General features: G+C 36.7%; 2 protein-coding genes across 2 annotated transcripts; one reads left to right on the top strand and one right to left on the bottom strand.

The window, feature by feature from the left end:
- Positions 1 to 10,465: 10,465 nt before the first annotated feature.
- Positions 10,466 to 55,694, top strand: TC2N (tandem C2 domains, nuclear). The gene is made up of 12 exons (XM_061182817.1): positions 10,466 to 10,539; positions 26,518 to 26,640; positions 28,004 to 28,237; positions 34,568 to 34,735; positions 36,191 to 36,282; positions 37,502 to 37,577; positions 38,115 to 38,215; positions 38,935 to 39,051; positions 43,039 to 43,230; positions 48,305 to 48,419; positions 51,033 to 51,232; positions 53,287 to 55,694. The coding sequence occupies exons 2-12, from the start codon at positions 26,574 to 26,576 to the stop codon at positions 53,395 to 53,397; spliced, it is 1,473 nt and encodes a 490-aa protein (XP_061038800.1). The 5' UTR covers positions 10,466 to 10,539; positions 26,518 to 26,573; the 3' UTR covers positions 53,398 to 55,694.
- On the bottom strand, positions 29,462 to 30,152 carry LOC133085650 (ribosomal biogenesis factor-like). Its single transcript, XM_061182816.1, is given in 3 exon segments — positions 29,462 to 29,536; positions 30,029 to 30,070; positions 30,072 to 30,152. Coding segments are annotated over 3 exon segments (198 nt in total).
- Positions 55,695 to 60,197: the final 4,503 nt, after the last annotated feature.

The following is a 60,197-nucleotide window of genomic DNA, read 5'->3' as shown; positions in this document are numbered from 1 at the left end:
ATAAATAAATAAATAAATAAATAAAATTTTTAAAAAAAGAAAGAAAGAGGACGGTCTAATTGTTCCTGGCAGCCATTCTATAAACATGAGGGAACTAGATTTAGGATGATGTTCACATAATCTAGAACAGACAAAAGGGAAGAAAAACAGTCAATGATAAATGATTGAATTGTTGAATCAATGACTCTGAAATCTGATCTACCTTTGGGCTTCCTTTTAGGTTAGACATGTCAATTACCTATTGCTGTGTAACAAACCTTCCCCAAACTTAGTGACTTAAAACAACATGTTGGGGCTTCCCTGGTGGCGCAGTGGTTGAGAATCTGCCTGCCAATGCAGGGGACACGGGTTCGAGCCCTGGTCTGGGAAGATCCCACATGCCACGGAGCAGCTGGGCCCGTGAGCCACAACTACTGAGCCTGCGCGTCTGGAGCCTGTGCCCCGCAAAAAGAGAGGCCGCGATAGTGAAAGGCCCACGCACCGCGATGAAGAGTGGCCCCCGCTTGCCGCAACTAGAGAAAGCCCTCGCACAGAAACGAAGACCCAACACAAACAAAAATAAATAAATAAATAAATAAATAAATAATCCTTCCCTCTACTAAAAACAAACAAAAAAAACACAACATGTTATCATTATTTAGTTCATGAATCTGCAGTGTCAGCTGGGCTCAGTGGGGAAGGCTTGTCTCTGCTCCATGAGGTATCAGCTGCAGCAGCTCAACTAGGGGCTGGAGAATACACTTCTAGATGGCTCACCACATAGCTGGAGAGTTGGTGCTGGCTCAGTCAATGTGAGAGTCATGCCCCTTGTCATGTGGACCTCTCCATGTGGGTCTCTCCACAAACTGCTTGGGTTTCCTCAAATCATGGTGGCTGGGTTCCAAGAGTAAGCGAATAGAGAGAACCAAGCAGAAATTGTATTGCTTTTATGACCTAGCCTTGGTTGTCATATTCTGTTATCTCCACATTCTGTCATTTCCACAGTAGTCTTTTGGTCAATCAGTCACTATGGTTACCCTAGACATAGGGGAGAGGACATAGATCCCAACCTTGATGAGAGGAATTTCAAAGAATTACGAGCATGATTTAAGCCACCACACCAGCTAATATGTTTCCTTATGTTTATGACTATTCAAGTTGGGTTTTCTGTTATTAAGGGCAGAAAACACTCTTATTGATAGAATTAGTGTCATCTCAGCTGTGGGCAGCAGAATGTCTTATATTAACCACTCTCAATCACAATACCAATTGTAAAATGTTTACTAATAATTAGTTACTAGTAATTTAATACTTAGGTTTTGAAACTAATTTTTTTTGCAAAGCAGAGCAGAATCAAGCTTACCACTATAATAGTGTAGGAGTCATTTATTTTAATTCTAGTAGACTTCTCTGAATGGGTGATAAGAGGATGGCATCAGAGCAAGGATATAGTTCATGGGAGCATTACTCCAGGTTGAGAGCTATTGGCCTAGATACCTCTTTGAGCAAGATTTGGAAGGAGATTTGGAGTTTGTGTACTAAAGTGTCAAATTCATTTCCTTCTCTGCATATGCTGTAGCTAAGCCAGTGAGGTGAAAGACTTGGGATCATATTTGATACTCTCTTCCTAATTCCAGTGATCTTTTTGGGGCAAAGGAAGGAATAAAAGAATTCTTCTTGATCATCTGCATTGTTCTACCCCACAATGAACTCTAATAAAACAAATCATTTTTAAGTGTCCACTGTGTTCTTAGCACTCTGCTAGGTGTTGCAGATATAATGATGATAAGATGTGGTTCTCTAGAAACCTAGAAAATAAATAGAAGGCAATTGGAGAGCATCAGGAGGCTATTTAAAATTAAGTGCTAAACCAGGTGTGTAAACGAGCCTTATAAAGAAAAAGGGAGTGAAGAAGAGCCGAGCATTTACTGGATTTCAGGGTGCTTCCCTACCAGAAGGTACAGTCCCAGATCACTTGGTCCTCCCTTCCTCAGCCAGCTATGACTAGACCAGGGTGAACATTTGACCCAGGGATACCCAACCAGAGACCAGCCAATAACCTGTGCCTTGTGTGGAAACTGGCTGGAAAATATGAGCTGAGCCCATCAGATTCCTCTCCCAGGAATCTGGAAAAGGAGAAGCAGTTACTTGTCTTAGGTGGTAGGCCCTGAGCTCAAAGACCTGGTAGATTTGCCAACAAGGAAGTCATTGTGGAATTGTGTGCAGATTGCAGCTTTGAGGGACTGGAGACTCAGAGAAGCTGGACAGGATGTGTAGGTGTGAGAGAGAAGCAATCTCCTTGAGGCGGGGGGCTGAGGGGTGTTGGGCTGCTTCAGGTCCTGACCTTTCTGAGGTCCACTTGTTCAGATCCTGAATTCCTATATGTTTCCATTGTTCTCTTACCAGGATAGGGCTGGGACTAGGATCCCATCCACTTTCAGTTGAATGAATTTGAGTGGATTTCTGTTACTTATAACCATCAGAGCTTTGTCTAGAACAAGTCAAGTATTTATAGATGAGGTGGTAATTTCCATGGGCCTTGAGGAATGGCTTGGGTTTATGTGAAAACAACTACGTCTGGGCTTCACAGTTTACCAATCAAGCCTGTGATTTCATAAAATAAGCTTGACTTTTAGCGTCACACACAACCTTGGGTTAAATCCTGGCTCCTTGATCACTTCTTTGTGATCTTGGAAAGGTTACTTATCTGTAAAGTTTAGATATCTTCTCTGCAGGGTTTTTGCAAGAATTAAAAAAAGTGTATGTATATGAACCATTAACACAGTGCTTGGCACATGATAAGTCAATGAAGAATGGCAGCTGTTATCATTCCAAACATATTTGGATGGGAGATGAGAAGTAATTTTCAACCTTGTTTCCAGTAACGTAAAGTGGTTTTGACTGAGTCATTTTGTATTTCTCTACATTTTGAAAGTGACTTTCTATGTTTGGGGGGGGTGTGAGCCTGTGTGCACATGTGTTTGTTTGGCGAGGGCACTGTTTATCTCCTGTTTCCCCCTTTCCTATTGAAGTTGTAGTCACTCTGTTCTTGGACTAGTTATTGTTATTAATCAGACAGGCTGTATGTGATGAACAGGGGCGATGAGTTGGTCAGACTGCCAAGCAAGTTCATGTTTTGCAGGAAACGCCAAGTTGTTTCCTGAGGGGATGTTTTTCAGGAATGGAAAGGTATGCTTCACTGGCCTTCACAGACCCTGTCCTGTCCCCTGAGTGCTGTCACCTCGCGGGGTGATAGGATAGCTCTTTAAAAGCCGGTGCACGGTGCTGCTGTCCAGCTGTGCTGGAAGTGCGCTTGCATTGCTGTTGTTGTTTCTCCTTCTGGTAAATGAAACCCACGTCAAGTAGGAAATGGATTGCCGACCTCCCATATTTCCTCAAAAAATATCCCAACATTTTCAGTCCCATCATAAACTAGCAGGGTGGGAGAGGCTAGTGAAAGGCAGGGAGTAGTGGGGAAGGAAGGAATGTCTGAAAAACTGGGATTGTAAACTGTTTTGAGACCCCCCCCCCACACACACTACTAATTCGTATAAAGACTAATGCATATTTCAAACTAACAGATTAAGAGGCAATTATCATAAAAATATGGTTCCTCTGCCAACCACATTTATTCATGAAGTCTCCTTATGGACTTGGAGCGGATTTAAAGAGAGGGGAAGAAAGTCTTGGCATTCTAAGCTGCCTGGGGATTTTGCTGGGCGTATGAGTTTTCCTAAAACTCTGATGAAAGCAAAACTCACAAATGATAGGTTTTCAATTTTATTTCAAATAATGATTTTGAGTTGCATTTGTAAACAACCATTAATATTCAGAAGTAGCCTTCTGAAGAGTTAAAAATCTTTCTCTCCTCTGCTGTGGCAAATATTTAGATTTTACATCTAACCGGAAGAACAGAAAAGGTCAAACAGGATTTTACTGAGGCTGGGAAACTGAATCCTCTGACTTACCATTGGTCCAGTTGGTGACCCCAAGTGACTTGGGAGGGGAATCCTGGGCATGCTGGTCTGGAACTCCGGGGCCACAGTGGGGTAAGAGCACCTCCTCCACCCCATCCCAGAAAATCATGGTTGGAGGGTATGTCAGGCAATTATTGCTGTGTAACAAATAGTCCCCAAATGCCATAATATAAAATGACAATCATCTATTGTTTCTCACCTGTCTGCTTGTCAGCTAGGGATTAGCTCCTCTAGTCTGGGCTTATCTGGGATGCTCTGTGTCCCTCATCCTCCTTGGACCAGCTGGCTGGCCCAGGCAAAATCTTCTCACAGCATTGGCAGAAGCACAAGAAGGCAAGCAGAAACATCTGAGGCCTCTTTAGGCCTAGGCTCAGAACTTGAACACTATTCCATCTCATTTTATTGGTCAAAGCAAGTGACATGGCTGAACCTATAATCAAGGGGTAGGGAAATATATTCCACTCCTTGAGTGGAAGGAACTTCAAAGTCATGGCAAAGAGTATGGATACGGTGAGGGCTGAAGCCAGTACTGTAATCTACCACAGAGAAGAAGGCCTGTGACTCTGACTGTACACTTGCTGAGTAGAATCACACAGCTTATCTGCAACTGTGACAGACCACTCTGTTCTGTGGTATTGATGATGGCGATCATAACTTGATGCTATTAATCAATCAATATTCCTCCTAACTCTTCTAATTTTGGTTCCATATCCCTCCCCAGACAACCTTCTGATTATCATTTAGCTTCCTGTATGGCTGTTTCTGCAGGGTATAGTTTTTTCACCTTTAGATACAGATGTCTGGGACCTAGAATAATTCTATTTCTTATGTTATTTTAATAGACAGGCCCTATTAATATTAATAGGCCCTATTGTCTTGTTCAACTTCTAGTGAGCCTGGCTGAGTCTTCTTCTTTAACAGAGTTTAACTTAGTAAGCTGCAGGGGAAGAGAAACAAGTTTCTGAGCTTGAAAAGCTGAAAGTCAGTTTCCATACTATGATAAATTCACACTATGAAACCAGTGGGCAAGTAACCACCTTTTTGGGGAGACCTCTACCATGGTGTAATTATTTGCCCAGATTTCCGTAGTTCCTACATATAACCCCAGCACTTTGCCTTTAATAATGGAAGGAGAGAAAGGTCCAATTCACATAATCCTCCTGTTGGGCAGCCAAGCACATGCATGGTGAACCAGAGGGCTTCAATCAGGGGAGCAGAACCCCTAGATATTATTGATATAGGAATAAGATCTCACAGAATTATGGGAGAAACTGGGAAGTAAAGGAGAAAAAAAGAAAAAAACTCATCCCACCACAAATAGTCCCTAGTTTATTCAACTATGTGTCCTGTAGATTAATATACAGTCTCCTTGGTAAGATATTCAAGAGCCTTCAGAGCCTATCTTTGTATTCCTATCTTCCATCACTCCTTAGTACATACTCTGAGTAACACTGAATTTCCTGAGGCTCACAGGGAAACCCTTCAGAGTGCATGAAAGTGACTGACAAGGGCTGATAAAGATGATGATGATGTGATGGTGACGCCATGCTTGTTTTCATGTCAAGATGTCAGCATTTGGATCGGGTGGCCATCAGAGAGAGAGAAAAGAGCTGCGTATCCATAAAGATTTTTCATTATCCATTTGGAACAAACTTAAAGTCTCTATGACCTTAATACTTTCTCTGATCAATTTTCGTGTTTCATGTTTCCCATGCAATGCCTAGAGCAGAAGAAGATGTTTTCTAGCGTTTTGTGTAATCTCTATGTCATCATTTACGGCAATGTTAATCAAGGTAAGTAAAGCTAGCTGTTGGGGAAAAAAATGCCCCAGTATTAGTAGTTTACACAAAAAAGTTTGTTTTTCATTCACAACACAATCCAGTCAAGATTAGTGGGTAGTGGGTGGTGGTTGGAGTCAATCAGAAACCAGGACGTCTTCCATCTGGTTGCATTCTTAGCTTTAGCAATGGTTAACAATGGTTTAGCAATGGTCTAAGGTGGTCAAGGGATGGGAAGAGGGAGAGAGACTCCAAGTTTTTAATTGCATAGGTCCAGAAGTGAAACTCTACTCATGCTCATATTCCACTGATGAGAACTGGTCACACAGCTTTACCTAGATACAAGGCGAATGGACAATGTAGTTTAGCTTTGAGGCCAGAAAAAGGAATTAAGGTTTGGTGGGCAACCATGACTCTGTTGAAATGTCACTTTCTCTCTGAGCAAGTGCTTGATATACTACAGGCACTCAAAAATTTTGTTGAACATTGAATAAATGAATGAATGAATGACTATGTATAGGCTTCTGCTGTTCTGTTTTTCTAAGGCAGAAAATGAGAAGGAAATCATTTGGAGGGAAGCCGAAATCCATATGCCACACCCACTGTGTTCATATGACCATATATATTTGTAAAATTATTTCACAAGCACTCTAGGAATTCGTATTCTTTTAAAGATTTGTTTTTCGTTCATTCAACAAATATTTGAGTGCAGCTACATGTCAGGGGCTATGGTATGTGCTCAGAGAACAGGTGGAAGTCGTAATTCCTGTTTATTGGTAACTCACATGGAATGAGTTTAGTAGAAAGAGGAAAAAGAGCCAATAATCGCAGTTATTGAGTAGGTGCCATGATGGAGATATGGGTGGATTATGGCAGGAATTCTGAGGAAGGGCACCTCATTCACTTTCAGCTGGGTGTTGTGGAGTTTCATCTTCCAGAAGAGGTGATACTGCAGCTGAATGAACATGAACTTGCCAGTTGATACGCATAAAATGGAGGTAAAGAGAACAGTAGTGCAAATTTGGCACCTTTGGGAATTGCAATTAATTCAGAAGGTCAAAAATGTGTGGTGGTGGGTAGTTGCAGGGGAGGCTGGAGAGGTAGGGCTGGATAAGTCACAAAGCATTTACAAACTGTACTAAATGAAGGAAGAATGAAAAGGGATTAGGACAGGGATTAAGTGATTTGTCTCCATCAAATGAAATAATACACACAGCAAAATCAAAGCAGCAGTGTTACCCACATCAACCCAAATTTCTTTTTCTCCTTAGATCTGCCTCAAATAATGACATTAAACATTAAAAACACTAATGTTTAACATTAAAAAACAATGAACAAACAAAAACCCACTCAGAATGTTGCAACAACCATCATTCTATGGGAAGAGGGAACACAAGGGCACAAAGAAAGGTGTACAGTATCCCCCATTCGTATCAATGTAGCCTTGTCTCTGAAAGTGGAACAGGAAGGAGGGACATTTCGAAGAAAACAAAGGAAGTGGTTTCATTGTTTTCAAAGAACTATATCTGTCAGCAGAGTAGATTCTTCTAAGAAGCCTTTTGATTTTTTAAATATTTATTTTTTTATTTATGGGCTCCTTTTTGTCGGATTCTTTTTTTTTAATATATTTATTTATTTATTTTTGGCTGCGTTGGGTGTTCGTTGCTGCGCGTGTGCTTTCTCTAGTTGCGGCGAGCAGGGGCTACTCTTCGATGCGGTGCCGCGGGCTTCTCATCGCAGTGGCTTCTCTTTGTTGCGGAGCACGGGCTCGACGTGCCGGCGCTTCAGTAGTTGTGGCTCACGGGCTCTAGAGCGCAGGCTCAGTAGTTGTGGCACACGGACTTAGTTGCTCCGCGGCATGTGGGATCTTCCCGGACCAGGGCTCAAACCCGTGTCCCCTGCGTTGGCAGGCAGATTCTTAACCACTGCGCCACCAGGGAAGTCCAAGAAGCCTTTTTAGATGGAAGAAAATTAGGAACAATTTGGGAAGCTCTTGTTTGGGGACTTCTGCATCAGTGAGGAGGTTGTTAAGGCTGTTCAGTCAGGGAACCAAGCACCCGGTCCAGTTCAATAAGGACTACTGAGCGTTCATTCACTCTGTTCATCCAGCACATCTGAGTGACACTTTTGTGCCCTACATTATGATGTCAGGTGCTGCAGGGAGTAAAAGATAGGTAAAGGTCCTTGCCTTGGAGAAATAATACAGGAATCTGGAGGTTGCTAACCAAGGATGTGCTGTACTTAAGGGTCAATGAGAGAGAGAGAGAGAAAGTATATATATATATGTGTAACAGGGAAGAGCCAAATCCGACTACATGTTGGATCTGTTTCTTTTACTTTAACCTTTGCATTCCACTGCTTTTGTACACTAAAAGTATACTGTCTATACATAATGGCCTGCCTAGGGGAACCCTGCCCCTCTGCCTGAGGGAAACATCCGGACCCTGTCCACCTGTGGATGGCTACAGGAAAGAAGAAATTAACACATCCCCTCCCCGAGGCTGGCCATTCCAGGGGATATTTGCAAAATTATGGCCCTTTTGCTTTACTTCCTCATCTCCTTCCCCTCTCTGTGCTATAAAAGAAACTGGCATTCCAAACCCCAGTAAGATGGTTATTTTGAGACTTTAGACTGCCATCTTCTTGGTCTGCGGGCTTTCCGAATAAAGTCGTATTCCTTGTCTCAACACCTTATCTCCGATTTACTGGCCTGTCGTGTGGCGAGCAGAGCAAGCTTGGACTCGGTAACATATATATATATCTATCACACAGAGTCATTTGACCCTTAAATAAAGTACGTTATCTACATACTTTATATAATATATATTTTTAAAGCCTTGGAGTCTTAAGTCCAGAGTCCATCTTGATTCTATACTTGGGTAACCACTGTTTGTTTGACCCTCAATATTTTCAACGGTAAAATGAGGATAAGAACAACAACATCACAATTGTGAGGCTTAAATGAGATGACTCACGTGAAAGCTCTGTGTAAACAGTACAGAACTTTGCAAACATTTGTAATAGAGTGAAAAATTATTGAAGGTGAATATATTAGGACTTAAAGCAGTGTTTATCAAAGTGTGTTAGTTGAAACATTAAGGCCCCAGGATGGTAACTGGCATTTCTCAAGAAGAGAGTTGTATGGTCTGGAGGAGAGGCAAAAACTTTACCCTCTTAGGGGTTCTGCCTGGAACTGAGAATTAAATTGACATAGACAGATTAACAGCAGCAACACATAAAGATTTTTTACACGTACATGGGAGCACCCACAAGACAATGAAGACAAAAGAAGCAGTTAGAGCTGAGCACATACTAAGTTGGACAAAGTAGTAAGTAGTGAAAATGGGACAAAACAAAGGGGCTTGAGCTAGGGCAGTTAATAGTGGAGAAGTGGCTATGAAGATAAGGGTTAGTTTAACAAGGTTTGTTTGTATAGATTTCCCTCATCCTTCACTCCCATCTCTGGTGATAAGACTGTTTCTTTCCTCAGGGTAGTGGGAGGACATCGTTCACTTGGGAGTTCCATCTCCTGCTTTTGGGAAGAAAAAGGAACATCAGAGGTCCTTCTTCCATCTGATTCTCAAGTGCCTTTAACTCAAAATATTCTTTATGCCAAAGTGGCATATTTTGGGGTGGCATAGTCTGTCACTCCTCAGCTCCAGTAAATTTGAGAAATACAGGATGATACAAAGTAAAACACAGTTCTTAGGCCTTGAATGCCTTATCAACTCAAGGAGTAACTATATTGTGACTCTTTCCCCAGATTAATTTGTTCTCGGGATCTAGGCCTCCTCTCCACCCCCCAACCATCCCAACTCCCACTCCAGCATCTAGGGCCTGGAGATTAACAGAACCCATTTTGGGAAAGAGTACTCTCCAGGAAGAAAATTATCACCTTCAATTTACAATCCAGCAGCCTCTCAAAAGCTTAGCCATTCATCAACAGATAACCTAGGAATTCACTCAACAGCTTTCCAAGTACAGTGTTGAGATTTCCAGCAAGGAAGGCAAAAAAGGGCCAGTCAACTCCTTGCCAGGGTGCCAGAGGGGATTCCAGCATAGAATGGGGGTGGGGCAGGTAGTGGATACCTTTGGGATTCCTTCCAACGTACCTGCTGCTAGCAAAGCAGTAGGAAATGTAAAGTCACAACAGTGAAGAGTTGCGAGCTGATTCTCAAAGACTTTATAATTAGGATGTAAACACTAAAGACCAGTAACACAACTAAGAAAAATTTCTCTGCTTCCAAGAAGTTTCTCTGCGTGCAGAAATATCTTCTGGCAAGAGAAACTGCTCCTTCCTTCCCTATTCAAGGAGGTTCATCAGGTCAGCTGCTTTCCCACTATACCCCTCTCTATCTTTTATCTCCCGTCTGATCCCTCAACACACTCCAAACTCTGTCTGGCTTCATTTTATTCCTTTCCAGAGGGAGCACCCGAGAATCGCGGCTGGGAGAGGCGAGGAGGGGAGGAGCCGAGGGCGCAGGCGCCTGGCGCTCAGGTACACTGACGGGCGGCCCCTCCCCGTCCCGCCCCTCGGCTTGCACCTCCCGACGGGCGGGGCGGACCTGGGGAGGGCGGGGCGGACCTGGGGAGGGCGGGGCGGACCTGGGGAGGGCGGGGCGGACCTGGGGAGGGCGGGGCGGACCTGGGGAGGGCGGGGCGGACCTGGGGAGGGCGGGGCGGGGCGGGGCGGGGCGGGGGGGGGAACCAGGAGAGGGGGCGGGGCCTCGGGGCGCGGCCGCGCGAGGTGATCGGATCGATGTTCCCGCGGGCGGCAACGCCAGAACGCTCACTGCCTCGAGCAGGTAACTGGCCACCTCAGCGCGGTGTGAGGCGGGGGCTCCCCGAGAGCGGCGCGTGGAGACCCCGGGGACACGGCGGAGGAGGGGGCCGGTGGGGTGGGGGGCTCAGGTGTGGGGTCGCGGGTGCTTCTCCGGGCGAGCAGCGTGGTGCGGGCCTCGAGCGGCCGCTTCCCTACCCTCCCGGTGGGACTCGCGGACGGCAGAGGAGCCTCGTCGCCCCCAGCCTCGCGGGGCCGAGTCTCCTCAGCGACGCCTGCTCTCCGGAGGCCTGAGGGAGGTTTGGGGCCCCTCGACAGCCGCGATTTCCGAGGCCGGGAGGGCAGGGACTCGCTCTGTGGGAGCACGGTGGGCTGTAGGTCCGCTGGGTTCACCGGTCGGCTCGTTGGGACCCGCGGGCCGGACGGAGGGGAGACCCCAGCCCCGGCGGGGCCGGCCGCGCGCCGTGCTCCCTGCCCTGGGCGCGCGCTTGCGACCGCCGGCCCCAGGTGGGCTCTGGCCTCTGGGTTAAGAAGAAAGCGAACGCATTTCCTTTGCCTGGAGAGTCTGATGAGAACCGGTTAGCGGATGGTTTTTATCTGTGAAGTTTCTGAAACTTTTTGAAGCGGCGAAGGGCTGGTAAACATCACTTTGTTTTGGTTTTTGCAAAACATGAATTATCTACCCAGCTAGGTTTTTAGATTCGGTTTGTATCTATCTCCTCCAATTTTTTTTTCCTTCTTCTTTCTTTACTATGGTTTTCTTTAAATCAAGGAAGTACTGTGCGTGAATCGTGGGTATGTCGCACACAGGTGGACGTGCAGGTATAGGCAAGATAGATGCCAAGCCAAAAACATTGATTCCTTTAGAGTGCTTAAAATACAGCGTGTAAAAGGATTGCTTTCGTATTTAAAATATACTGATTCTCACTCCAGGTAGGCAGTTAATAGAGGTGTTTTCCCTGACTGATACTGTTATAAATAGCCTGGAAATATTAAGAGTTAATAGCAACACCACCGCCTACTTACCAGTTTAATATTTACATATGGAACTTTATCATGGCTAAAAATTACTCTTTCTGGAAGGAGAGATTTATATCGCTTGCCTCTGAGAGCTGGGATTCGAGGAGATTTGGTTTTTTATCATATATTTTGTATTTTGTAGTTTTTGCTAATGACTTTGAGTGTCTTCATAACTGGAAGAAAAAGCCTTCATAAAAATTTGCTTTTTTTTTTAACCCTTGAAAAAGAAACAATTTTAAGTTCCTCTTGTATTTTATTGGCTCCACTTGAGTTATAATTGTGTATTCACAAATAAAACTAACAAATTGAGGGGCTAATTCAGGTTGAGAAAAAATGAGTTTGTGATTCTTGTAGGACATCTGGCTGAGCTGCCTAGTTGGCAGTTAGATATGTTGGTAGCGGGATTTTCTGAAGTCAGGATCAGAGTTGTGAATGTTGGACCCACCCATGGATTTGTGATAGTTAATCTTGTGAGAGTGGAAGAAAACATTCCAGTAAGTAGAGTAAGAGAAGAGGGAGACCAGGGATGGAAAACACCAGGACTTAAGTGATGGGTAGAGACAGCCAAGGAGACCAAGGCGGAACATTCAAGAAAGAAGGAAGCAAACTAATAGACAATGGTGTCCTAGAAGCCAGGAGATGGAAGAGTTTTCATAAGGATAGAAATCTGTTTTAGGGTCAAATGAATCAGAGGAATCAGGAAGATTGGGGCTGATAAAGTGCCTATTGGTTTTGGTAGTTAGGAGTATGTCATTGAACTCAACAAACATAATTTAAGTAAAATGATAAGGATGGAAGCCAAATATGAAGGACTTTGAGGAGTAAATAGAGGATGAAGAAATAAAGATAGTCAGTGTAGAATCCTTATTTTGAGACACAAAGATTTGAAGGAGGAGTGATAGGGTGGTAGAGTGATATGGGAGTTTATAGTCAGATTGGAAAGAATGTAAGGCCAATAGAATACTTTTATGTTAAAGTGCATCACCCAGCATGGGAAGCTGACTGCAAGTTGCTGCGCATATTGACTAAACTATAAGTGTTTAATCTCCCCAATTCAAATTATGAACACTATTTTAGTGGCATTTTGGTCTGTTGGGTTCAGGTGTTTTTATCAGTGTCAAAGTCACACTTTAACAAACTGTTGGATTGTATTTCGCCTGAGTTCCAGTACTTGGATACTTCCAACTTACTTTTGTCATGTGATTTTTCTAGTGTGTATCTCAATGACTCTTCTAAAAATCTTATGTAGGTATCAGACATTTTGGCTAAATCAGAATTCATGAGGCATACATCAGTTAGGGCCTTTGCTTCAATTATTATTACGCATTTAAGGGAAAATGCTCTTAGATGAAAAGTTCTTTAGGCAGTAGTTTTATGTGTATGTTCCTTAGGATATGAAAAGAATGGCTAAAAATGGAAAAGGCAAACAATCAAGTGTTGATAAGGATGTGGAACAACTGGAACTCTTGTACTCTGCTGGTAAAAGTGTAAATTGGTGGCAATATGTACTAAATTGAAACATATGAATAAATTATGCCCAGACTATACCTGAAAAAATTCTAGAAACTGCAAACTAAAGTAACAGAAGACAGATAAGTGGTTACCTGAGGTGGGGAGTGGCAAGGGAAAGAAAAGGGGGATGGATTCAAAGGGGGTATGAGGAAACTTTTAGGGATGGTGGATGTATTCATTGGTATATTAGTTTTTCTTGATTGTGAAGATGCTTTCACCACTGTATACATATGTCTGACTCATGTAATTGTACATTTTAAGTATGTGCAATTCACTGTAAGTCAATACCTCAATAAAGCTGTAAAAAAAAAAGAGTAAATAAAAATAGAGAGTAAAATGTGAATTCCCTGGCGGTCCAGTGGTTAGGACTCCACACTTCCACTACAGGGGGCATGGGTTCGATCCCTGGTCTGGGAACTAAGACGCTGCACGGCCGAGGCCAAAACCAAAACCAAACCAAAACAAAATAGAGAGTAGAAGAAGGCATACCATTTAAGTATATTTATTTCTTTTAAATATTATAGTTATTTCAGGATGATGGGGTTATTGATAATTTTAATTTTCTTCATATAGTTTTATGTATTTTTCATATTTTCTACAACATGTATTTGCTTAATTTTTATTTTTAATTTTTTTAAATTTATTTTTTTAACTTTTTATTTTATATTGGAGTATAGTTGATTAACAATATTGTGATAGTTTCAGAGTGATTCAGTTATACGTGTATCTATTCTTATTCAAATTCTTTTCCCATTTAGGTTGTTACTGTGTTTGGTTAATTTTTAAGTGAAAAATTATTTCATATGTGCAGAATAGTACTTTTGACACATCTACAGATTTAGAGAATACAAATAAAATAAATGCCCAGTACCTATATCATGCATTAGAAATAATACATAATATTTTTGAAGCCCTAATTGTATCTTTCTCCCTGATTGTGTCTTTCTCTTTCCATGTTCCTTGATTTTCTGTAGAGTTTTACTACATACATAGGTATTCATAAGTAATGTAGTGTTTAGTTTTGTTTATTCCATGACTTTTTTGGGGCACAAATTATATTTATGAGATTCATCTGTGTTGCTGTGTTATAGTTCATTTGCTTTTTTTGCTATTCTGTTATATGAATTTACAGCTGTTTATCCATCCTCCTGTTAATGGATATTTAGGGTGTTTTCAGTCTTCTTTTTTTAAATTTAATTTTACTTTTTGCCATTGAAAGCTGTTTTGTTATTACTGTCCAATCTGTGTTTCTCTGTGTCCATGTGCAAGAATTTCCTATGTTTTTTGCCTAGGAGTAGAGTTGTGGATCTTCAGTTTTGCTAGATAACGCTGAATTGCTTTGTAAAGTGGTTGTACCAGTTTATACTCTCACAAGCAGTGTATAAGTGTTCACTTTGTTCCCTTTCTCAACAACATTTGAGACATTTGTACATTTGTAATTATCTGAATATTTTCTTTTCAACAATCTGGTAGATGAGAAATGGTAGGGTTTAATTTACATTTCTTTAATTACTGATGATGTTGAATCTTTCATAGTTCCTATTCAGTGGGATGGCTGTTTATATTTTTTGCCCATTCTTAATTTTTTTGTCTTTTTGAAATTGATTTCTAGAAAAAAAAAATATATATATATTTTTTTCTGGGTACTAATCCCTTGTCAATTATGCATGTGACAAATATCTTTTTCCCAGTAAGTAGCTTGTCTTTCACTTTCTTTATAGTGGTTTTTGATAGACCCATTCTGTAGTTTAATGTAGTTGAATATGTCAGCCTTTTCCTTATGGTTTGTTCTTTTGACATCTTGTTTAACAAATATTTCCCTTCCCTGAGGTCATAAAGATATAGTCTGATATTTTCTTCTAAAAGCTTTAAAATGTTGCCTTTCATATTTGTGTCCTTAGTCCATGTGAAATTGATTTTTGTGTGGTGTGAAGTGGGGATCCAGTTTCATTTTTTTTTCATATAGGTTGTCAGTTTTTCTCAGCATAGTTTATTGAATATTGTGTTTTTCCTCTCAGTAATCTATAAGTATCATATATCAAGTTTCCATACATATGTTCATATGTTTCTGGGCTGTCCTTTCTTTGGTCTCTTTGTGTATCCTTGCTGCAATCTTACTTTTACTTTAGTTGTAAAAGAGCCTCCATACCTAAGAGACAGGTCACCCACCCATGCTTCTTTTAAAACTCAAATTAAAGTTTAATTTTTTTCTAAAGTAAACTTTTCATCTTAGTATACAGGAGTATGTTATCTAAGTCTTAAATATCTACTGTATTCATCCGAGGTCACAAGTACTTCTTTTTTTTTTTTTTTTTTTAATTAATTAATTTATTTTTGGTCTTCGTTTCTGTGCGAGGGCTTTCTCTAGTTGTGGCGAGCAGGGGCCACTCTTCATTGTGGTGCGCGGGCCTCTCACTGTCACGGCCTCTCTTGTTGCGGAGCACAGGCTCCAGACGCGCAGGCTCAGTAGTTGTGGCTCACGGGCCTAGTTGCTCCACGGCATGTGGGATCTTCCCAGACCAGGGCTCGAACTCGTGTCCCCTGCATTGGCAGGCAGATTCTCAACCACTGCGCCACCAGGGAAGCCCCACAAGTACTTCTAAAGCTACTTTATTGTGGTTTATATTAGGCTGTCTTTAGTTTTTGCAAATCCTGTCCTAACTCACTAGAGTTAACTTTAACTTGAAAAGTAAATATTGGATTTGCACTTTTGGAATATAGTTAAGACATTTGGAAAAACCTTCACACTGAATATAGCTGTATTTAAAAAAAGAATAGCTGTATTTAAAAAAATTTTTAAGGTACTTAGGATTTAATATGTCAAAATCTAAGAGAAAGCTGAAAATCTGAGAGACTATAGGAGCCCTTAAGTCTTATTTGCTTTGCGGGTATTTGCTAAACTGAGGGAACTTGATTGGATTTGAATAAGAATTTGGTAGATTTGTAGGACCAGAGGTATAGTTAGAAGTCAGCCCAGGGCTCATTCAAGGTTAGTTAACAAGAGACTTTCTGCCCATAATTCTGGGATCCCAAAGGTCTTTGATGTCATGGAAAGGATGAAAACTCAACCTTCTTCAAGGATCTGCAAGGAAAATTGTCTTGAGGCCAAGTAAAGCAGAAGGGAAAAAAACCTGTCCTTGGGCAGTCGTAACTACCAGATCATGAGGGAAGTACACATCACCTTGGTGGTCTAAAAAAATTTCAAGATGTGAATTTTAAAAAATCTTTTTTTTTTTTAGATATAATTCATATGCCATAAAATTCACCCTTGAGAGTGTATAATTCAGTGGGTTTTCATATGTTCACAAAGTTGTACAACCATCATCACTATCTAATTCCAGAACATTTTTATTACCCCCAGAAAAAAACCTTATACCCATTAACAGTCATTCCCCATTTCCCCTTTTTCCCTCAACCCCTGGCAAACCCTAATCTACTTTTGTCTGTATGATTTGCTTATTTTGAGCATTTCATATGAATGAAATCATACAATATGTCTTTTGTGTCTTATTTCACTTAGCATAATCTTTTCAAGGATTATTCATGTTTACTATGAATCAGTACTTCATTCTTTTTAATGGCTGAATAATATTCCATTGTATGGTTAATACCACGTTTTGTTTTCCCATTCCTTAGTTGATGGTTGTATCCACTTTTTGGCTATTACGAATAATGCTGCTATGAACATTTGCATACAAGTTTTTGTGTGGAAATGTATTTTCCATTTTCATAGGAAATATATTTTCATTCTCCATTTACCTACAAATGGAATTGCTGGGTCATATGGTAATTCTGTGTTTGTTTTGAGGAACTGCCAAACTGTTTTCCAAAGCAGCTACACCAGTTTTCATTCCTACCAGCAGTGTATGAGGGTTCTAGTTTCTCCATCCTCATCAACATTTATTTTTGTCTGTCTTTTTGATTATAGCTATCCTACTGTGTGTGGAGTGGTATCTCATTGAGGTTTTGATTTGTATTTCCCTAATAACTGATGCTGTTGAGTGCCTTTTCGTGTCTTTATTGGCCAATTGTCTATATTTTTTGGGGGGGAGGGGAAATGTCTGTTTGCATCCTTTGCTCATTTTTAAATTGGGTTATATGTCAAGGAATGAATTTAAAATGATATAGTAAACAAATGCAAATATTCTCTGTAGGAGTATACTTTCATCTTTGGCTTAAAAAAAGTCCTACCAGTAAAGTTTTGAGGTCAATGGATAATTTGTCAAAGATAACCAAGTGCACAAGGAAATAAGACAACCTGAACAAGAATCAGCAGAAACAATAGACGTTTAGAAGAAAACTTGCAAAGGCTTATATATTGTAATTACTAGTTATTATTAAAATAACCATGATGGGCTCTATTTAAGTAAGTAAAAGGCACGTTTGAAAATATATGCAGGGAGCAGGAGTCTGAAAAGTGACAGAGGTACAAAGCTGGTTGAAAAGAGGAACTGAATGTAATTTCTATTAATGAAAAATGCAGTAATAAAAACTCAAAACTCATTTGTTAAGTTTAACCACAGATAAGGCAATTAGGCAAACCCCAAGAGAGAATGAATTAACTGGAATATAGATCAGAATAAATCATTCAGAATACAGCTCAAAGATACAGAAATGGAAAATATAAAAGAGATGAAGATACATGAAAATTAGAATGATCAGAATGAGAAGTTATAGTGAGAAAGTTTAGTAAGTGGAGTTCCTGAAAGAAAAGAAATAGAGAATGGGCAAAAGCAATATTTAAAGAGATAATGAATGAGAATTTTTTAGTACTGGAAAATCTACCAGTATAGGTGGAAAGACACTAATCACAGATTGGTATTCAGGTATACCACAATTTGTTTATTCACCTGTTGATGGACATTTGATAGTTTCTGGCTTTTGGCTTTTGCAAATAGAGTTGCTATGAACACTAATGCACCAGTCTTTGTATGGACATAAGATTTCTTTTTTCTTGAGTAAATACCTAGGAATGAAGTGTCTGGATCATAGGGTAGGTGTATGTTTAACTTAAACTGCCAAACTATTTTATATTCCCACCAGTTGAATATGAGAGTTCTACTTGTTCTACATGCTTGTAAACACTTGGAATGGTCAGCCTTTGCAATTTCATCATTTCCAATAAGTGTGTAGTATTATCTCATTGTAGTTTAAATTTGCATTTCCTTAATGAATAATGGTTTTGAATATGTTTTTATGTACTTTTTATGTACTTTTTTTGCCACTTGGAGAAGTGTCTGTTCAAATCCTTTTTAAATTGTGTTATTTTTCTTTTTATTATTGAGTTGTAATAGTTTTTTTATATTCTGGATATAAGCCCCTTATTGGATGTATGATTTGCACATATTTTCTCCCATACTCTAAGTTGTCTTTTAACTTTTTTTTTTTAATTTAAAAAATTTTTTTTAATTTATTTTTTGGCTGCGTTGGATCTTGGTTGCTGCACGCGGGCTTTCTCTAGTTTCGGCGAGCGGGGCCTACTGTTCATTGCGGTGCGCGGGCTTAGTTGCTCCGCGGCATGCGGGATCTTCCCAGACCAGGGCTCACCCTTGCATTGGCAGGCAGATTCTTAACCACTGCGCTACCAGGGAAGCCCGATGGTGTCTTTTGAAGCACAACATTTTTACTTTTGATTAAGTCTAATATATCAAATTTTTCTTTCTTTTTAATAAATTTATTTTATTTATTTATTTTTGGCTGTGTTGGGTCTTCATTGCTGTGCACGGGCTTTCTCTAGTTGTAACGAGCGGTGGCTCCTCTTTGTTGTGGTGCGCGGGCTTCTCCTTGCGGTGGCTTCTCTTGTTGCGGAGCATGGGCTCTAGGCGCAGGGGCTTCGGTAGTTGCAGCATGCGGGCTCAGTAGTTGTGGCTCGTGGGCTTAGTTGCTCCACAGCATGTGGGATCTTCCCGGACCAGGGCTCAAACCTGTGCCCCCTGCATTGGCAGGAGGATTCTCAGCCACTGCACCACCAGGGAAGCCCTCAAGTTTTTCTTTCATTGCTTGTGCTTTTGGTGTCTTATCTAAGAAATCATTGCCAAGTTCAAGAAGAATTACTCCTATGTTTTCTTCTAGCAATTTTGTAGTTTTAGCTCTTACATATAGATTTGGATCAATTTTTACTTAGTTTTTGTGTACAGTGTGAGATAGTTGTCCAAATTCTTTTTTTTTTTTTTTTTTTTTTTGGCGTGTGGATATCAGTTGTCCCAGCATCCCTTGTTTGAAAAGACTGTTCGTTTCCCTTTAAAGTTTTTTGGCACCTTTGTAAAAATCAACTGACCATAGATGTAAGGATTTATTTCTGGGTTCTCAATTTTATTGCATTGACCTATATGTCTGTCCTTATGCTGATACCAGTCTTGATTACTGTAGCTTTGTAGTAAATTTTCAGGTCAGGAAGTATGACTTGCAACTTTGTTCTTCTTTTTCAAGATTGTTTTGGCTATTCTGTGTCTTTTGCATTTCCATGAGTTTTAGGATTACTTTATCAGTTTCTGTAAGGGAGCTGGAAGGGATTTTTATATGGATTGTGTTGAATCTGTAGACCAGTTTGGGGAGTATTGAAATCTTAACAATATTATGTCTTACAATCCATGACCATGGAACGTCTTTTCATTTATTGATGTCTCCTTTTTTTTTTTTTTTGAAGACTTTATTTTATTTTATTTTTTAAAATTTTCTTTATTTTTTTTGGCTGTGTTGGATCTTAGTTGCAGCACGCGGGATCTTCATTGAGGCATGCGGGATCTTTTTCGTTGCAGTGCATGGGCTCCTTGTTGCAGCGTGCGGGCTTCTCTCTAGTTGTTGTGTGTGAGTTTTCTCTCTCTAGTTGTGGCGCATGGGCTCCAGGGCATGTGGGCTCTGTAGTTGTGGCGCGTCGGTTCCAGAGTGCGTGGGCTCTGTAGTTTGCAGCACGCAGGCTCTCTAGTTGAGGTGTGTGAGTTCAGTAGTTGTGGTGTGTGGGCTTAGTTGCCCTGTGGCATGTGGGATCGAACCCACATCCCCTGCATTTGACCAGGTATCGAACCTGCATCCCCAGCATTGGAAGGTGGATTCTTTACCACTGGACCACCGGGGAAGTCCCTATTGATGTCTTCTTTAATATCTTTTAGTAATGTTTTGTAGTTTTCAGTGTACAAGTCTTGCATTTCTTTGTTAAAGTATTCCTAGGTATGTTAGGGTTGTTTTTTGTTTTGTTTTGTTTTGTTTTTTGCCTGTTATTATGAATGGAATGGATCTCTTAACTTCATTTTTAGGCTGTTCATTGTTAGTATAGAAACATAACTGATTTTGTGTATTGATCTTATATCCTGCTACTGTACTCAACTTGTGTATTACTTCTAGTAGGTTTTTAGTGTATTCCTTTGACTCTTTTTATTTACAAGACCATGTTGGTCTGTAAATAGAGTTTTACACCTTCATTTCCAATATGGATGCCTTTTATATCTTTCTAGTCTAGTTGCCCTGGCTAGAATACCTATTACAGTGTTGAACAGAAGTGGTGAGAGTGGATCCTTATCTTTTGCCTGGGTTGAGAGGGAAAGCATTCAGTCTTTTAGCAATTACTATGATGTTAGCAGTAGATTTTTCATAGATGCTCTTTATTATGTTGAGAAGATTCTCTTCTATTCCTAGTTTGCTCAGCTTTTTAAAATCATGAATGAGTGTTGGATTTTCAAATCTTTTTTTGGTATCTATTGAGATGATCATATAGTTTTTGTCCCTTATTCTACAATATAATGTATTATGTGAATTGATTTTCAGATGTTAAACCAATGTTGCAATCCTGGGATAAATCTCACTTGTTTATGATATATAATTCTTTTTATAATTTTCTGGATTCAGTTTGCTAGTATTTTGTTGAGGATTTTTGTGTCTATATTCGTGAAGAGTATTCATCCTTTTACTTTTAACTTATTTGTGTCTTTATATTTAAAGTATGTTTAAGTAGCATATACTTGGGCCATGCTTTTTTTAATCCAATCTAACAATCTCTAACTTTTCTTTTTTTTTTTTTTTTTATTTTTGGCTGTGTTGGGTCTTCGTTTCTGTGCGAGGGCTTTCTCTAGTTGCGGCAAGCGGGGGCCACTCTTCATCGCGGTGCGCAGGCCTCTCACTATCGCGGCCTCTCTTGTTGCGGAGCACAGGCTCCAGACGCGCAGGCTCAGTAGTTGTGGCTCACAGGCCTAGTTGCTCCGCGGCATGTGGGATCTTCCCGGACCAGGGCTCGAACCCGTGTCCCCTGCATTGGCAGGCAGATTCTCAACCACTGCGCCACCAGGGAAGCCCCAATCTCTAACTTTTAATTGGCATACGTAGAGCATTCACACTTAGTGTGGTTATTGATATGGTTAGGTTTAAATCAATCATCTTGCTTTTTTTCTGTTCATCCCATCTGTTCTTTGTTTACCCTTTCTTCTTTTTATGCTTTTATATCAATTGAGTATTTTAGGGGTATGATTCCATTTGATCTCCTTTGTTGGCTTATTAATTGCACCTCTGTTTTCTTACTTTAGTGGTTACTATAGAGTTTATAGTACATATTTTTAACTTCCCACAGTCTACCTTCAAATGGTGTTACATATACCGCATCACATCTTCTACAAGAACCTTACAATAGAATACTCTATTCTTCCCTGCTGGCCTTTGTGCTATTGATGTTATGCATTTTACTTTTACATATGCTATAAACCCCACATCACCATGTTATTATTTTTGTCTAAACATCAATAATCTTTTATAATAAATCTTACATGTTTATCTGTGGTACTCTCAATTCTTTGTGTGTGGGTTTATATTTCATCTGGTATTATTCTTCTACTTGAAGGATGTCCTTGAACACTTCTTGTAGTATGGATCTGCTGGTGGTGCACCCATTCAATTTTTTATGTCCAAAAAACTCTTCTTGTCGCTTCCTTTTTTGAAAGATTTTCTTCAGGTATCAAATTAGATGTTGACAGTTTTCTTTTTTTCCTTTCAATACTTTAAAGATTTTTGCTCCACTGTTTCCTTACTTGTATTGTTCCCAATGATAACTATGCTGCTATTATCACTGTTCCTATGTATATAACATGTCTTTTTTTTCCAGCTGCTTTTAAGATTTCCTCTTCATCACCGGTTTTGAGCCATGTTAATATGATGTGCCTTGGCATAGTTTTCTTCATACTTCCTGAGCTTAGTGTTTGTTGAGTTTCTTAGACCTGAGCTTTGTAGGTATCATATTTGGAAAATTTTAGTATTATTTCTTCAAATATTTTTTCTGCCTCCCCCCATCTTCATGAATTTCAATTACATGTGTATTAGGCTGCTTGAAATTGTCCCATGGGTCACAGATGCTCTTTTCATTTTGTTTTTATTCTTCTTCTCTCTGTATTTCATTTTGGGTCTCTTATTACTGTACTTTATTGTTTCTTTTGCAATATCTAATCTGCTATTAATCCCATCCAGTGTATGTTCCATCTCAGACATTATAGTTTTCATCTTTAGAAGTTGGATTTGCATCTTTTTTTGTATCTTCCAAGTTTCTATTTAACTTTTTGAACATATAGAATCACTTATAACTATTTTGATGTCCTTAACTGTTCATTTCATTGCTGTGTTGGTTTCAATAGATTGATTTTTCTCCTCATAATTTTTTTCCCCTTCTTTGAATGTCTGGTAATTTTTTATCGGCTGCTACCAGACAATGTAAATTTTACCTTGCATGCTGTATATTTTTAGATTTCTGTAATTATTTTTTACTTTGGGCATAGTTAAGTTTCTTAGAAATAGTTTGATCCTTTTGAGTCTTGATTTTAAGATTTGTTAGGTCAGACTAGTCTTTAGTTTAGGGCTATTTATTCCCCACCACTGAGGCAAGACTCTCTGAGTCCTCTACTCAATTTCCTGTGTGAGGTTTTTCCAGTTTTGTTGGTGGGGACAGGCATTATTACTGACCTTGGTGAGTGTTGTTATGGTCTTTTAACCTTTTCTGGTAGTCTTCCCCCAGTCTTGTGTAGTTTTCTTGCATGCATTCTCTGATCAACACTCTGCTGAATACTTAAGTGGGACCCTCTACTGATGTCTATGCTTCTCTCTGTGTACACATCTCTACTCTCCAGTAATCTGTACAAACTCTAGCTCCCTTATTCTTATTTATATAAACTTGTTTCCTTTTATGCATCCCTCTCCCATCTTCTCCAATTCATTTTGGATGACTCAAGGCCGTCAGCTTTGAAAACTTTACCCCCAGAAGTAGTAATCATTTTTAACCAGTCCTCTCACATTCCCCTCATGATTAATGTTAAGTATTTGCAAGCTTACTGAGGTCAGAAATGTTGTTTGATGAGTATGTTAGGAGTTTTTATATAAGCTAGTTATTATACTTTGTTTCCTTATCTATCAACTACATATTTGCTGAGTTCCTGCTAAATTCCCACCATCATACAAGGTTCTGAGTTTTAAGTAGAAAGTGAGTACAACATTGTTTCTGAAAAGTTTTTATTCTAGTAGGGGAGATAGAACAGGTGTCATGAAATGTCATGAAAAATGTAAAACTTTTTTTTTTTTAATTCACTAGATGTTTAAAGATGAGAGAAATTAGTATGATCTGGGTGGTCAGGGAATGCATCCTCTAAACTGAGACTGAAAAGGGCCTTTGAAAAATGTATAAATTTTAAAAACCCCAGAAATCAGTTACAAGGTATAATGGAAGAAAAGGTGCCATTTAGCCAAACATTTCATAGGCATACACTAAACAAGAAAAGTTCAAAATTTATGAGGAAAATTGTAAAAAAAACTCCCAAAGATACAAACATAAACTTGACTTGAACAAATTCTGAATAGGAAGACTCAACATCCTAAAGATGTCAGGTTTTTCTAAAATAATTTCTAAATGTAACATGATCCCAATAAAAATATCATCAGATTTTTTTCCTCCTAGGTCTGGACAGATTATAAAGTTTATTTGTAAGAACAGATAAGCAAGCATAGCTAGCAGAACTTGGAAATTGAAGAACAGTAAGGATGGGAGGCTAACCCTGCTAGATAATGAAACATATTATAAGCCATAATAATTTTTAAAATGTGGTATTGGTTCAGGAATACAGATCAACTGAATAGAAGATATAAAACCAAAACCCAATGGTGGGACTTCCCTGGTGGTACAGTAATTAAGAATCCGCCTGCCAATGCAGGGTACAGGGGTTTGATCCCTGGTCCCAGAAGATCCCACATGCCGTGGAGCAGCTAAGCCCGTGCGCCACAACTGCTGAGCCCATGCGCCACAACTACTGCAGCCCACGCACCTAGAGCCCGTGCCCCACAACAAGAGAAGCCACTGCAATGAGAAGTATGCACACCACAACGAAGAGTAGCCCCCGATCGCCACAACTAGAGAAAGCCCAAGCACAGCAACGAAGACCCAACACAGCCAAAAATAAAATAAATGAATTAATTAATTAAAAACCAAAACCAAAAACCCAATGGCATGTAGAAATTTAGTCTATAATAAAAGTAGCATCCTAAAATCAGTGAAGAAAATAGGAATTTTTAATAAGTGGTGTTTGTGATACTGGGATAGTCAATTGAGAAAAGCTAGGATTGGATTCACTTCTCACACTGTACCAGGATGTACAGTATTCACACACATATATGTATGTATATGTGTATATATGCATATTTGTATATACAATACACACTCCCCCTCCTTTTTTGCATAGCAGAAAACACCATCATCAAAGTAAATCAATTTCACTAGTAAAGTGAAAAGAGGATGACAAACTGGAATAATGTTTGCCGCTTCCATTATGGACATTGTATTAATCTCTCAAATATATAAAAATCCTCTAAAACTGAGGAAGAAAAGGACCAATAACTTTATAGAAAGATGGGTAAGAGATAATGAACAGTGAGTTCATAGAGACAAATACATATTAGCCTTTATATGAAAAGGTGCCCAACCTGATTTATAATAAGAGGTGCAAATTAAAACAGCAGAAGATATAATTCCTTTCCTATCATATTGGCAAAAGTCCAGCACTTTGACAAATATTCTCTTGGTGATAGATACAGGTACTCTCATACATTGCTACTGGGAATGCAGAATGGTACAACTTTAGAGAGAAATTTAGCAATATTAAACAAAATTACACATATATTTACCTTTTGACCCAGTAGTCCTATCTCTAAGAATCTGTCTTACAGATATATACTGGGAAATATCTGAAAATATGTGTGTACAAAGTTACTGTGTCACTATTTCTAACAGCAAAAGACTGGAAACAATCCAAATTTTGATCTTGATTTGAAGAAAACAACTATAAAAAAATATTTCACCATAGGGGAAATTTGAACATTGGGTAGTTGATTATCTTAAACTTTTTAGATGTGATGATGTTATTACGGTTATGTTAAAAGAAAGTACCTTTTAGAAATACTTGACATGTTACAACCCATTACAGTTACTGTTTATTTTGATGCTCAAATTGATCCATGTTTAGCCAGGAGAACCCCGTGGAGTTAACTCTTGAGTCCTTCAGCCACATCTTTTAGAGATAATTACTTAAATATTTATGAGTGAGATTATATGATTGGAATATTTTTCAAGATAATCTGAAGGACAGGGTTAGTAGAGAGATAAAGATGAATTAAGATTTGCCTTGAGTTGATCATTGTTTAGGTGGTGGGGTTTTGTTATCCTATTCTATCTTCTTTTGTATGCATTTGAAATTTCCCATGAAAAATGTACAGGTAGTAGGCATAAATGAAAAGAGTGCATTTGGAACAAAGTCATTGAAGCCAAGGTGGGCAATTGGCTTCTTACACAATTTTATGTTCCTGGTAAATTTAAAACAGACTTTCTTTATTTCCACTATATCTTATTTGTGGTTTAGTTAGCTGGTATGTGTGTGTGCGTGTGTGTGTGTGTGTGTGTGTGTGAGAGAGAGAGACAGACAGACAGACAGAGAGAGACAGAGGAAGAGTTTAGAGAGAGAGAGACAGACAGAGAGAGACAGAGAAAGAGAGTTTAAGATAGATTTTTCTGTTAGTGTAATTCTCAGTATTAAACTAACTCATAAAATATGAAGTTGTTTGTTTATTGGCCCTCATTATAGGGCCTTTGGATGACCAAAAGAATCGATTTGGAGGAAGTGAACATTTTCTCACACTTTCTATGAGTGTCATATTTTCTTGCAAATTTTATTTGGACATTGATTTAGATATATCAGTCGAAAGAGAAAATTGAGGGTGGAATTTTTTTCAGATTTAACATTAAGATTGTTCATTTAGTAATTTTTAGGCATGTCATTTTAATAGCTTATAAGGAGCCTAGGTTATATAAAATTGCATAAAGGAACAAAAATCTATTTTGCTCTAAACATTTTTGCTTTGGAGCCCTCATTGTGTCTTAGAAAGACAGATAATGTGATTTATTTAATGATATTTAATGACATTAAGCATGATCATGTTAATTTGTTTTCTATTCTACCAACAGATTAATATTAAAATTGGAAATTTGTATCTTTTGCTGGATATTGGAGATTGAATGTAATGGCAACAGAATTTATAAAGAGTTGCTGCAGAGGATGTTTCTATGGTGGAACAGAAAAGCACGACTGTGAGTTTTGCTTTGTTTTGATTTCAACATTTATTTAATGTCTTCTTTATTTGTGACATTTTGTGATATAAATGTAAATGAGACATGTTTCCTAATTTCACGGGGGAGGCAGAAACATAAATATAAGGCACACTAGCTCAGTATGAAAGTACCTTGGAGCATAGGGGAGAGAGAGATGAATTCAACTCAGGAGACACTCTAGGACATCACCACAAAGAAGATGATCTGTGGTATGGAAGTCTGAAGAGGATTTTAGCAAGCTGAGTGGGAAGGATGGAGTAAGAGAAGGTGAGGATTAGACATGAGTATTACAGGTGGATGAAATAGTATGGGCAAAAGTAGGGAGAGAAGTATTTGGGGGATAACATACTCTGGCAAATGTTTTAATTTAAATACAGAGAATTTCCAATTTACGAACAATGCATTAAAAAGTGCCTTTCATGAATGAATGAACGACCAATAGAGAAGAGACCTGTAACTTTATCAAGACCCACATTTATCAAGGACTCTTGGAGATTTCGCTTTCTATTGCATGGTTTCCTCAGCTCTTCAAGGTTATGACTGGAACTTTATTTTTCTCTAGCTCTTTCTTATATTTCTTTGTCTAAAGCATAGCTTCTTAGTATGTTTTTGAGTATGAAGGCTTCTTTTTTGCAATAAAACATTTCATAAATTCCAACACAATAGTAGTTGTACTTCCAGTCAGTCTATAGATGGTACTAACTGTACATGGAGATAAGCTCTAGGTGTCCCTTACCTCCCCATCCTAAGTCACACAGCTTAGGAATCGCGTATCTTTCAAGATAATGGACAAAATAGGTCATAGAAGCTAGTACAGGGAGAGTCGATATTATTCTAGGGTCAAAGTACATTTTATATTGTGGTTTGGTAAAGATTTTTGTAGACTTCGAGACCTTTAGCTTCTTTTCAAAGTAACTTTTGGTATTTAAGACTGAAATTAACCATTAGTATTGACAACAAGAATTGTTTTGTTGACAGTATTTTTATTTAAATGACTAGATTATTACTTATTTGAAAGCATTGTGGAATTAACTACAATATAAACTTGTTTTCTATCTATGAGCTCTTTTGTGGAAATGAGACTCTTTAAAAACTGCTTTTACCATTATGATAAGTTAATATACTTTGGCAGTAGTATATTAACTTCTCAAATATTGGCTAGACAAAATTAATGTAGATTCCAGAGTGCTTGATAGGACCTAAGAGTAGTTTATGTATCAGCAGTTTCTTTTAAAATGATTAAATAAGTACCAAAGCATGTTAGGTTTAGATTATTATATATAAATCTACATACATATTTGTGATTTTTTTTCTCTTTTCTCTTCTCTTCTTTTCTACGCAGTATCTGTGGAAAGAGACTTTAAAGCAGCAGTATCAAATAGTCAAAATACTGCTATCTGTAAACCTCCATTGACTTCCGTTTCTGTAAAGCCTCAGGTTGGCTGTACTGAGGATTATTTACTTTCCAAATTACCATCTGATGGCAAAGAAGTACCATTTGTGGTGCCCAGGTTTAAGTTATCTTATATTCAGCCCAGGATGCAAGGAACGCCTTCACATTTGGAAGAACTTGAAGGTAAACAGTAAAATGGCAGGATTTAAAAATCAACATGCAGCATTTAAATGCTGTTACTGCTGTTATTTTGCTCTTTTACATATGTAAAGATATAAAATATCTTTTATGTACAAATTTTACATTTCATTTTTTATATGTTCTGCTGTTTCTGTAGAGGAACTTACTGTACAGTGTTTTTGAAGTCCATTATGAAATCTGATCACGATCAACACATTTGTGTGTAGATTTGGCCTTTTTAAAGGAATAACATAATTGTAATATGTCAGTTATTCTTCACACATCTAGAAAGAAAAAAAATAGAGGAATTATTCTGTTTTAGATCAGTTAATACAGGAGGTAGTCTTATTATTTTCTAAAATTTAGTGTAAAGAGAAATAAGGAAGCAATGAAGTATTCTTTCTTCCTTCCCTTCTTTCTTTATTATTATACTTCTCAGTCTAAATACACTTCCCAGCCTAAACAGCCACTTGAATGAGGTAGATTCATTGGCTGAATTTTGGCTGATGTTGTAGAGGCCAATGGACTAAGGAAGATAAAAGGGAACAACATGTAACTCTTGTATTTTAGAAATAGTTCATTTTAGTTCACTGAAACACTGTCATTCACAATGGTTTATTCCCCTCAAAATTTTATAATGAAAAATTTCAAACATACAGAATAGTTGAAAGAACTTAATGGTGAATGCCTGTATATCCACCACATAGATTCTATCATTGACATTTTACTATTATACTTTATCACATAACTATCTATCCATTTTTCTAACCATTATTAATCCTTTTGGGGGTAAGGGGAGAATGCATTTCACAGTAAATTGCAGACATCAGTACACTTCCCTCTAAATACTTAAGCATATATATCATTTACTAAAGTTCAATTGTTTACAGTTTTCTTCTTTTGGCATAAACCTTAAACACAATGAACTGCCCAAATTTTAAGCGTGTATTTGTTGAGCTTTGACAAATGGATATACCAATGTAATCTAAACTCCTATCAAGATCTACAGTATTTCTCTAAATATTTTTCCTGCCCCATCCTTTCTCTCTTCTCCTTCTGGGATACCAATTACACATATGTTGGACCCTTTGATATTGTCTTATGTGTCTGTGAGGCTTCTTTTTTTTCCACCTTTTTTTCTCCTCTCTATTCTTTTTATTTTTATTTTTTTGTATAAGACATTTAATTTATTGGTCTTTTTGGGGAATTTGATGCATCACCAGTGTATTATAACTGAGCCATTAATCTTGTAGCTTCATCAACATTAACTGGTTCATTTTCATGATACTGCTGAGGAGTCAGCTGTTTTCTGCAGAGGTTCAAGGGAAAGGCCTTTTGAGAAGCTGCAAGTTCTTTTGTATATCTACAGAAGCTTTATTCACTCTTAACTTTTTCTTTTCTTTTTTTTTTTTTAAAGATTTATTTATTTATTCATTTTATATTTTTTAATTTTTGCTGCATTGGGTCTTCGTTGCCGTGCGTGGGCTTTCTCTAGTTGTGGTGAGCGGGGGCTACTCTTCACTGTGGTGCGCGGGCCTCTCACTGGTGGCTTCTCTTGTTGCGGAGCATGAGCTCTAGGTGCACGGGCTTCAGTAGTTGTGGCACGTGGGCTCAGTAGTTGTGGCTTGTGGGCTCTAGAGCACAGGCTCAGTAGTTGTGGTGCACAGGCTTAGTTGCTTCGCGGCATGTGGGATCTTCCCAGACCAGGGCTTGAACCCATGTCCGCTGCATTGGCAGGCGGATTCTTAACCACGGCACCACCAGGGAAGTCCTGTTAACTTTTTCATCACTCACAGTGTTTATCTTCTTAAGATTAGTGGTAACTGGTTTTGCTTTAGTTTCAACCTTTTAAGCTTTTTTGGCTGGCTATGTGGAATACATTCCTGGACTTCTGCCCTCTTAGTTTGTTCTTGGCCATTGTCTCTGATACCCTCGTGCAGCTGCTCAAGTTCCAGGTGACGCCATCTGCATGCCTCTCCTTTCTGTTCTTAAGGCTGGATAATAATGACCTAATTTCAAGTTCACTGTCTCTTTCCTCCATTATTTCCATTCAGCTGTTAAGTCCATCCAGTGAGTTTTTAATTTTAGATGTATTTTCAGTTGTAATATTTACATTTGGTTCTTTGTTTATAGTTTCTATTTCTTTTCTGTGATTCCCCCCCCCCGCCCGCCCACCGCCCCCATTATTGTGAACCTATTTTCTTTTAGGTCTTTAACATCTTTGTCTACTATTCTAATATCTGGGTCATCTAAGTTTGGATTCTCTGGATTGTCTGTTTTTGAGAATGAGTCACATTTTCCTGTTTCTTTGTGTGGAGTAATTTTGGATTGTGTTCTGGATGTTGGATGTTTTGTTGTGGAGACTCTGGAACCTGTTACATTACTCCGATGGGTTTTTTTTTTTTTCTTCCTTCACTCCCTCCCTCCCTTCCCTACCTCCCTCCTTCCTTTCCTCCCTCCCTCCTCCCTTCCCTCCCTTCCTCCCTCCTTCCCTAACTTCAGCAGGCAATTAACTTGGTTGTACTGTGCTGCAGATTCTGTGTCTTTGGTGGCAGCTGCTATCTGAGCTTAGTTTTTTTATCCTTAGTTGGAGTCTGTCCCACACATGTGTGGTTCAGGGATCAGCCAGATATTTGAGCAGACTTTTAGTCATAGAATTTGAGGTTTTCTCCTTTCCAAGATTCCTACCTTACTTTCTAGCAGCTGTGGTTGCTCTGAACTCTGCCCTCTGTTCTTCAGGCCGGAAAGACTGTGGGTTTTCTACTGGAATTTTATCCACCCTGCACAGTGCCAATTTTGGCCTGCCCACAGGCTAAAAGTCATTAAAAACAGGTGGCCATTCCCCTTTGTCCCAGAGTCAAGTGCTGTTCAGAATCCTCACTACTTTTGTTCACTCTCTGGTACCTTCAGGGTATTTTGTTTGTTTTGGTTTGGTTTTGGTTTAGAGTTTATTGTAGTTATCTACAGGAGAGTTGGGTCTGGTAGGAGTGATAATTTTTTTTTAAGAAGCAAGGAAAGATGAACCCTGAGCCTGGCCTACCACCCTGTTTTGCACATATCAGCAGTGTCTCTCCAAAACAGTTTTTAAAAGTTCTGGCTCACAGGATACCCTGATCAATTGATCTTTCGCTTTCTCTCGCACTTGTTAACAACATTGGGGTTAAACCATATAAATGGTCTTGTAATCTGTTTTATTCATATCATATATTGTGAAGCTTTTTAATGGCTCCATAGTACTAAATCAAATGGATGTACCATAATTTAGTTAATAAATTCTCTATTTTTAGATATATAGGGTATTTTATGTGTTATTTTCATTATCAGAAGATAAGTAAGAAATACCTACCTGGCAAATGTTATAGTTTTTCTTTTGTCTTTTTTTTTTTTTTTTCATTGTATCACTAGAAAACATTACTTTTTGAGTGAGAAATTGGTTTACACTTAAATTATAGGCTCAATAAAGATCTGGTAAAGCCATCTGATTTTTAGCATATTGGAGAGAAAATTATTTTATTTAATTAGAGTCAGGAAAGTATTCTTGGTGCCTAATTATGGAAGTCAAACATGTGTATCTTGTATGTTTACATGAATGTGTGAGTGATGGGCTGATATGGAGATTTTGAGAAGGTAGAGCAGACCACTATCAATAATGACTAAAATTATGTTTCAGATATTTTAAGTTTGTTAAGTTGCATTGCTTACTTGCTGATGGATCTGATTATAGCTGCAGCTTACTGCTTTGATAACAGATTGTATTATTAACATTTTACTCTGTTTGCTTCATCCCATATCTATCTACCTATCCATTAAGAGAATGCATTTTGAATAAATATTGAAATTTTTAATTGGGCTTTTGAGAGGTATAAGCAATTGTGCTACTTTACATTTAGTTTTATAGCACTGTGATTCTGTAAATTGAGAGAAATGCCTCTTGAACTTTAAAAATGATATCTTTTTAAGGGGAAAATTGGAATTCTTTACTGACTGACTTATAAAGGAAAAATGGAATAAGAATATTCATTTTTAGGGCTAGCCTAGAAAGGTAGAGAGTCATCTTTGGTGCTACTGCTCTTGACAGTGCTACTCTTATTACCATAAACAGACTTTTGTAGCAGTGTTTATGTGCTGAACGATTTAAGAGTTAGCTTATAAGGTGTACAGGCTCCTTATAAGGCTCTCTGGCATCATACCTCCCTCTTGGCATCCCTCTGCCTTTGTACAGGGCTTGGATTGTACACATAGTTATTTGAACCAGAGTGTGAGGATAAGATCTCACTTCATAACCACATATTTTCATTTTCTTTTCTGAACTCAGTGTGAAGCCACCTGTTTTATTGTTTAGCTTTTTCAGAAAATATTAGTTTATACTGTGGTTTCTATTTTAAATGGGATAAAAAGAATTAAAAGATGGTGATGATTTAAACATTTAAGAAACTTTATGTCTATTTATTATTTCTAATATGAGTCTTTGAAAGGAATTTGATCTATTGTTTCACCCTTTAAAAATTGTGAGATATAATACACACAGAAAAAAGGAACAAAACAGAAATTTACAGCCCAGTGATTTACTACAAGCAAAATGCGTGTATGGTCACCACTCAAATAAAGAGAGTGTTACTAGTAAAACAAAAGCTTCCATCTTCCCCCTTTTCAGTCACTCTAGAGTAATCAGAATCCCAGTTGTAATAATCATCACTTTCTTGCTATTTTTACTTTTTACCACCTAAGCACATATCCCTAAATGTTGTGGTTTAGTTTTTTTCTGTTTTCTGACCTTTATATAAATGAAATTATATATTCAATATATATTCTTTTGTTATGGGTTTTTTATATAAATGAAATTACATATACAATATATACTCTTTTGTTATGGGTTCCTTATATAAATGAAATTACATGTTCAGTATATATTCTTTTGTTATGAGTTCTTTCATTCAACATTATGAATGAGTGGTATCTCACTGGAGTTTTAACTTGCATTTCCCTCATGACTTATGAGATTGAACACCAGGTCATGTTTATTGGCTGTTTGGATAGCCTCTCTTCTGAAGTGCCTGCTAAGTCTTAAGCCAGTTTATATTTGGGCTTGCCTGTCTTTTTCTTACTGGTTTGTGGGAGTTCCTCATATATTATGGATATGAGTCCTTTGTCAGTTATATATATTGCACATATCTTTTCCCACTCTGTGGGTTACCTTTTCAGTCTCTTAAATAGTCTTTTGACAAATGGGAATTTTCAATTGTAATGTAGTTAGGCTTATTAAAATTGTTTTTATGGTTAATACTATGTTCCATTTAAGAAGTGCTTCCCTGGTCTAAGGCCGTGAGAACTTTCTTATAAATTTAATTAAATATAAAAGTTTTATTGGTTTGCCTTTAACATTTAATTTAGATCTACAATCCACATGGAATTTATATTTTGTGCATATGTTTTGTTGGGATGAAGGGTTCTTTTTTTCTATATCAATATCCAATTGTCTTATCACCTTTTATTAATTTTTTTTTTTTTGGCCGCACTGTGTGGCTTGTGGGAACTTCCTCCACCAGGGATTGAACCCGTGCAATGGCAGTGAAAGCCCAGAATCCTAACCACTAGGCCACCAGGGAACTCTTATCACCTTTTAATGAAAAGACCGTTCTTTCCCACTGTTATGCAGTGCCACATTGATTATAAATCAAGTGTCCATAAAATGGGTTTCTCTTTCTGAGCCTTCTACTCTGTTCCATTGATCTTATTATTGTTCAAATATTCTATTCTTAATACTGAGTAGAGCAAATCTTTCAGTCTTGTTTTTCTTCTTAAAGATTATATTTTGGTGTTTCTTGGTTCTTTATGTTTCCATATAAATTTTTTTTATTCTTCTTTTCGTTATTTGATTTCTAACTTTATAGAACATACTCTGATTTCAGTCCTTTCAAATTTATTGAGACTTGCTCTGTGTATCTCAGCATGTGGTCAGTTTTTATAAATGTTCTGTCTTTGTGAAAAGAGTGCATCTCCAAAAAAATGATTATCTTTTTACTTGAAAGATGTTCTTTCTGCAGTAGAAAAATAAAGGAAACTCAGGTCACAAAATGTAGAATTGTCTGTAGGGCAAAGAGGAATGCCAGACATTTATCAGACTGTCTTGAGAGCAAGGTTCATGGCTGATGCCTGGGAGAATACTCCACACAGTTAGACCTGAATAAACATCTGCTCATTTTTTTAGATATCAAATGCACGTGATTTAGTATTACCTGAGACATTTTTTTCCCTTTGCCTTGGGTACACCAGTTGTTGGCTAATAACTCCAAGAAAAGGGTGTTGTAAAACTTTAGAAACACTTGCTTTCAGGATCTGCCAGAGCATCTTTTGGAGCTAGAAAGGTAGAACTTTCCAGTTCATCTCAGCATGGACCCAGCTATGATGTATATAATCCATTCTATATGTATCAGCACGTGTCACCTGATTTGAGTCGGCGCTTTCCTCCTCATTCAGAAACAACGAAACGATATGGATCGGGTATGAAAAAATTTTTCCTCTTTGTCTTTTCTCTTTAACAAATGTAGAAATCAAATTAAATCTAAATTCTGGAAGAAATGATTCATCTTATGAAAAACAATTTAAAAATGAAAAGCAGGCTTCAGAAGTGATATGATAAACATCATAACTTCTCTGTGGTTTATATCTAATGTAAAAATGAAAGATTAATGAGGTATGTATATTGGTAGTTCCAAGTTCCATTTTGTTTGTCCTTTTTCGAAAGAAATTTTATTTTTAGATTTTGCACATATCTTATATAACATCTATCCATTCATATTCTACAACAAGTATTTACTAGCTCTATTTATTTTCTGCTCTATTCAGTGAAAATGATGAATTTAGAAACTAATGATGAGATTAGAAAAGTAAACAAAGAAAATAGAAAATGCCTAAATGATTACCAATCTTCGTTAGTTTAATATTTGAGACTGTATCAATTATAGACTATCTGTACCTATCTGATTCACAAAATTTTCACTGATATTCAGGAAAAATATATAGCTATCTCAACCACTGAATTCAGGCTGAGGTACTGAAATAAAGTAGAAATACTTATTTAAATATGTATTTCAGCACTGTGCTAGACTATACAATTATTATACAGAATTCCATTCTTCAAGGATCTTATAGTTTAGGAAGGCAACTACATATACAGACTAGAAATATAACAGTACATGGAATTCAATATTGTAATAAGTGCTCATTAAATAGTTGAATTGCATTTAGTACAGAGGACTTACATCCTCTTAGATTATTCTTCTGGGATGAAGAATTGGATAATGTAAGCAAAAAGAATGAATTTTTCCTGCTTGATATTTGATGTGGATGTGAAAATGTGTTGTTTGATTTGTGTTGGTTTCTGTTTCAAACAAAAGTAAAATAATTGAAAAGCAATTTTTAAACTTGATTAGAAGGCTTTGTCTCTTAAGTAGATTTGCATATAATATTCATGCTATATTTCCTATAGAGATTTAGTTCATGGTAATTAAGTAGAATTAAGTGTTTCTCCTTTTTTTTAATGTGTGTGTTTTTTAAAAATTTATTTATTTATTGTTTATTTTTGGCTGTGTTGGGTCTTCATTGCTGTGCGCGGGCTTTCTCTAGTTGCAGCGAGTGGGGGCTCCTCTTCGTTGCGGTGCGTGGGCTTCTCATTACGGTGTCTTCTTTTTGTTGCAGAGCATGGGCTCTAGGCGCGCGGGTTTCAGTAGTTGTGGCACACAGGCTCAGTAGTTCTGGCTTGCGGGCTCTAGAGTGCAGGCTCAGTAGTTATGGCGCATGGGCTTAGTTGCTCCGCGGCATGTGGGATCCTCCTGGACCAGGGCTCGAACCCGTGTCCCCTGTGTTGACAGGCGGATTCTTAACCACTGCGCCTCCAGGGAAGTCCCTCTTCTTCTTTACTATAAAAATAAGTAATTTTCTCATGTCCCTTTGTAGTTTGTGACTTAAGGACTAATAGACTTCCCAATTCCCCTGGACTAAGCAAGTCTATGTTTGATCTTACAAGTTCATCTCAGCAGTTCATTCAGGTAAATTATTTATATGAATTTAATTATATGCAGTAATTTATTTTCAAGCTAAAAATTCAGAAATGTGTGAATTACATTAGGAACAACATGTTATGTATCTTTTGTAGATGTATCAATCCTAATAGCTAAAGAACAAACGCTTGGCATTTCCCATGTGCGTTATTTCAGGAAGCTCTCAGTTGAATACTAAAAGGCAATAGTTTTTCTCTTGTTCTTTTATGAATCTTACTTTTCTCATGGTATGTAATGAGGCAGTCTTGAGGCAGTTGGAATTTAAAATGGTATACTTAAAAGTGCTTATTGATTTGACTTTCCTTATTGAACATAACTACCTAGTTAGTAAAAATCAGTATTTCTGTTGAGATGTAGAACTTTAATTATTCATTAATATTAACACAGTGTTCTCCTATTTTTTGAAATAGAATTGAGTTTTTTGATGTTTAAAAAATGTTTTTTTAAATAAAGTAAACTGTGATTATTATTTAAAAAGTAGAAAACAGAATTAAGCAAGGTAAAAAGACAAATCACCTATGTTCCTATAACTGAGAATAAAAGTGCTATGAAAATATTGTTATATGTACCTGTGGACATTTTTCCATGTGAATGTATATGCATACATTTAAATGGAAATGTATTCTTAATAATCCTCAGTTGAGTTAATTTTTTGCAGAATTAATTCTTTATAGCACCATTTTTTTTTACCGTGCATCAGAATTGTTTGAAGAGCTTGTTAAAATACAGATTGCCAGGCCTCACCCCCAGAGCTTTTGATTCAATAGCTCTGCATCAGGGCCTGAGTTTGTATTTCTAGCAAGTTCCCAGGTGATGCTGGTACTGCTGGCCCTGGGGACTATGCTTTGATAACTGCTGCTTTATAGGTTTTTAGGTAACAGGGCACTTCCAAATATATTCTGATTTTCATTAGTATTTGCAAGTATGACATATAAACAGTAATCTCTTCCTCCTTATTACAAAACCAAACCAAAAACAGCAAAGGCTTTCCCATATATTACCTAGTAAGATATTTACTATTTTCCTGGTAACACACACACAGAAAACCTTTTCCCCCTTTACTATCTAAAAGTGAAAAATTCTGACCAGTAACACTGTCAGAATGATTAGCACTCAGTTTGATACTAGGGTGGGTATTGGGGCATCAGTTTCAGAATCCTTAAAGTCTGATATGCAAAATCTGACTAAAGAAGAATTTTTTTTGTAGAGACATGATTCATTGTCCAGTATGCCCAGTAGTTCTTCTTCAAGGAAAAATTCTCAGGGGAGTAACAGAAGCCTGGGTAAGGAATAAAGTATTCTACTTTTATATTCTTAAGGGAATTATTTCTACCCAATAGTATTTTGAATGTAGTTATGATAAGGTTAAAAAAAGTCTAGATGATTATATCTATGTTGTCAGTGTTATCTGCATATGAATACTCAGATCAGATGGTCCATTTTTTAGTGTTCAGGCATAAAGCATCTTTAAAATTAAATATCTTTTGTTTGTTTTAAAGTATGTTAGTGAGGGAATTTCCAGAAGCATACAATATTAAGGCCATATCAGTGTTATTTGGGAAAGTTTTTCTTAGTTTTAACTTAAATTCTTCCGGTTATAATTGGGTTAAGTTTTTAAGCCAGGTACTTTTTATAGTATATCTTCCCCCAGCACTTCAATAAAAGCATTGAAGTGTGATTTTTGTCTTAATAAATTGACAACTTTAAAAAGTAATTAGAGCAGTTTTCAGTTGTGCTTTTAAAATTGGGTTGTATCAAAGCTCAGTTGGATTGGAAGGATTGCACAGTAATTCAACCATCTTTGTTCTTTTACAATTCAGATACAATTACTCTATCAGGAGATGAAAGAGATTTGGGGAGATTAAATGTGAAAATGTTTTATAATTCTTCAGTAGAGCAGATCTGGATCACAGTTTTACAGGTAAGTTAATACAGTTAATACAAACTTTTCTTACATAATTGAATATTTAGACTATAAATTATAAGCATCTACTGTTGCTCTCTTCTAGGGAATGGGTCAATACCTTCTTTGGAATTTAGGGTTCTATAGTATTTTACAGAAAATAGTATTTAATAAAGAATCTAAAGAAAATATAGATATGATGGAAATATGTTTGCTTTTAACCTCAAGAAGGAAATTGATATGATATCTAAAACATTGTCAGATTATTTTAATGTAGATGAAACAGAAGATCTCAGTAGACTAAAGTTTACTTTTATAGTTTTTTTATAAATTTATTTACTTATTATTTTTGGCTACGTCGGGTCTTCGTTGCTGTGCACAAGCTTTCTCTAGTTGCAGCGAGTGGGGGCCACTCTTCATTGCGGTGTGTGGGCTTCTCGTTGTGGGGGCTTCTCTTGTTGCGGAGCACGGGCTCTAGGCATGCTGGCTTCAGTAGTTGCAACACACGGGCTCAGTAGTTGTGGCTCACGGGCTTAGTTACTCCGCAGCATGTGGGATCTTCCCGACCAGGGCTCGAACCCACGTCCCCTGTATTGGCAGGCGGATTCTCAACCACTGTGCCACCAGGGAAGCCCTATAGTTTTTATTTTAGTCATTAACTCAAGAAATGTATCAAATATTTGTATTGTCAGAGTCCTTTGTAAAACTCAAACTGTATTTTTATTTTATCTTTTTAGTGCAGAGATTTAAGTTGGCCCTCTAGTTATGGAGATAATCCTACTATTTCTGTAAAAGGGATACTAACATTGCCCAAACCAGTACATTTCAAATCTTCAGTCAAGGAAGGCGCTAATGTAAGTGTTTGTGTTTGAATATCTTTTTATGTTTTTCTCCTATTTGTCACTTTAACCCATGTAAAGAATTGGAATAAGAAAGTGTTTTATTTTTGGGAAACTACAAATTATGTACCCCTTGCATTTTTAAAGACTGTTTTGAGCCTCAGAAATACTTGATATTTCGTTGTCCAATATTAAGATGCATTTATTTATTTAAATATTTATTTATTTATTTATTTATTTATTTATTTATGGCTGTGTTGGGTCTTCGTTTCTGTGCGAGGGCTTTCTCCAGTTGCGGCAAGTGGGGCCACTCCTCATCGCGGTGCACGGGCCTCTCACCGTCGCGGCCTCTCTTGTTGCGGAGCACAGGCTTCAGACGCGCAGGCTCAGTAATTGTGGCTCACGGGCCTAGCTGCTCTGCGGCATGTGGGATCTTCCCAGACCAGGGCTCGAACCCGTGTCCCCTGCATTGGCAGGCAGATTCTCAACCACTGCGCCACCAAGGAAGCCCCTATTTTTTAGTTATTTATTTTTTTAACGTCTTTATTGGCGTATAATTGCTTTACAATAGTGTGTTAGTTTCTGCTTTATAACAAAGTGAATCAGTTATACATATACATATGTTCCCATATCTCTTCCCTCTTGCGTCTCCCTCCCTCCCACCCTCCCTATCCCACCCCTCTAGGTGGTCACAAAGCACCGAGCTCATCTCCCTTGCACTATGCGGTTGCTTCCCACTAGCTATCTATTTTACGTTTGGTAGTGTATGTATGTCCATGCCACTCTCTCACTTTGTCACAGCTTACCCTTCCCCCTCCCCATATCCTCAAGTCCATTCTCTAGTAGGTCTGTGTCTTTATTCCCGTCTTGCCCCTAGGTTCTTCATGACCATTTTTTTTTTCTCAGATTCCATATATATGTGTTAGCATACAGTATTTGTTTTTCTCTTTCTGACTTACTTCACTCTGTATGACAGACTCTAGGTCCATCCACCTCACTACAGATAACTCAGTTTCGTTTCTTTTTATGGCTGAGTAATATTCCATTGTATATAAAAGGAAAATCTTAATCACTAAAATATATAGAAGATGAGTAATATCTAATGAAACTATTTACTTTTCTTATATAAATATATGTGTCTATATTTTCATCCTCTCTCCCCCCACTCCACTTTTGCTTTGAGAAATAATTGCATGATTACAATTAATTTCTTTTAAATACTTTCAGTGATCGTAACTGGAAGACTTATGATCCTGAATTTGTTTTATAGATTCTAGATTTCACTTTAAATATATCTTCATTTTTGTCTTCTGATATGGGTTGAATGGTTAGTGTTTTTCCATACAAATGAAACTTCTACAAGAGCATATCATTTAAAAATAAGGTAATTCAAATGACTAATAAACATGAAAAAAATTTACTCTCACTAGTATTCATAGATATACAAATTTAAATTACATATTGCTTTCTCTTTTCTTTCTTTTTTTGCTTATTAAAATTAGGAAAATTTTTCAAGCACTCTAGACCATAACACTTTCTGGAAATTATTTTGACAATATACATTAAAACCTTAAAATAAGATTACACTAAGTGAAGTAAGTCAGAAGGAGAAATACAAATATCATATGATATCACTTATATGTGGAATCTAAAATATGATACAAATGAAATTATTTACAAAACAGAAATGGACTCACAGACAGAAAACAAACTTATGGTTACCAAAGGGGAAAAGGGTTGTGGGAGGGATAAATTAGGAGTTTGGGATTAGCAGATACAAACACTGTATATAAAATAGATAAACAGCAAGTTCCTACTGTTGTATAGCACAGGGAACTATATTCAATATCCTGTAATAAACCATAATGGAAAAGAATATGAAAAAGAATATATATATGTATAACTGAATCACTTTGCTGTACATCAGAAACTAATACAACATTGTGAATCAACTATACTTCAATAAATGATTTTTTTTAAAAAGAAAAAAACCATAAAATATTTATACTTTTTAACATAGTGTTTCTACTTGGAATCTACTTCATGGCAATAATCTAAGATGCAAACAAAATATATATAAAGTATGCTTGGCAGTTTTGTTCATAGAGGAAAAGTTGGAAACTATCTAAATGTTTCCCATAGGGGAATGGTTGAGAAAACTCTTGGTATACCATGTATTTGTGTATTTGTTTCCTATGGGTGCTGTTAACAAAGTAACACAAACTGGGTAGCTTAGAACAACAAATATTTCTCTCTCACAGTTTCAGAGGAAGTCTGAAATCAAGGTGTCAGCCGTGTTGGTTCCTTCTCTGAAGGAGAATCTGTTCCATCTCTTCTATGCCTCTCTCCTAGCTTCTGGTGACGGCCAGCAATCCCTGTCATTCCTTGGCTTCACTCTAATCATTGGCTTTCATTTTCACATGGCCACGTGTCTTTCATCTCCATGTGTCTCTGTGTCTTTACATGGCTATCTTCTTACAAGGACGCCAGTTATATTGGATTAGAGGTCTGCTTACTCCAGTATAACCTTATCTTAACTTCACAAATTACATCTTCAATGACCCTATTTCCAAATAAGGCCACATTCTGAGTTACCGGGGGTTAGGACTTCAACACATCTTTTTTGGGGGGAGACACAATTCAAACCGTAACACCATGTGATAGAATACTAGGCAGCCATGAAAAATAATGTTTAGGAAGAGTTTTTAAGGACATGGAAAAATGTTCTTAATAAGTGAAAAAGCAGTAATCAAAATTTATGTGTAAATATTAGGATCTCACTTTACAAAAATATGCGTTGTAGAAAGTTGAGATGGAAATAAATCTTAACTCTGGTTTTAATCCTGATACTCACAGATGAATACTTACTGAATTAAACACTTTCACTTTTTGATTTTCAAATAAAGCTAAGCTAACTTAGGAAAAGTTAGGGGAAAATGTTCTCATATTAAAACTTGCATGGAATCTTTTAAAATTTATTATTTATCAAGTTGTTTAGGAGTCCCCTATTATGGCAAAATGTAAACCAGCACACTTACTTCATTTGTAAGCTCACTGCATCTGAGTTTAAAAATTAAACATTTTAGGCATACTGTATTATTGATGTGATCTATGGCTTGAGATTGAAAGGAAAAGAAAGCTCAGGTGGTTGGGAGGATCTGAGAAACACAATTCTGACTACACAGACATAAGTGATTACCGTAAAAGTGAACATTTGGGCACAGTATCTAAAATATTGATGTTAGGAAGTTTATAAGCAAAAAATAGTCAAGTGTCAAGAAGATGTTAGGTCACAGTAAGCCAAGGTTTTAAAAATATTAAAAGTAATAAAAAGAACATTTGAAAATAGTCTGGGCATGGAAAACACTGACTTGCTGCCTGGAGTGGAAGATTATGAGAGAAGGTAGAACTTGGAACTCACATTTCCCTTTGTCTTCTCTATCAAGGATATCGATTTTCAGATAGGAAAGAGTGGAACAAACATCACTAAAAGATAAAATGAACCCCAAATTAGATGGGAAGAACATTAGACAAAGAATAGCTCCTTTAAAGAAATAATTCAAGTCTCTTATTAGTGTGAACAAATTAGATTTTGCATACTGTGAGAGCTTGCATGAGATTCTTGAAGTACTCTCATTAACTGTTGAAGAAGTGTGGTGAATAGCAGGAATGATACTCCAGAACCAAAGATGAAGAGCAACCTAATTTTGAAAAGGGAAAAAGCTGTATTCTGGTGAACTTGGTGTTGATATTGACTAAATTCATGACTAAGTAATTAAAAGGATTTGTGAAATTAAGAAGGGCAGTATCCAGAATAAATTTTGGAAAAGCAAGTCATGGCCATTCTCATTTTCATTAAAAAATATTTTTTGTTATTGTAAAAACATTAAAATTGCCTTTCCTAGGTTATAAATGTTATTTTTGTTTATTTTGTATTGGTATATGACCCTTTTTTCAGTCATTCTATTAACATATTATATATTTTCTTGATTTTTATTTTAGACTATTGAATTTATGGAAACGTTTGTATTTGCTATTAAACTCCACAGTCTACAAACTGTAAGACTTGTATTTAAGATTCAAACCCAAACTCCTAGGAAGAAAACTATTGGAGAATGCTCACTATCACTCAGAACTCTTAGCACACAGGAAATGGATTACTCTTTGGATATATCACCACCTTCAAAAATTTCTGTAAGTGATATAATATGTAAAGTATTTCACACTTTTAGAATTATTTAGTGGATGAATTTTTGTTTGTTGGAGTATAATTTGAAAACTAGAATATATTAAGGGATCAGGAAGGCTCTCAAGAAGCAATAGTAACATAAATGTAATGTAAAAATGTTGTAATTATGTCATTATTTAATAATTTTTTAAAAAGTTGATAAAATGTTAACAGTGCCCCTTTTCTTTCTCCGTTGGAAAATAACCTTAGGGTTACTTTCTCCTAGTACATGTTTAGTTAATGTTTCATACTTCAATGTAATAACCCTGAGTGTGAATAATTTTAAATAATTTTTAAATTTTTTAGGTTTTTTTTTTTTTTTTTTAGTAGCTGATAACTTAGGAAAAGCAAGACAGAATCAATAAACTCCAAACTCAATGAGAGATTGCCTTGAAATAGATTAGGAAAATTTTAATCATGAGTAAGCAGCATGTCCATAAATTGGGTAGAATGGAGGATCTTACAGCTGGTGTTTTTTTGTAAAGAACTTCATTATCTATAGTGCTGATTGATTTTTGAGACCCAGTAGTTGCTTCTTTCAACTAGCCAGCTGAACACTGTTTAAGTTGTTTAGAAATTCCTAATGATTTAATTATGTAGTTTCTGTGTCAGGATAATATATATATAGAAATCAGTCATAAAGCTTTATAAGGTTGAACTTATATGTGATTTTAAATTTACATAGGATTTATATTTTACCTACTTTCAAAAATATTTAAGGTGCTTGAAGTGGTTCTTAACCTGGCTACACATTAGAATCACCTGGGGAGCTTTAAAAAGAAGCCCGCACTTAAACCATTAAATCAGAATTTGGGGAGGAGTGAGCCAGAGGCATCTGTAAGTTTCAGAAGCTACTCAGGTGATTCTAATGTGTAGCCTGGCTTGAGAACCACTGAATTGAGGGGAAATTAGGGATTAAAAAATAAAGAACAAAAGATTAATCAAGAAGAATTGAAAAATCTTGTTATTTCTTGTCTATTATTTTCTGTCTCCATACCAAATGTGTTTTCTTTATAGCATTTATTATAACTTAGAATTATTTAAGTTACTTGTTTTAAAAAAAAAAGGCTTGAGCTTCCATCTTTTTTCTTCATATTTTACTGTGCCCGTAGTAAGGGCCCATCATATTCCTGGCATTGAATATTTGTATGTAGGTTGATATGAAAGAATAAATGATGAATGAAAGCATGCTAAATTAGATTGTTATTTTCTGTTAAAGTATAGCAAATCTGTTTTCTGTGACAGGAGTTTATCACTTACATCTTTGTTTATCATTTACATCTACTACTAGCTTAGTAGACAGTAATCTGTAACCATATTTTACAAAAGGCACATATTACTATTTAAATGGATAATTCATAGATTAAATCCTTTTTTTTTAATATTATTATAACACAGCATTTTATTATGATTGCATATCTGACTCCTCCAATAGCCTTGAGATTTTCTAGGGCAGTAATTTGCCTCATGGGTTTTTTGGGTTTTTTTTAATAGATTAAATCTTTAAAAATTAGTAGAGTATAGTAGAAGATAACTCAGCAAATGTATTTTCTGGGGAATTGAGACATTATAATCTTAATCTGCCTTGGAGAAGCTGAATGAATGATTATGGCACAGTTTCTGCAAAATTATATTTTGCATATCAGATGTTTTATAAACATTTGTCTCTCTGTTGTATGCCACATGCTAGGGATACAGAGATTGATGGCTTGAAAGAAGGGCTTTCAGGCTATATTGGACCAGTGAATTTATATTACTGAGTGTGAATGTTTCTTATTATTGGCTAAAAGCAAGAATAATATGCTTTGTTTCCTGTGTTGAGGAGGAAAATTGATATTCTAATTGTGACATTGAAAGAGCCAGACTTACATACTCATCCTTCACACTGACAACTGTTTTATCATGAACAGCAGAATTTTCATATAGAGCTAATAATTTCCTGAGTACAGAGTTTTTGACCTTAACAACTAGCTGACAACTCAAATTTCTGTGTTGAATAATGTGGAAGTCATAAGGTTTCCCTGAAGAAATAGCTGACATTTGAAGAAACTTAGCATATGACTGAGTTGGTCCTAAGTGATTTAATGCTCACACCGAACTTATGAGCTTTTGTCATCCCTATTGTGGAGACCAAGACCTTGAAGCACTTGCCTGAGTTCATATAGCCTGTTGTTGGGGAATCAGGATTTGAACTGAGGTATTCTCATTCCACAGCCAGCTCTCTTTACCGTGTTGAAGAAAATTATCAATAAACAGTCTATAATAGGAATAGAAAAGAGTTTTATTTGAGCCAAACTGAGGACTATAGCCCAGAAAACAGCCTCTCGGATAACTCTGAGGAACTGCTCTGGAGAAGCATGGTTTTCAGCAGTTTTATATCTTGTCAGAACAAAGAACATCAAACAAGTCAGGGATACATACATACTTATGTGCACAGCAAGTCAGTATGGCCTTAGCACCTGGGAAGGGAGTCTTATCATTGAAGGAGTACCAGCAGTGGCATCCCAGGAAGGGAGGCATTTAATCTCTTTATTTTTAACATGGACATTCTTTACTTCTGGTCAGTGCGCCCTTTTCTTTAATAATTAAAGCAGATGTACAATGTATGCTTGATAGGCCACAAACAGGCTGTTTTTGTTAGCATAAAATTCAAGTTAACTCATGTATAAGCCAGAATGACTTCCCCATACCTCAATATGTGAAAATATCTTTTATCAGCTATGTATTGTCCCCCTAAGAAGATATTCTCAAAAATCACCAGTTAAGGGATTTCTTTAATTATGCTTAACATTTCATCCAGGAAGCTCAAAAAGTTCTCTTTTCTTTAAAAAATGATACATTATTCAGGAACGGAGGTCATATCTTTTATCTTCCACAGTTTTGTGCTCATTAAAAATGCTCTGCATGTATACCTACTAATTGATTAGAATTTTAATTTTTTGGTTATTATGAGATTGAAAACCACTTTGAATAGTTTTTCATGATCCGAATTAATATCTTGGAATATAAATTGAATTTATGAAATAACCTTGGCAAGTAAGAAATGGTAAATCCACTGCCAAATGCTGCTCTGTTTTATGAGAGTGAACTCTACAAGTGTATAACACTAAGAGAAGTTTTGCCACCTTTAGATGTTTTCATAAGTGTTATTATATCATGGGTACAAAACCATAATGAAAGTAATTAATGAAAAAATGTTATCCATGGTTTCCTTTGTGTTTTGTAATCAATAAATAACTATTTTTTAAATGTATTTTTTAAAATGCCAAGGACTGCAACGTTTGTTTGTTTGTTTGTTTTTAACGTTTGTTTTTTTAATCAGCAAAGGTATTATATATGGATACCAAATTAGTTCATGTAAAAAGATTTATTAATCCATCCTTATTCTGATTAAAAGCAAAAGCAGTACATTCACTTGTTTATTAGAATTGAGCATTTATTGCTAAAATAGACAATTTTTATCATCATTTTAGATTTTTCAAGAGGGAGTGTAACCTCAACGGTTGATTTTATACTTTTAAGTGATTCACTTTTCACTTTGTATCTTTTGATTTCTTATGGCATGACCAATTTTGGCCATTTTGACCATTACAGAATATTGTATTAAGAGAATATCCAAGATTCAGTCAATGGCATGTACATAAAAAGGTTCTTTTTTATGATCCATGCGTCAATTACTGGGGAATACTGCGTGATTATCAAATATAAACCTCTTGATGAAGTATCAGTCAGCTGTTTTATGGCTTTGTTGGAATCAATACTAGCAAAGACTTTTGTGTCAGTCTGTGCTGCGCACCCTAGTGAGATCTGTTAACATTATGTTCTTTCTTTAATCCCATACTTACTCTTTTCATCATGTGAACATAATGGTTTTGTATTTGGCCGACTTTATGTTTCTCTCTTTTATTTTTCACTCCAAGGACGCTGGAATCCATGTAAATAGGTTGGCTTGTGTAAGACAAATTACTTTCTTCTGTTCTTAGCAATACTGAAGAGTACATTTTAGCTTTTCCCCCTTGTTAAATCTCCTTCATTATATTGTTTGCCTCAGGTTTTCTTTGACCCTTTCCTTTTTATTTACTGCCTCATCACTTTCGCTAGCTTCCTTCTTGCCAACTTTCATCTTTGGCTTGCTTTCATTTAGCATAGTAATTCAGCTCTTAATCCACAAATCTATTCATTGTAGTAATCCTTTGTCTTCTGATTTTGGTAACACTACCTCTGATTTCTACAAATGAAGAAATAATGATGCGTTTCATATATAACATTTTTATCATATTTCATACATTCTGAAAAAATAATTCAAATGACTACATTTAAGTCTTTTGAAAATATGCTCTTTTGGTGTTTATTTCACTGACATTTTCTCTAGTAAAACTGTTTAGGAATTTAACTTTTTTTTTAATAAATTTATTTATTTTGGCTGCGTTGGGTCTTCGTTGCTGCACTTGGGCTTTCTCTAGTTGCGGTGAGCGGGGGCTACTCTTCGTTGCGGTGCGTGGGCTTCTCATTGCGGCGGCTTCTCTTGCTGCACAGCGCGCGCTCTAGGCGCGCGGGTTTCAGTAGTTTGGCATGGGGGCTCTAGAGCGCAGGCTCAGTAGTTGTGGCTCGCGGGCTCTAGAGCGCAGGCTCAGTTGTGGTGCACGGGCTTAGTTGCTCTGCGGCATGTGGGGTCTTCCTGGACCAGGGCTCAAACCTGTGTCCCCTGCATTGGCAGGTGGATTCTTTCTTAACCACTGCGCCATCAGGGAAGCCCTAATTTTTTTTTTTTTTAATTTGAATTGTCTTTTGGTCTCCCTGATTTTGAAGGATCAGTATGTATGTGTAACTTATATTATTAGAATTTATGAAAGTCAGTAAGTACCTCATATTGACAGAATCCATGACATTTATCTTAACCTTCTCTTATAACACTTAGCTTTGTGTGTCAGTAAAAAGCAGTGCTTTCAAAATTTCTAACCTTAGCTCTTTATTTTTGAATTTTTGAAATATCCCAAAACTTTATTCTTGATTAGCAAATGACACTCTTTTAATATGCAGGTTTGCCATGCAGAACTTGAACTGGGGACTTGTTTTCAAGCGGTAAATAGCAGAATTCAGTTACAAATTCTTGAGGCTCAATACCTTCCAAGCTCATCAACACCCCTGACTTTGAGTAAGTATGTCAAAGTGGTTCAAAGTGGAATCTTCAGAAAATATTTGTAAAAGGTAGTTTTTTCCTGCATTTCTTACAGTGAAGATTAAAATCTCAGTTACTTTTGTTAGTTAACTTACATACTTACCTTTTAACTTAAAATTACTTTATTGGATTTCAAATTACTAGCCACTGTGTCTACCTTAATCCACTGGTCTCTTGATTCTTACCCAATTGTGACCTTCTTGCATTTGATGCTATTCTTTATTTAGCTCATTAGTTAATATAGGTTGAGTGTCCAGAAGACTGTCAGCTATATTTCACCAGCCTAGATAATTTATCCTCTCTCTAAGTCTGTACCCTTTTTTTGGATACTCTGCTAACTAGAAACTTAATTTAAAAAAAAACTGAAAATATCAGACACAAACCTCAAAATACTTTCTCGCCTGTGCCTTTGAGCACAGCCAGGTAGTCTGATATTTTGGTTGTCTAGGGCTGGTTCACATGGCTGCCGCTAGAGTGGGAGGTTTGAGGTCAGTCCTACCTAAAGGGCTAAGAGTAGGACTAAGAGTGTTCCTCTTTCCTACTAGAAGAAGAGAAAATATCAGGAGGTAGGTAGAAGCAATAGATGTCCACTGTAACTACAAAGACTGAAAATAAATACAATTGAGCACAGTCCAAGAAGCTAGAAAAAGAACAGCAAACACAAAGGAAAGTAGAAGTAGAAATTAAAGGAAAAGTTGAAGTTGATAAATATGGGGACAACAAAAAAACACAAAATCAATAAAACCAAAAGATTTTTCTTTGAAGAGAATATTAAAATAGACAAACCTATAGTAGGCTGGATCAAGCAAAAAATAAAGAAAACATAGACAAGGAAGAGGATATAATTTCAATTTTGAATCTCAGAAGATATTCAAAAATAAATAAGAGGGCTTCCCTGGTGGCGCAGTGGTTAAGAATCCGCCTGCCAATGCAGGGGACACGGGTTCGAGCCCTGGTCCAGGAAGATCCCACATGCCGTGGAGCAGCTAAGCTCGTGCGCCACAACTACTGAGCCTGTGCTCTAGAGCCTGCAAGCCACAACCACTGAGCCCATGTGCCACAACTACTGAAGCCTGCGCGCCTAGAGCACATGCTCTGCAACAAGAGAAGCCACCACAATGAGAAGCCCACGCACCGCAACGAAGAGTAGCCCCCACTCGCCGCATCTAGAGAAAGCCCACGCACAGCAATGAAGACCCAACACAGCCATAAATAAATAAATAAATAAATTTATAAAAATAAATACAGAAGACAATACCAATTATAACTATGCCAATTCATTTGAACAGCTATATAAAATAAATGATTTTCTAAGGAAAAAAACTGTTGAAATTCACTCCAGAAGAGGGAGGAATCAATAGAGCAATAACCATGTAAAAGTAGTTAAAGAACTGCCTCTAATAAAAACAGAGGCCAAGATGATTTTACTGGCAGATCCTACCAAACTTTCAAGGAACATATAATTCCTATTCTATATAAGCTGTTCCACAGCATGAAAAAAAGATGGAAAAAGTAACTTTATGAGGTTAGCGTATTCTTGCTATCAAAACAGAAAGGACAGCATACACAAAAAATAGCTATAGACTACAATCACTTATGTAGATAGATGGAAAAATCATAAAATAAAAAGCAAGTAAAGTCCAAGTTGGCATTAAAAGAATAAGTTAAATTACCAAGACTATATAGGGTTAATTCTAGGAAACAAGGACAAAACAGTGCAATTTATTACATTAACAGGTATCTTCCTTTAATCAAAACTGCTAATCAGGATTACCAGTGATCTCCATTTTATAAATAATGGTCAGCCTCAGTTCTTACTTTGTGGCTCCCTCCTTTCTGGAAGCTCTCTCTTTACTTTCTTGCTGTCTGGCAGCCCCAGCTCTATACCATCACTTCTCAAATTAGTCAGACTGTACTTTTTGCTCGAGTTGTAAGCACTGTATGTCAGACTGGGGAGCAGGCTTAGGTGAAAAGCTGTACAAACCTGAATTTTACTTAGTGCAGTTCTCATCTTTTAAGAGCTGACTCTCCTCTAGTTTCTTTCTGCTTTTGGTCAGTGTTTAGCATCTTGAACAGTTGTGTTTAATATTTTCCCCAGAGTGTATAATTGTCATCTATGAGAGGTTAGTCTGTAAAAGCTATTCCACCATTACTGGAAGCTCTACATCTCAAATTTATTTAAAGAATAGGTTTTCTCTAGTGGGCATATGTTTAACTTCTGGAGTCTCAAGCAAAGAATTTTACCTATATAAATTTGTGAAATAAATTCCTCCAACTCTCCAAAGAGTTGGCACCTCTCTTTTGTATAATCCTTATCAATGTGTACTCCTTTGCTGCTGATTGTTATTTATGTCTGCAATTCCAGTCTTTAAGGGTATTCAGGTTAGAGGAAGATTAAATTCATTTAAGGTTAGAGTAGTTACTTATAAATTATGATAATTATAAAATTTACTAGAGATATTTTCTTTTATGGCGGTAGCTCATCAGATCTTTAAAAGTAGCTTATTGATATTTTTATGACAATATATGGATATATTTCTTTATATGACATTTAAAATTTTTTATTTATCAAAATTTCTTATTCTTTAGGTTTTTTTGTGAAGGTGGCAATGTTTAGCTTGGGAGAGTTGATTTATAAGAAGAAGACACGCTTATTGAAGGCCTCCAATGGAAGAGTAAAGTGGGGAGAGACTATGATTTTTCCACTTATACAAAATGAAAAAGAAATTATTTTTCTCATTAAGCTTTACAGTCGAAGCTCTGTAGGAAGAAGACACTTTGTGGGGCAGGTTAGTAGGGAGTTTTTATCTCATATTCTTTCCTTGCACTTTTCTTTGCGTTTAAACAGTTGGTTAACAAAGGGAATACAGGATAAAATTGAGGTTGAATAGAGTAAAATTGTTCATCATAAATTAAAATTCAGTGTTACCACAAAAATCAAATCTTGTCAGACTTTCTGCTTTAATACAAAAGTAGTTGGAATTTCTGAGCAGTCAGGCTTCTTATCTTAAAATAAGTTTTCTCCTGAGCTTTTCAGCTTTAAAATCAGTAAGAAAGATCAGTTTTTCAGTACTCCTGACTCGTTCCTTGTGAAGGAGGGAACACTAAGTATTTCAATCAAATTTCTTAAGGCTTACTTAAGGTATCCAACTTACTTTGGATATTGGACATTCATGGACATTCTGTGTCATGTTCAATTTAATGTTTAACTCTGTATGCTATTAGCTGAATTGTATTAGATTTGAATTCCCAGAAAACATTGATTTTAACAGTGGTTGTGATATTATTTAGTCAGTATTGTCATCTGGATTAATCTATTTGAAAAATTCATAGTAATTTGTATAAGACAACATAACACTTGCTTACTTGCCAGTCCTACAGGAATTTGTTTCCTTTTATAGTTCTTTGTTTACTCTAAATGAGTTACTGGTAGCTGTCCAGTATCTTTTGTCTTAATTATAATTGTTTGACTCACATTTAAATTCCAAAATCTGTATTATTAGTTTAAAGGCTTCTACTTGACAACAAGATGTTATTAGCAGTCTACCTGAAATCTTCAAATTATATGTGAATTTTCAAAGACTGATACTAACTCTGACTCACTTCATATATTTTACCTAAAATATTTGTCAAAAATACTATAGTTTTGTTGTTCTTCATCTATTCTTGTTTGGAAAAGAGTTTGAACTCAAGACCTAGTATAACTAGCATACTTTTCAAAGTCGTGAGGCCTGTGAAATGAATTCAGTTAAAGTTTTCGCGTATTGTCAAGCCTCAACTACCATGTATGAATGGCATAGATTTACCTGACAGATGATTTTCAGGATAACTTTTTTGGTGATTCCACTTTCTCGGTTGAGATTTTAGTTAAGAATAATAATTCTGGAAGGTTCCTGTTGGCCATCTGTTCCCTCTGACTCCTCTGGTAGCCTCAGGAGCCACCATGGTGGGGCAGGCACATGCGGAATCAAGGTCTCCCACTCCTCTATCCGCCAAAGCACTCTTATGTTATCTGTTTCATATATTGGGGTGTTTTGTAAGATTTTATTTGAAGGAAAAGTTCTTCAGACCAAGAAATTTAGAGAAAAAAGTTTGAAAACCAAACCTTTTTGGAGTGCCCTGCTACAATTTCTTTATTTAAAAGAATTAGAAACTGAGTCTCAAAGAAGTTAACTACAAAGTAACAGCATTTGTTAGTGCTGTAGCTGAGTTGAGGATTCAGGTTGTTTTGTTTCCTTGTTCACCTTGTCTCCGTGATACATAACATACAATGTGATATCTTATATTTGCAAAATGCTTTACAGTTTTCCCAAGTTCATTCACATCTGTTATCTAAAGTTACATAAGTGATAGGTTCAATGAAATTGTTTGCTATGAAGAATGACTATTAGATTTCAATTAAAATTACAGTTTTATTTAATGTAAAAGGTACTTAAAATGCACATTCCTTACCAATCAATTTAAATCATGATTAGTCTCAATTAATCTTTACAAAAATGTTTTTGAGTGGTTGGGATCAATTTTAAGTTGAGCTCCTAGATTTATTGAAAAAGAAAGGATACTAATAACTGTTTTGGAGGAAGTGATTTTGTAATATCTCACATTGAATTTTTAAATTGAATTGGGTCATATAAAATAGTCTTCAATGACTAAATAGGTTAAGTGTTTTAACATCAAGTTTCAAAGAGAGAAATCAAACAAACTTTTGGAAAAATGGAAAGATGTTTAGTTGAAAATATGTAAACCAAACATCCAGCTGTCTTTCATTAGTAAGAGTAATTAATGGTTTGAACTCAGTTACCATTATTGTGTTAAGTTAAATGAGTGTACTGTTCCTTTACAGATTTGGATAAGTGAAGACAGTAATAACATTGAAGCAGCGAACCAGTGGAAAGAGACAGTTACAAATCCAGAAAAGGTTGTTATCAAGTGGCACAAATTAAATCCATCTTGAAGACCTTGCACATTAATTTGGTGACAAACTTGACATTCTTTTAGAAGACTTACGATTTCAATTTGCTACCAATTTGAAGAGACAGATCAGTACATTTATCAATTTATTTATGGAGGCCATAGTTATAGTATATAATGGATCTAATAGAAAATCAAACTTGGTAAAAAATGGGATGAATTTTACCACATATCCAAAGTAAAGGAAATGCTTTAAAACGGGCCGAAATAGAGAATAAAATAAATGGGTAGTATTACTAGGGCAACTAAATAAATTATAAAGTCAATGGGAATATCAGTCATAGATAGTTGCTGCTATATTATGTTTATAGGCTTTTTAAAGCTTTACATAGATATTCAAAATCCACTATATCAAGTCTCTGTTAGTACTAGACTTTACCACTATTTCAGTGCTAGTCAAGATTGATTAGATCTTAACTCCACTGTTTAACCCCTCGCTACATATTTTCCCTCAGAAAGCAACAATGAATTGAACCACTTCAACTCTTCTCATTTGGGGAATGTTTGTGGCCTGTGTTTATCATTACTTACGCTTAAGTCATCACATTGCCACTTAGTAAGCTATTTATCTCTAAGAAACTTCAGATATAGAAAACTACATTTTGGCAAGAATAAATGAAAACACCAGAAGGTTGAAGTTTAATTGGAAACCCAGTGTACACACATTTTGCTATGTTTCCTCCTTCACATCCTCTTTGTTTTAATTGGAGTTGAAATAAGGTTATCATCCATATGGCCCATCCTAATTAGCAGAATTAAATGAGCTTAAATAGCAAATTTAATATTTTATGATAATCACTTCCTTGTTTTTAGTTTTTTAAATATAAATTGCTTGTTCTATAATCCACAACATTAGAATATGTTCCTGTATTTTAAAACTGGCCATACATGATAACATTATGTAGCAAATAAATATTTTCTGTTGCAGTTTCTCTCAGGTACTCATTACAACTCAGTATGTAGGGATAATTTCAGTTTAGTTGGTCAGACAAGCTATGACCAAAAAGCACAGTTGTTTGGAGAAACCAATAACACCATCCCTGATCTTGGAAAGTAGTGACTTTATTTTTGCTAATGGGTAGACTAAGTGCTTCATCTTCCATTTTTCTTCCTCTCTTACCTTGTACCACACATGCCAAGAGATAGTGATATTTTAGGCCACAAGTATACTTTGCTGTAACTTAAGCATGCCTTTTTCATTTCTTGTTCTGTGTATCTCATTAAGATTTTCCCAAATAAACACTAATTCCCCTTTTCCTAGGTACCACCTCCTTAAGCTACTAAATGTACATACTTTACATGCCCTTTGCTTCTGGTGCCTAGAGTTTATGGTATACTGGGGATGTTGACAGGTACTCTTTGACACTGCATTTTGAAATAATTTTTTTTTTTAGATTTGTGAAAAATGGCATATTAGTGAGTACTCACATGGACTTTCAAGAGAAAAATCACCTTTTGTGGTGGTATTTTGAATCTTTGAGACAAATGGCAACTATTTTAAAAGATTTTTAAAAAATAGACTTTGTTTTTTAGAGCAGTTTTAGGTTCACAGCAAAATTGAGAGGAAGATACAGAGAGTTCCCATATACCCTCTACCCCCGCATTTATACAGTCTCCCCCACTATCAACACCTTACACCATAGTAGTACATTTGTTAAAATCACTGAACCTTCATTGACACATCGTCACCCAAAGTCCATAGTTTGTATTAGGGTTCACTTTTTATGTTGTACATTCTGTGAGTTTTGACAAATACATAAATGACCTGTATCCACCACTCATATCATACAGAGTAGTTTCACTGCCCTACAAATCCTCTGCAAACACAACCATTTTAATAGCTACCAAAGAAGGAAGTGTACTGGCTTTTAGATAAGTAACAGACTTTATTGTTTTAAAAAATCTAGAATTTTATTTGAGCAGTTTTTTTGTGTTCTAGTAATGCTTTCAATTCCTAAATTTATTATAAGTAGTCATGTATTTAATGCAATTTCTAATTATTTAATTTTCAATATTTTTACAATATGTGTGTAATGTATAATTTGAAGGAAAGGTATGACTTCTTGGTTTCTTGTATGCCTTAGAATCCTAGGTAAATAAAAAAATTAAAAGAAAACCTTTTTATTTAAAAGACTTCAGTTAGAGAAGTGTTGACAACTAAGATCCCAGATATTTTAATTAGTGTTTACTTAAGCCTTTTTCAGATGAAGAGGTACTGAATACAGGTGATATTCTTATTGTTTCCTTAATAGCTATTCATGTTATGAGAAAAACATTAGAAACTGGTAATAAAAAATGAGATACTATGCAAAAAAATCACTTCTCTTTGTACTTACTTGGCATTTCTTGACCTTTACCCACTTATAACAGTGAGAGAACCAAAATGGTACTTGGTAACCAGAGAAAGCCATGGAGAGCTCACACTGATAGCTGATAGTTTGCACAGTGCTAATCCCTAACAATGTATTTATTTATAAGTCTTCAGATTAATACAATTAAATAGCTGCAGTCCATATCAAAACATAACATCTCTGTTTGGCTTTTGTTTGGTTTTGTATGATTTTTTAGCAGAACTAGAGAACTTACCACTGAAGTATATCAGGTAAGCTCTTATCAGACTGTCAGAGGGAACCAGTGGGATTTTGACGTAAGTTACATAATTGTGGTCTGAAAATAACCTAAACTGATCTTCTGTTTGAATACAGTTATGTGAATTTCTCTGATACTAACGTATAGAAACTATATTTCCCAACAAAAGTTTCCACTGTTTGTTTAATCAAATAATTGTTTCTTTATGAAGGATTTCAGAAATTTGCAATGAATTTCAACTCTTTATGTTATGGCAGTAATGGATATTTCAAAGCTGTATGTTTACTTTTGTTGTTTGGTAGGGTGTATTGAAGGAAGTTCCAGATAAAACGTCTGTATCTACAGTAGTTGTGAGAATGTTCACAGATGACCCTTGAAAAACACGGGGCTTAGGGGTACCACCCCCCACGCCGTTGAAACTTGAGTATAACTTTACATTTGGCCCCCTGTGGTTCTGAATTCACAGATTCAACTAACCTTGCATTATGTGGTACTGGAGAATGTACTCACTGAAAAAAATCTGCATGTAAGTGGACCTGTGCAGTTCAAACCTGTGTTGTTCAAGGGTCAACTGTATTAGGGTTTCCAGAGAAATGGCACCAATAGAAGATAGATAGGGAGGGAGATATAAGTTTTCTTTTAATTATGAGGAATTGGCTTATGTTTATGGAAGCTGAGAAATCCCACAATCTGCCATGCAATCTGGAGACCCAGGAAAGCCAGTGGTATAATTCAGTCCAAGTCCACAGGCTTGAGAACCAGAGGAACCAATAGTATAAATCCCAGTCTGAGGTCAGGAGAAGATGGGATGAGAAGTCCCAGCTCAAGCAGTGAGGCAGGAAAAAAAAAAGGGCAAATCCTCTTTCCTCTGCCTTTTGTTCTTTTCAGGCCCTCAACAGATTAAAAGATGCTCACTCACGTTGATGCAAGTGCTAATTTCATCCGGAAATACCCTCACAGACACACCCAGAAGTAATGTTTAATCTGGGCTCCCTGGCCAATCAAGCTGACACATAAAACTAACTGTGGCAGATACCTCCTAGTGTTCTTCTGGTATGTTAGTTGTAATTCTTGTTCAACAATAAATTTCAAATGCTTGAAGTTCTGGCCGAAACACTGAGAAAAGAATTATGAAAAGTGGATATATATGAAGTACCTGTCCATTTTGAAATACAGATTTAAGACTTAAAAAGGTATTAAAGAGTGTTGACCTGAAATAAATAGACTGTGTTGACTGAAAAAACATACACAACATAAAAGTTGAGAATTATGTTTTATTCAGCGGTTTTCTGAGGATTTCAAGCCCAGAAGACAGCCTCTCAGATAGTTCTGAGGGACTGCCCCGAAGAGGTAAGGGAGGAGCCAGGGTATATAGGGGTTGTTGCAGAGAAGACCAGGTAGTCAGGACATCAAAAGTCTACCGTTAACCAAAGAAAACCAGGCATCTCAAGGAGTTTAGTACTTTTCTGTGTGTGGGAAGATGCAAGAGTCTGGGCTCATTGAATTCATGCCTCTGATGTGCACCTCAGCTCTCTGGGGCCAGTATCCCGTGCTTTCCCATCCTGAGTTCTCTCTGGGTGCACCGTTGCAGGTGCAGCCCGTTTGTCTCTGTCCTGAGTTCCCTCAGGGCTCACTATCTGGGGCAGCTTGATGGCAGTGTCCTTTGTTTACTGATATGACAAACAGCATTTTTTATTCAAAACTGCCAGATATTTCTCTAGGAAAGATGGATTTATTTTGGATCAGCAGAAGATTGCAACTTCGGGTTGGCTACATGGTGAGTCATGTGCAAGTCGCCGCCTGCCAGCAAAGGAGAACACTTTTACAGAGAGGAAAAGGAAGTTGGGAGGGCTACCATAAACAAAGAGTCCGTGGCTTTTCATTGGTTGAGTCCTTGCCAGGAAAGAAGAGGAGTCTTCCTTCTTGTTGGGCTCTGCTAGCATTGCAGGGCATGAGAGCTCCCCCTTCTGGTCTTCCAACTCTTTTATTGAGGTTTCTGTTTATTTGTTTACAAGAATTAATGTAGCTCTATAAAATTAGATTATATTTTATGGGTGATGAATTATTTGAAGATGAATGCTGCCTACATTTTCAGTAATTTCCTTGTGGAAAAATTTTTTAACTTAGTAGTTACAGATTTTTAAACCTTTTCATGTATAAAAAGTCTGATCTCTAAAATAACAGTATTTTATTAAAATCGATAACTAAATTAAATCATATAACTATAGCAACTATATAACTATATTAAACCATAGGACTCTGATAATAGCAGTAGATGTCTAGAAAGAAAGGTCTGTATGTATTCTCAAATGGCTAAAATATACCTGATTCCATGCTGGGATAAATCACTGAATGAGATATGTCTTTTAGAATATGATGGTTTTCATTTTCTCATGATGTGGAATTTGTTTTCTAGGTCACCATTCTTTAGTTTCTGAGGCAGGAGGATAAAATAGATTTGTCCTTAATTATAGAACTAGATATATTTTAACAGAGAGAAATTTGGTTGACTGTGGCTCTGAGTTGTCTCTTAGTTTAATTCTAGATCGTTAATCTTTCTTGATTATACGATGTATGGACTAAATTAAAAACATTTTAAAATGAGTCATTTTTATATATTTAATAAATACAAAAATATCTATATAGTACTTCATGCAAAGAACTGTTCTAGGTGCTTTCAGGGACACAAAGATGCTCTTTACTCTGGGGTTTAATTTAGGGAAATAAAACAATATAAAGCAGGATTGCAATAAGAAGCAGGATTTGAGGTATGGACAAAATGCTTTAGAGGCTCAACTAAAGAAATAATTAAATACAGCCGAAGGAATTAGGAAAGGTTTAAATCTCTGATCTGAAACACACGAAACCAGGCAGATTTGGCAGCACTGTGAATTCGTGATCACTGACTCTGCCAAACTAGCAATCTTAGTTCATTTCTTTTATCAGCTGACTTACTGTGAAAAAGTTTGTACTTCCTTCCACCCTCTTCTAATCTTCAACCCACCTACTCCTGTCTTTACTCTTAGTAATAGAATATATTATTTCATGCTTCACACAAAAAAACAGTGTCAGGCATTCCTTCACCATCCCATTGTCATACCCACAAACTTATTCTTACTTGTAACCATCCTCTGTTATGTTAGAAAGTCAGTTCTTTCTTGTGAATTCTGAATCCAATACTCTGCTTTTTCAGGAATCTCATTCCTTTTAATATGCCTATTCTCTCCTATTCCTTGAGCCTGTCCTCTACTGGAGTCTTCCTATCATCATTCAAAGCTCCTTGGTGCATGCATGACTATCTCAAAATAGGTTGGTGATAAGTTCATTGTAAAGAACCCAACAGACATCATTGTGGAGGTCAAGTTTCTGTATTGATGAAGGAACCTATGGAAACATTATATAAAGCAAGGACAATGTGGCATGCTCCCGGTGTGGATCTGTCTTCCCAGATCCCCTGGGATCCCCCTGGGCCATACTACTATGAATGAGTCTACATTTTGCCTGTGAAGATTCCCAGAAGCTCTGTTTTCATTATCACAGGAAATTTTATTCTTTCTTCACTTTCCTTCTCTCACCAGGCTATTCTTTCCCAGCTAAAACCTTCATTTCTGCTTGCTTAACAAGTATTGTAACCGGTAGAAAACAATCCCAACAAATTCCTGAGTAATTATTAAGAACTTAAGTGTAGTTAATGAGTAGGAGCATTAGTTTCTCAGCGTAGTATGTTAGGTCACCTACACTTCAGGCCTCTCTGTGGCCTATTTCCTTCTTTTAAGAAATTCCTAGACCTCCCACCCTATTCTAGATTCTGGTTTATTTGGTCTCCTCTTCATAGGTAATTTCTAACTGCTCTGTTCTTAGCCTGTTTTCTTCATTCTTCCATCCTTGCCATGCCACTGAACCTCATGCTGAAGCTTTAAGTGCTTTTCAGCTATTTTTTCTTTATTACTCAGTTTTCTTAACAATAGAGCTCTTCCTCCTTGAAACCATTTCTTCCCTTGGCTTTCAAGCCTTGTGTGTTGTCTTACTACCTTTCTAGACTATCCTTTTCTTTGTTCTCTGTTGGCTCATCTTCATGCACTTTAAAAATTGGGAATTCTTTAGTACTCAGTCCTAGACCATCCTCTCTTCTCCTTCTACATTATCTCTCAGGGCAATCTTATCTATTCCCATGACTGCAAATGCTGTCTACTT

The sequence above is a fragment of the Eubalaena glacialis genome, chromosome 2 (assembly GCF_028564815.1).
Source record: "Eubalaena glacialis isolate mEubGla1 chromosome 2, mEubGla1.1.hap2.+ XY, whole genome shotgun sequence".
NCBI classification, from domain to species: domain Eukaryota; kingdom Metazoa; phylum Chordata; class Mammalia; order Artiodactyla; family Balaenidae; genus Eubalaena; species Eubalaena glacialis.
This window is presented reverse-complemented; position numbering and strand designations above follow the sequence as displayed.

What these genes read in the sequence shown, in the direction of transcription:
- TC2N (XM_061182817.1), top strand. Translation starts at nt 26,574, where the DNA reads ATGGCAACAGAATTTATAAAGAGTTGCTGCAGAGGATGTTTCTATGGT. An exon ending in AACGAAACGATATGGATCGG is followed by an intron (nt 34,736 to 36,190) that starts GTATGAAAAAAT and finishes GTCCCTTTGTAG; the next exon opens with TTTGTGACTTAAGGACTAAT. An exon ending in CACCACCTTCAAAAATTTCT is followed by an intron (nt 43,231 to 48,304) that starts GTAAGTGATATA and finishes TTTAATATGCAG; the next exon opens with GTTTGCCATGCAGAACTTGA.